At 47.1% G+C, this 70,920-nt stretch overlaps 3 protein-coding genes across 3 annotated transcripts; 2 read left to right on the top strand and 1 right to left on the bottom strand.

The window, feature by feature from the left end:
* The first annotated feature begins 540 nt into the window (after positions 1-540).
* On the top strand, positions 541-26,009 carry LOC131284774 (uncharacterized). Its single transcript, XM_058313633.1, has 17 exons — positions 541-632; positions 4,695-4,735; positions 4,814-4,932; positions 5,008-5,188; positions 5,276-5,608; positions 5,659-5,730; positions 5,811-6,023; positions 6,107-18,432; positions 18,943-19,056; positions 19,135-19,347; positions 19,699-19,923; positions 20,602-20,760; positions 20,872-21,063; positions 21,178-21,435; positions 22,558-24,223; positions 25,141-25,187; positions 25,746-26,009. Exons 1-17 carry the CDS (start codon positions 541-543, stop codon positions 26,007-26,009), a joined length of 16,515 nt encoding a protein of 5,504 aa, XP_058169616.1.
* A 399-nt stretch (positions 26,010-26,408) lies between these two features.
* Positions 26,409-35,571, top strand: LOC131287866 (muscle M-line assembly protein unc-89-like). Its single transcript, XM_058316953.1, has 8 exons — positions 26,409-27,612; positions 28,112-28,852; positions 29,576-30,604; positions 30,763-31,524; positions 34,099-34,809; positions 34,885-35,057; positions 35,229-35,340; positions 35,421-35,571. Exons 1-7 carry the CDS (start codon positions 26,409-26,411, stop codon positions 35,301-35,303), a joined length of 4,695 nt encoding a protein of 1,564 aa, XP_058172936.1. The 3' UTR covers positions 35,304-35,340; positions 35,421-35,571.
* A 521-nt stretch (positions 35,572-36,092) lies between these two features.
* Positions 36,093-50,354, bottom strand: LOC131287954 (scavenger receptor class B member 1). The gene is made up of 10 exons (XM_058317048.1): positions 50,099-50,354; positions 39,825-39,916; positions 38,659-38,822; positions 38,423-38,567; positions 37,752-37,952; positions 37,454-37,681; positions 37,270-37,387; positions 36,990-37,156; positions 36,791-36,916; positions 36,093-36,302 (listed from the first exon to the last, which is right to left on the bottom strand). Exons 1-10 carry the CDS (start codon positions 50,352-50,354, stop codon positions 36,093-36,095), a joined length of 1,707 nt encoding a protein of 568 aa, XP_058173031.1.
* Positions 50,355-70,920: the final 20,566 nt, after the last annotated feature.

Below are 70,920 nucleotides of genomic sequence, written 5' to 3' on the forward strand. Positions count from 1 at the left end.
AAAGCAAGGTTGGTGCAGTTCGGGTGCGCCGTTTTCCCAGTGCTGCCCATTTCCAGAAAATCCACAACAACAACAGAAAAAAAAACAGGAAAAATTCTCCCTCAAGCAAAGCAAAGCAAGCTGCGTCAAGTTGCCTGCTCGTATGGTTCGACCGATTTCGTAATAAGAAGTCGCCGATCGAAGAAACCATTTATCTCCTGGTGGTGTGAAGAGTGTGTGCAGTTATTACCGAAACATAATGCGCAAATGTGTTTCTTGAGCAGGTCCGAAGTGATTGAGAAGTGATCGAATCTTACCAATATCGCCACGATATTCGTTGGCTGTAGAGAAAATATAGTGGCTATCCAGATTCAAGTGGAGCTCCGCAGCTCAGTGTTACCCGGATCGGAACACGTAATTTGTATACCTGTGTGTGCGTGTGTGCGTACGACGTGAAAATTTCCATCACACTTCCGCCTGCACCTGGAAGTAGTTGAAAGGGAGGAGGACATCGCAGGTAGCACCTAAAACTTGACCGTAATCGAGTGCTCTCTCGTCGAGATGGGAAGTAACTGCTGCAAGGGAGAAGCTGGTGCCCAGGTGTACAAAGGAAATGGAACCGAGATATCGATTGGACCCCGTCTACGGAAAAGGTATGTGCAACGGTAATTAGCCCTTTTCTGCCGCTGGCCATTCCCCGAAAAAGCGATCCCGCCAGGGGACTTTGTCACGATCGCACTCGAACTTTGTTTGATGCCTTCTACTCTACATTCCGTTGGTGACCTGCAATGTCGCGGAGGTGGTATCATCGCAAACGAACAAAAATAGACACACCAAGCGGTTCCCTTCCTGTCGTTCGGCTTTGTGAATGACTCGAACGGTACGGCAATCCTGTTGCAATCGATTGTGGCCACAATATAAACAGCGTGACCTTCACTGATGCCAGCGAAGAAAGCAGCAGGAACGGTGAAGAAAACACATATTTTTGAATCTTTATTGCATAAACCTATCGAGGGCCATCGTTGAGAGTCCTAGTGCATCGCGGCAAAAAGTCATACGTAATGCTTGCTTATTTGCGGAAAGCATAATCCTCGCCCAGTGCGAAAATTTTTGTTATATTTTAAGTTCCATTCCCGAGCTCGCGATGCAGCTGCCGGTCACGTAGCATTCCGATGCAACGGCTTCATGAGTTCGCTCCTGGTACTGGTGACCAGCATTTAACCAACCGTTTTCTCACCACTTGAGCAATAAAGGTTACCTACCATGCGTGCTATCTTGATTCATAGTGAATTATGTACATTTTGAACGATGGAGGCACCTGACGAAACAATGTTGTAAATGGTACCAGAATTATATGCATAGCTCTCATCTAATAGATCATGTTCTCTGGGTACCTAGTCCTGCGTAGTGCGTGGCCGATCTCTTGGTCAGTGGTCGCCAGTACAAAACTCTTGATACTGATCTGAGTAATTTACAAGTTCCTTCTTTATATAATAAAAAATAACAAGTTTGGCCAGGGATACCCATTTACGTGATAGGGAAATTTGTGTTAAATGGTTAGCGACTACATAGTAGGGAAATAGTTTCTGCTCAATTTTTATTCTAATTTTTTCTCCTATTCATTCAACAAACTCCTACTCTAGTATGTCCCTCCCAAATGGACTGTCCACATGTAGCCCCGTATATCCGAAATTGCGTAAACGGGTCCAATCCCAAACGCTTGGGGTGATGGAGCTACATGGCTAAGGTAGAATGAGGAACGGCAGTCCGGGTTACCGGGCTGCTTGAACGCCTGGGAGGGTGCAACCAGGCGCAACCAAATCTGCCCCTGGGCTGTAGGGCTAGTCACCCGGTCCCAGTAATTCTGACTAGCGAAAGGCATACAAGCAACAAACGATACGAATTCAACGGAAACATACCCCTGCAACGACCCCGGATAACGATTAAAAAGGGCTCATGGAACGTACGCAAAGTGTATAGAACCGAACCCTTGAAACAACTTGATGATGTACTAGGCAAGCTAAACATGGACCTCACTGCACTAGAAGCCATACACTAGGCATGTAGTGGTGTGCAGAGCAAGCGTAGCAGCAGCCTAAAACATCTACAAAAGCTTCCCAGACTGTGGCAACGTGCTGGGCACGGGCTAGGCCATATAGCTTGCGAAAACTTTTCCACAAACGATTTCCTGTCAAGATAGTTGAAGCTGCGTTGAATTTATAATCCCAGTGCTCGCATACACCTTCAAGGCATGAACCTTGCCTAACTTTGTAGAATTCTCTTGGCCCGGTTCGAGAGGAAGATGCTTAGAAGGATTTTTGATGCCGTATGTCTTCACAAATACACAATGGACAATGGAAGAGCCGATATAGTGACGAGCTCTATGAGTTGGAAGCTGGCGATGTCATAAAAATGGCACCGAAAGTACTTTTATGTTGTCCCGAGGAACCGATGGTGTAACCAAATTGATCTGCCAGCGTAAATGGAGGCGCAAGTAAAGCCGAGATACGGAATTGGACCAGTGTGACGAACAACCGTGAGTGGTTTCGGATGGAGCAACGTCAGGCCGAGACTGCTTAGCGGTTGTACTGCCAGATATGTAAGTAAATTTTTAAAAGTTAGCTTGGACAAAGATTTTAAATACGTCCGACCAGCTCAAAAAAAATTAAATATTTTTTTCATGGTACAAAAATCTTGACATGGCAGTCCTGAAACTTATCAAATTTAATTTAATTATAAATTTTATGAGTGTGATTTATTGATGTACACCAAGTGAAAAAAAGCCTAATAATAATAAATACTTTGTATACCTCTTTTCAACTCCTCCTCCTCCTTTTCATGGTACAAAAATCTTGACATGGCAGTCCTGAAACTTATCAAATTTAATTTAATTATAAATTTTATGAGTGTGATTTATTGATGTATACCAAGTGAAAAAAAGCCTAATAATAATAAATACTTTGTATACCTCTTTTCAACTCCTTTCCGGTTGAATATTTTGTTTAACTTGATAAGATTCTGCAGAGTTAGATTACTACTCGATTGTAAATACTTGTTTTTGTTTTTAAATTATTGGACCTTTTTTTTACTGCGGTTGCCGACCACTGGCTTGAGTTGACGATTGCTTAATGGGCGTCCGAACTGTGAGGACGCGCATTATTTGGCGTGCTCGCTCTGTTTCGCGGTCGCGTCCACCACCAGGATCGTCGTGGGTGCGTTGTTTTTTTTCGAAAATCCTGTCCTCTCAGATCAAGTTCACCGATGGTGGCGGTCAACGCGTCATCGGCGACCGATTATAAATATAGCATTATCGCGCACGCGTTAGCCCCCCCATGGATAACGGGCGCGGATAGGCCTCGAAGATGGAATGGCCGGCGACATAACATCTGTGTCGCGTCGGGTCGCCTTCGGCGTTGGACGATGCTTCCGGCGCGTTCGACCTACTCCCACCACCAGCGTGAGATCACACCGACGATCCGATGACGGGCGATCACACATGGCTGGGATCCTCCAACGGGCCATAGTGCGTCTTTAAACAGATCATCATTGGTCACGTCTCGGCTAGCCCCAACACCGCTACCTCCTATCGTTAAACAGTCTTCCCTAAAAACAGTCTTTTTCGCTTCATTACTCTGCAACGATCGGCATGCGGGTGGTGTGACACGGTGACAGATTGGAACAGTGTTCTAATTAAAAGACGCCTGGTATTTGCTGTGGTTTTAGATTATCTATGCTCGCCTGCCACATGGTGTTCCCGCATTTTTCTTTTTGACGGTTTTAACCTCAAAATGTTAACCTAATGAAGCTACAGCAAGTATTGGGAACTGTGCTTTGATCATTACATAATAAATTACACTCAATGCCAAACCAGCGTTTCGAAATGGCCGAGTCAATCGCTACATTGAACAACATTGCCTCTACTCCGAGTGCTGAGTGGAATTTGTCCTTGAGGATTCGAGCTGTAAAGCACAGCTCGAATTTGACCCTTATTCTTCATGTGTTTAGTGGGTGTGTAAATAAATAAAGGGCACTGTCTTTCAGCGTTGTTTCTATGTAAATATTTTTAGTTTGCTTTTTCTTTGGACCATATTTTTATCAGATTAATATAAATTGGAAAACGCTGCATTGATGATTTTCCTTTGAATCTATTTGTCTTTCATTTTGTTACTCCTTAATCTTTTAAACATCAATTTTATTACTAGATATTTTATTTACACAGTCGTTACGTGACAGCATACAAAAAAGTTGTTGTTTAGCTTCCTTGGGTTTTTATCTATAATATACTATGTTTCTTTCAATCTTGTCTGAAACAAGCTTGTGTTAGTCTTGTTAACCTGAAACAATTTTGTTTGTTTTAAATTTTAAATTTCAACTGGTATTAGCCCCAATTTAGATAACAAAATAGATGCACCAATCATATACGAATAGTGTGGCTAAAGTTTTTAATTTCTCTTCAAAATTCGAATAAATTGTTCAGGTATAAATGGCACTACTCTTGCTACACTTTAGTGACTTCAATAAGGGTAATTACGAATTCTTTATGGAAATTCTACACAGTAGTTGTTCTTTTTAGCTTTTGCATTTTTTAAGACTCCAAATAAGATAATAAAGCTATTTTTATAGTATAAGCATTGATGAAATAATAGCAATCAACTGCAATAGATGTTTTGAAGAAGTAGCATTTAGAGTGAAACTTTCATTTCTTTTCTTTGCAGTCCTGTGTACACGGAAATGATGCGAGAGGAAACATTCCAAGGTAAACCACGATTCAGATTGAGAGCGCATTTTCTAGCGTCAAAAATTACATTTCATTCTATCACTTTTCTTGTTGCAGTGGACGAAACCCCACACATTGGAGCACCATTCTTTCTGAGGAAACTTAACGATTACACGGTGCTGGTAGGCACGAAAGCGAAACTATCAGTACACATTTCGAACACCAAGGATGCCAAGGTAAGGGAATAGCGGTTTGTTTTTCTGAGTATTTTAGAACATTCTAATAAAGCACGATTTACCATCTTCCCCTAGGTCTCATGGTTCAAAGACGATCTTCTTCTACCCGAAACGGACCGTTACGTTTGCTCCAGCCTGGGCCAGCTACATTCACTCGAAATCGCCACCGTTCTGCCCGAGGACAACGCAAAATGGTCCTGCCAGGGCGAGAACTCGTTCGGCAAATGCGTCTGCAGTGGGCAGCTCACAGTGCGAGGTAAATAAAAATGGTGAATTTGTTGCCACCCAAAGAAACGACCCTTGGCATTGATGCATGTAATTTGTTTTGATTTAACCCACCCAGTCCCAGAAACCTACAAAGCTCCGGAGTTTGTTGACGAACTGCGAGCCATACTGACGAGCCAGGGTACGATCTCGCTCGAGTGCAAAGTGATCGGTTATCCCACGCCGGAGTTGAGCTGGTTCAAGGATGGAAATGAAATCAAGGCGGGTGACATGTTCGGGCTTACCATCAACGGAGGCGATCTGGGATCGTTGGGTGTGTACACCTGTGTGGCGAAGAACTGTGTCGGTACCAACAGCTCCAGCTCAAAGGTGCGCGTGCAGGAGACGCAGGAGACGACCATAAAAGACAAAACGATTGATAAGTACGTCAACTTGGCAAAGAATGCAAAACTGTATTTACTGTGGCCTCTAATGTGTGAAACGTTTACTTCCTCAGAATATCGCCGGTATTTATCGAAGAACTCGAAAGAATCAAGGGCAAGATTGGTGATCGACTTGAGCTGCGGTGCAAAAGTATGTTATCAATGGACAACACCCATTTGTGCATTTGTCAGTTATTAACCAACTGTGTTTCTTCTTGCTGTCCATTCCAGTTAATCTCTCTGCCGATCCGGTGAGCGTTCGCTGGTACAACCAGAGTGGGCTTATCGAGGCAAACGAAAAGTATTCCATGTTCGAAGATGGACTTGGGTGCTTCATTGTCGACATTAATGCCGCGGAGCTGTGCGATGCCGGCGAATGGAAGTGTGTTATTACTTGCAAAGACGGTCTGATAGGTATAACAACCAATGTGGTCGAATTGGATGGTAAGTGTAGTTTGAATCGTACTGCACATTGGAAAAAGAACTTGCAATACATTTTTCTTGTCTTTGAACCGCTACATTTTCAGTACCCAGAAACTATCGAGCTCCCCGGTTCATGGAAGGTCTGAAAGCTGTGCTGACCGAGGAAGGACTAGTGTCATTCGAGTGCAAGGTAATCGGTTATCCCACACCAATCCTTCGCTGGTACAAGGACGGGCGGGAGTTGAAGCCGGGTGATGTGTACCATCTGACGGGAGTGAATTCGCTCGGATCGTACTGCTGCGTGGCAAGAAATAGCCTTGGTGAAGCATCTAGCACTACTTTCCTCTCGGTGAATGACATCAAGGCGCAGCTAAACGAAGAGGAATGGATGAACCTGCTGCAGGTAAACCAGGCACCGATCTTCAAGACGGGCCTCATCAGCCGCGATGTAAACATTGCCGAGTCGTTCCGTCTATCGGTCGTGATCAGCTCGGTTTCTCGGCCCACGGTGAACTGGTACAAGGATGATCTGGTTGTGGACGGGACGGATAATTACAAAATTTCTTCCGATGAATCCACCTACACGTACTCCATTGATGTTGTAACGGCGCAGCTGGACGATCAGGGTGAGTGGAAGTGTGTGGCGACGAATGAGTTCGGTCAGGCGGGCACGTCCTGCTTCGTGAAGCTGATCATACCGAAGCACTACCGTAAGCCGAAGTTCCTCGAAAACCTTAAAGCGGTCATGCTACGCGATGGTACGGTCAACCTGGAATGCAAGGTAATCGGTGTACCGCAACCGGTGCTGAAGTGGTACAAGGATGGCACGGAGCTGAAACCGGGCGATATTCACCGCATCATTACTGGCCAGGATGGTAAGTGCTGCCTCGGAACGTACACGTGTGAGGCGGTGAACTGCATGGGATCGGTGAGCAGTACAGCTTCGTTGCACGGATACGATGGTATCGCAGACGAGGGACCTCTGCCACCGGAAGGTGCTGCAGCACTCGTAAAAGATGCATCCCTGTCAACAATCCACGAGGAGCGCACTTCGCAAATATTCGACACGGCCGCCTCGTACGAAAGTGCAGCAAGCAACGGTCGGGGCGAGATATCGTTTACTTTCGACGGTAAGGAGGTGTCGGTGTCGCTCTACGAAACACCTGAGTTGACGAACGATGAAGCGCTGCAGATTGTGCAGATGTTCGCTGATCAATTGCACCAGAATATTAACGAAAACGAGAACGTCACCAACATGCCGTCGTTGCGTTTCGTGAAGGAAACGTCCACCTCGGGCCAGTTGGTGATGGAGGCGCTTGTCATCGACGTACCGGTGGTGGAGGATGCCAACCTGTTCGAAGATGATCGCCGCACGGACTTCGACATTGACGAGATGCACGATGAGAACACGTTCACCTTCGAAAGTGGAATTGCCTCGTCGAAGGTTCGCACGCAACGACATAGCAGTAACGATCAGGATGAGTTCCGCAGTATGACCTCATCGGAGCACTCCGACCTGGAGCGTGACGTGATGATGAGCATTCTCAGCCGGGACAGTCTTCCGGTTCTGACGAGCCCAGCTAAGACAGTCGACGTCGCGACAGGTGACGATACGCGTCAGCGATTGCTTTCGCTGGTAGAAACGGTCATCTTCCATCTTGCCTCTATTCGTGAGGAGGTACGGAATCAGTCGGATTTGGCGATTACGGCGAGCTTCATGGAGCGAAGCGATAAAATTCTTGCCGATATACTCTACCCAGTACAGCAGCTGCACAAGAACCTAGCAAATACGTCAACGCTGGAGAGTCTGCTCGATCCGCTGGAACTGTTAGCACGTGGACTGAGCGTCGTGGAGAAGTGCGTACAAATCGGTGGCTATAGTCGGACGTTCGTTTACCGAACTAGCGTGTGTATCGTTGAGGGGTGTGGCAAGCAGATACTGAACTGCCTGACAGATCTACGTATCCTAGCCGGCCAGCAGCTAGAGGCGGATTTTGTCACCCAACAGAAGATCTACATGGCGATCCTGGAGATTCAAACAAGCATCGAGTCGGCGCAGGAAAGCATTCAGTCTCAGCGTATTCTCCAGCAGGCAGACTCGGTTGCTGCCATGCAGGATGTGACTAGCATCGTGACTAATCGCTCAATTTTCGAGGACATCGATTTCATCCTTAAATCTGAGGAACCGCTCGGTTTGCTGCAAGTGAAGAACCTGCAAATCACGGTGCTAGAGTTTGAGAAATCATTAGCTACCATTCTGACGATCGTTTCACAATCGGAAAATTGTAACGTGCGCTCGGAAATCGCTAGATTTGGATTGACGGAGGTTTTGCTTGAGCTGAAGAACAAGACCGAGGTATTGATGGTACAATGTAGCGAACAGAGACAGCAAAAAATTGTAGGCAGTGAAATGAAGCCAGCTGTTGTCGAGTTGAACAGTTTAGTAGAGATGGTCGAGGCTAATGAATCTTACGCGGAGGTTATCAGTTGTCTCAATGACATGTTTGTGCCGCTGGAGGAAATGAAGACAGCTCTGTCGAAGTTGACAAACGAACTGCGCCATGTACCGGAAAGCGAGTACAACAGTAACCAGGCGCTGGAACAGCAGATCGAAGAGTTCTACGAACTCATCGTACATCTGAAAGAGGAGATTCAGCGTGCTAGCAAGGACTTCCGCGACAGTGCGGATGTTTTCGAGCGATTGGAAGAATGTCTCAACCGCCTGTTCTGCATTCATACGGCGGACTCTATCGATAACGAAGAGTGCGCTCGAATGGAAATTGTACTAATACAGCTTTTGATGAATCATCTTACGAAACTTGAGCTTTCACTACAGGAGAAAACGGAACAGGATATGCTGTCGTTTATGGCGACGGCTTTCCTGAACGTGCACGACAATCTCCAGCACTTCAGCTACATGCGCTCGAATAGCAAGTATGAAAAAATTCGTCAAGATATCTTGCACCATGCTAGAAAGATGGTATTTTTCTTGATAGAAACAGAAACATCTCTTACCACAGTTGTGGAGCGGCGTAAGGCTATTTATGAAATGGCTCTATTTTCTATTCACACCGATTGTAAAAGAATACGGGAGGCTACAGAAAAGTATGCAATCGAAATTTTCGGCGAACGTCAGAAGTGTGAAATCCTTACGGAATCTCTAGACAGCCTAAGCGAGTGTGCAACTGCTGCCTTGAAATCACACGAGCAGTCACAATCCGCCGAAAACGAGGTTGTGTTCGATTCATTGCTAAGGTTTGCGATCAGCATGCGTACTACGTGTGATATAATGGATGATCAAACAATGACTTCCACGATAGATGCAGACAAGATACTTAACCAATACACATGCTTGCAGGCTGCAGCAGAATCATATGCTTTATATAATACCAACGAAATGGCTCGGTCTAGTGAAACCTTTGCAGAATCGTTAACTGAAATAGTGAAGGTTGCCACTCCTGAGAAAGTGTTTGTAACGTATGAAGAAAACACTAAACTGCACAGCCAATGTCAGTCGATCAAGGCAAGCATAGCAGATCTAAAAGATTTTATAGGCGAAACAAAATCAGCATCAGTGTATCAAAAGCCTCTAACTGAACTTGAAGATATAGTAGAAACGCTTGTCGGACAGCCTACGCAACTCGAGAGTATTGAATTTGTGAATGCCATCGCTTCTCCGATCGCGAAGGCCACCGAGACACTGAAGAACATCGATCTCCAGGCAGCTCATGTGCAGCCGTCGGTCGTTCTGGAGGATTGTCTGCTAGAAATGTGTGCATCCTTAGAGAAGGCTCAAACAACACACACTGTAGAAAAGGCCCAAGAGAGCACAGCTCATTTCAAGTTGGTTGATACAGTGACCCATGTGCAGCACGATATTCGAGAATGCATTCAGTTGGAGAAGGACACTAGAGAAAAGAACTCGAAGCTGCAACAAGGCGCTTTGGAGTCGCTGAAGCAATCCTTGTCCGAAGTCCAGCAGCTTGTGAAGTCGGACATTGTGGTGAAAGAGGTTTCGAAGCCTTTGGTTGCCTTGGAAACCACTATCAACGAGCTCATTGGACAACCTATGCAGCTCGAGAGCATTGAGTTTGTGAATGCCATCGCTTCTCCGATCGCAAAGGTCACCGAGACACTGAAGAACATCGATCTCCAGGCAGCTCATGTGCAGCCGACGGTCGTTGTGGAAGATTGTCTGCTAGAAATGTGTGCATCCTTAGAGAAGGCTCAAACAACACACACTGTAGAAAAGGCCCAAGAGAGCACAGCTCATAGCAAGTTGGTTGATACAGTGACCCATGTACAGCACGATATTCGAGAATGCATTCAGTTGGAGAAGGACACTAGAGAAAAGAACTCGAAGCTGCAACAAGGCGCTTTGGAGTCGCTGAAGCAATCCTTGTTCGAAGTCCAGCAGCTTGTGAAGTCGGACATTGTGGTGAAAGAGGTTTCGAAGCCTTTGGTAGCCTTGGAAACCACTATCAACGAGCTCATTGGACAACCTATGCAGCTCGAGAGCATTGAGTTTGTGAATGCCATCGCTTCTCCGATCGCAAAGGTCACCGAGACACTGAAGAACATCGATCTCCAGGCAGCTCATATGCAGCCGACGGTCGTTCTGGAGGATTGTCTGCTAGAAATGTGTGCATCCTTAGAGAAGGCTCAAACAACACACACTGTAGAAAAGGCCCAAGAGAGCACAGCTCATTTCAAGTTGGTTGATACAGTGACCCATGTGCAGCACGATATTCGAGAATGCATTCAGTTGGAGAAGGACACTAGAGAAAAGAACTCGAAGCTGCAACAAGGCGCTTTGGAGTCGCTGAAGCAATCCTTGTCCGAAGTCCAGCAGCTTGTGAAGTCGGACATTGTGGTGAAAGAGGTTTCGAAGCCTTTGGTTGCCTTGGAAACCACTATCAACGAGCTCATTGGACAACCTATGCAGCTCGAGAGCATTGAGTTTGTGAATGCCATCGCTTCTCCGATCGCAAAGGTCACCGAGACACTGAAGAAAATCGATCTCCAGGCAGCTCATGTGCAGCCGACGGTCGTTCTGGAGGATTGTCTGCTAGAAATGTGTGCATCCTTAGAGAAGGCTCAAACAACATACACTGTAGAAAAGGCCCAAGAGAGCACAGCTCATAGCAAGTTGGTTGATACAGTGACCCATGTGCAGCACGATATTCGAGAATGCATTCAGTTGGAGAAGGACACTAGAGAAAAGAACTCGAAGCTGCAACAAGGCGCTTTGGAGTCGCTGAAGCAATCCTTGTCCGAAGTCCAGCAGCTTGTGAAGTCGGACATTGTGGTGAAAGAGGTTTCGAAGCCTTTGGTTGCCTTGGAAACCACTATCAACGAGCTCATTGGACAACCTATGCAGCTCGAGAGCATTGAGTTTGTGAATGCCATCGCTTCTCCGATCGCAAAGGTCACCGAGACACTGAAGAACATCGATCTCCAGGCAGCTCATGTGCAGCCCACGGTCGTTGTGGAAGATTGTCTGCTAGAAATGTGTGCATCCTTAGAGAAGGCTCAAACAACACACACTGTAGAAAAGGCCCAAGAGAGCACAGCTCATAGCAAGTTGGTTGATACGGTGACCCATGTGCAGCACGATATTCGAGAATGCATTCAGTTGGAGAAGGACACTAGAGAAAAGAACTCGAAGCTGCAACAAGGCGCTTTGGAGTCGCTGAAGCAATCCTTGTCCGAAGTCCAGCAGCTTGTGAAGTCGGACATTGTGGTGAAAGAGGTTTCGAAGCCTTTGGTTGCCTTGGAAACCACTATCAACGAGCTCATTGGACAACCTATGCAGCTCGAGAGCATTGAGTTTGTGAATGCCATCGCTTCTCCGATCGCAAAGGTCACCGAGACACTGAAGAACATCGATCTCCAGGCAGCTCATGTGCAGCCGACGGTCGTTCTGGAGGATTGTCTGCTAGAAATGTGTGCATCCTTAGAGAAGGCTCAAACAACATACACTGTAGAAAAGGCCCAAGAGAGCACAGCTCATAGCAAGTTGGTTGATACAGTGACCCATGTGCAGCACGATATTCGAGAATGCATTCAGTTGGAGAAGGACACTAGAGAAAAGAACTCGAAGCTGCAACAAGGCGCTTTGGAGTCGCTGAAGCAATCCTTGTTTGAAGTCCAGCAGCTTGTGAAGTCGGACATTGTGCTGAAAGAGGTTTCGAAGCCTTTGGTTGCCTTGGAAACCACTATCAACGAGCTCATTGGACAACCTATGCAGCTCGAGAGCATTGAGTTTGTGAATGCCATCGCTTCTCCGATCGCAAAGGTCACCGAGACACTGAAGAAAATCGATCTCCAGGCAGCTCATGTGCAGCCGACGGTCGTTCTGGAGGATTGTCTGCTAGAAATGTGTGCATCCTTAGAGAAGGCTCAAACAACATACACTGTAGAAAAGGCCCAAGAGAGCACAGCTCATAGCAAGTTGGTTGATACAGTGACCCATGTGCAGCACGATATTCGAGAATGCATTCAGTTGGAGAAGGACACTAGAGAAAAGAACTCGAAGCTGCAACAAGGCGCTTTGGAGTCGCTGAAGCAATCCTTGTCCGAAGTCCAGCAGCTTGTGAAGTCGGACATTGTGGTGAAAGAGGTTTCGAAGCCTTTGGTTGCCTTGGAAACCACTATCAACGAGCTCATTGGACAACCTATGCAGCTCGAGAGCATTGAGTTTGTGAATGCCATCGCTTCTCCGATCGCAAAGGTCACCGAGACACTGAAGAACATCGATCTCCAGGCAGCTCATGTGCAGCCCACGGTCGTTGTGGAAGATTGTCTGCTAGAAATGTGTGCATCCTTAGAGAAGGCTCAAACAACACACACTGTAGAAAAGGCCCAAGAGAGCACAGCTCATAGCAAGTTGGTTGATACAGTGACCCATGTGCAGCACGATATTCGAGAATGCATTCAGTTGGAGAAGGACACTAGAGAAAAGAACTCGAAGCTGCAACAAGGCGCTTTGGAGTCGCTGAAGCAATCCTTGTCCGAAGTCCAGCAGCTTGTGAAGTCGGACATTGTGGTGAAAGAGGTTTCGAAGCCTTTGGTTGCCTTGGAAACCACTATCAACGAGCTCATTGGACAACCTATGCAGCTCGAGAGCATTGAGTTTGTGAATGCCATCGCTTCTCCGATCGCAAAGGTCACCGAGACACTGAAGAACATCGATCTCCAGGCAGCTCATGTGCAGCCGACGGTCGTTCTGGAGGATTGTCTGCTAGAAATGTGTGCATCCTTAGAGAAGGCTCAAACAACATACACTGTAGAAAAGGCCCAAGAGAGCACAGCTCATAGCAAGTTGGTTGATACAGTGACCCATGTGCAGCACGATATTCGAGAATGCATTCAGTTGGAGAAGGACACTAGAGAAAAGAACTCGAAGCTGCAACAAGGCGCTTTGGAGTCGCTGAAGCAATCCTTGTTTGAAGTCCAGCAGCTTGTGAAGTCGGACATTGTGCTGAAAGAGGTTTCGAAGCCTTTGGTTGCCTTGGAAACCACTATCAACGAGCTCATTGGACAACCTATGCAGCTCGAGAGCATTGAGTTTGTGAATGCCATCGCTTCTCCGATCGCAAAGGTCACCGAGACACTGAAGAAAATCGATCTCCAGGCAGCTCATGTGCAGCCGACGGTCGTTCTGGAGGATTGTCTGCTAGAAATGTGTGCATCCTTAGAGAAGGCTCAAACAACATACACTGTAGAAAAGGCCCAAGAGAGCACAGCTCATAGCAAGTTGGTTGATACAGTGACCCATGTGCAGCACGATATTCGAGAATGCATTCAGTTGGAGAAGGACACTAGAGAAAAGAACTCGAAGCTGCAACAAGGCGCTTTGGAGTCGCTGAAGCAATCCTTGTCCGAAGTCCAGCAGCTTGTGAAGTCGGACATTGTGGTGAAAGAGGTTTCGAAGCCTTTGGTTGCCTTGGAAACCACTATCAACGAGCTCATTGGACAACCTATGCAGCTCGAGAGCATTGAGTTTGTGAATGCCATCGCTTCTCCGATCGCAAAGGTCACCGAGACACTGAAGAACATCGATCTCCAGGCAGCTCATGTGCAGCCCACGGTCGTTGTGGAAGATTGTCTGCTAGAAATGTGTGCATCCTTAGAGAAGGCTCAAACAACACACACTGTAGAAAAGGCCCAAGAGAGCACAGCTCATAGCAAGTTGGTTGATACAGTGACCCATGTGCAGCACGATATTCGAGAATGCATTCAGTTGGAGAAGGACACTAGAGAAAAGAACTCGAAGCTGCAACAAGGCGCTTTGGAGTCGCTGAAGCAATCCTTGTCCGAAGTCCAGCAGCTTGTGAAGTCGGACATTGTGGTGAAAGAGGTTTCGAAGCCTTTGGTTGCCTTGGAAACCACTATCAACGAGCTCATTGGACAACCTATGCAGCTCGAGAGCATTGAGTTTGTGAATGCCATCGCTTCTCCGATCGCAAAGGTCACCGAGACACTGAAGAACATCGATCTCCAGGCAGCTCATGTGCAGCCGACGGTCGTTCTGGAGGATTGTCTGCTAGAAATGTGTGCATCCTTAGAGAAGGCTCAAACAACATACACTGTAGAAAAGGCCCAAGAGAGCACAGCTCATAGCAAGTTGGTTGATACAGTGACCCATGTGCAGCACGATATTCGAGAATGCATTCAGTTGGAGAAGGACACTAGAGAAAAGAACTCGAAGCTGCAACAAGGCGCTTTGGAGTCGCTGAAGCAATCCTTGTCCGAAGTCCAGCAGCTTGTGAAGTCGGACATTGTGGTGAAAGAGGTTTCGAAGCCTTTGGTTGCCTTGGAAACCACTATCAACGAGCTCATTGGACAACCTATGCAGCTCGAGAGCATTGAGTTTGTGAATGCCATCGCTTCTCCGATCGCAAAGGTCACCGAGACACTGAAGAAAATCGATCTCCAGGCAGCTCATGTGCAGCCGACGGTCGTTCTGGAGGATTGTCTGCTAGAAATGTGTGCATCCTTAGAGAAGGCTCAAACAACATACACTGTAGAAAAGCCCCAAGAGAGCACAGCTCATAGCAAGTTGGTTGATACAGTGACCCATGTGCAGCACGATATTCGAGAATGCATTCAGTTGGAGAAGGACACTAGAGAAAAGAACTCGAAGCTGCAACAAGGCGCTTTGGAGTCGCTGAAGCAATCCTTGTTTGAAGTCCAGCAGCTTGTGAAGTCGGACATTGTGCTGAAAGAGGTTTCGAAGCCTTTGGTTGCCTTGGAAACCACTATCAACGAGCTCATTGGACAACCTATGCAGCTCGAGAGCATTGAGTTTGTGAATGCCTTCGCTTCTCCGATCGCAAAGGTCACCGAGACACTGAAGAAAATCGATCTCCAGGCAGCTCATGTGCAGCCGACGGTCGTTCTGGAGGATTGTCTGCTAGAAATGTGTGCATCCTTAGAGAAGGCTCAAACAACATACACTGTAGAAAAGGCCCAAGAGAGCACAGCTCATAGCAAGTTGGTTGATACAGTGACCCATGTGCAGCACGATATTCGAGAATGCATTCAGTTGGAGAAGGACACTAGAGAAAAGAACTCGAAGCTGCAACAAGGCGCTTTGGAGTCGCTGAAGCAATCCTTGTCCGAAGTCCAGCAGCTTGTGAAGTCGGACATTGTGGTGAAAGAGGTTTCGAAGCCTTTGGTTGCCTTGGAAACCACTATCAACGAGCTCATTGGACAACCTATGCAGCTCGAGAGCATTGAGTTTGTGAATGCCATCGCTTCTCCGATCGCAAAGGTCACCGAGACACTGAAGAACATCGATCTCCAGGCAGCTCATGTGCAGCCCACGGTCGTTGTGGAAGATTGTCTGCTAGAAATGTGTGCATCCTTAGAGAAGGCTCAAACAACACACACTGTAGAAAAGGCCCAAGAGAGCACAGCTCATAGCAAGTTGGTTGATACAGTGACCCATGTGCAGCACGATATTCGAGAATGCATTCAGTTGGAGAAGGACACTAGAGAAAAGAACTCGAAGCTGCAACAAGGCGCTTTGGAGTCGCTGAAGCAATCCTTGTCCGAAGTCCAGCAGCTTGTGAAGTCGGACATTGTGGTGAAAGAGGTTTCGAAGCCTTTGGTTGCCTTGGAAACCACTATCAACGAGCTCATTGGACAACCTATGCAGCTCGAGAGCATTGAGTTTGTGAATGCCATCGCTTCTCCGATCGCAAAGGTCACCGAGACACTGAAGAACATCGATCTCCAGGCAGCTCATGTGCAGCCGACGGTCGTTCTGGAGGATTGTCTGCTAGAAATGTGTGCATCCTTAGAGAAGGCTCAAACAACATACACTGTAGAAAAGGCCCAAGAGAGCACAGCTCATAGCAAGTTGGTTGATACAGTGACCCATGTGCAGCACGATATTCGAGAATGCATTCATTTAGAGAAGGACACTAGAGAAAAGAACTCGAAGCTGCAACAAGGCGCTTTGGAGTCGCTGAAGCAATCCTTGTCCGAAGTCCAGCAGCTTGTGAAGTCGGACATTGTGGTGAAAGAGGTTTCGAAGCCTTTGGTTGCCTTGGAAACCACTATCAACGAGCTCATTGGACAACCTATGCAGCTCGAGAGCATTGAGTTTGTGAATGCCATCGCTTCTCCGATCGCAAAGGTCACCGAGACACTGAAGAACATCGATCTCCAGGCAGCTCATGTGCAGCCGTCGGTCGTTCTGGAGGATTGTCTGCTAGAAATGTGTGCATCCTTAGAGAAGGCTCAAACAACACACACTGTAGAAAAGGCCCAAGAGAGCACAGCTCATAGCAAGTTGATTGATACAGTGACCCATGTGCAGCACGATATTCGAGAATGCATTCAGTTGGAGAAGGACACTAGAGAAAAGAACTCGAAGCTGCAACAAGGCGCTTTGGAGTCGCTGAAGCAATCCTTGTCCGAAGTCCAGCAGTTTGTGAAGTCGGACATTGTGGTGAAAGAGGTTTCGAAGCCTTTGGTTGCCTTGGAAACCACTATCAACGAGCTCATTGGACAACCTATGCAGCTCGAGAGCATTGAGTTTGTGAATGCCATCGCTTCTCCGATCGCAAAGGTCACCGAGACACTGAAGAACATCGATCTCCAGGCAGCTCATGTGCAGCCGACGGTCGTTCTGGAGGATTGTCTGCTAGAAATGTGTGCATCCTTAGAGAAGGCTCAAACAACACACACTGTAGAGAAGGCTCAAGAGAGCACAGCTCATAGCAAGTTGGTTGATACAGTGACCCATGTGCAGCACGATATTCGAGAATGCATTCAGTTGGAGAAGGACACTAGAGAAAAGAACTCGAAGCTGCAACAAGGCGCTTTGGAGTCGCTGAAGCAATCCTTGTCCGAAGTCCAGCAGCTTGTGAAGTCGGACATTGTGGTGAAAGAGGTTTCGAAGCCTTTGGTTGCCTTGGAAACCACTATCAACGAGCTCATTGGACAACCTATGCAGCTCGAGAGCATTGAGTTTGTGAATGCCATCGCTTCTTCGATCGCAAAGGTCACCGAGACACTGAAGAACATCGATCTCCAGGCAGCTCATGTGCAGCCGACGGTCGTTGTGGAAGATTGTCTGCTAGAAATGTGTGCATCCTTAGAGAAGGCTCAAACAACACACACTGTAGAAAAGGCCCAAGAGAGCACAGCTCATTTCAAGTTGGTTGATACAGTGACCCATGTGCAGCACGATATTCGAGAATGCATTCAGTTGGAGAAGGACACTAGAGAAAAGAACTCGAAGCTGCAACGAGGCGCTTTGGAGTCGCTGAAGCAATCCTTGTCCGAAGTCCAGCAGCTTGTGAAGTCGGACATTGTGGTGAAAGAGGTTTCGAAGCCTTTGGTTGCCTTGGAAACCACTATCAACGAGCTCATTGGACAACCTATGCAGCTCGAGAGCATTGAGTTTGTGAATGCCATCGCTTCTCCGATCGCAAAGGTCACCGAGACACTGAAGAACATCGATCTCCAGGCAGCTCATATGCAGCCGACGGTCGTTGTGGAAGATTGTCTGCTAGAAATGTGTGCATCCTTAGAGAAGGCTCAAACAACACACACTGCTGAAAAGGCCCAAGAGAGCACAGCTCATAGCAAGTTGGTTGATACAGTGACCCATGTGCAGCACGATATACGAGAATGCATTCAGTTGGAGAAAAATAAGAGATCGGTAGATGTGACCTATGAAGAAAAAGAGGAAACTATGAAATCAAAGAATGATGTTGAATCAGTGAAGAATGTCGGTGAAGTAGCAAAGCAAAAGGTAGAAGAGGAGGCGAATAAAATGGAAGAGGAAGTGAAGCAGAAGGTTGATGAACAAGCAACTAAAAAGAAGATAAAGGAAGAAGCGCAAAACAAGCCTCAAGAGGAAGCGAAGAAGAAGGCTGAGGACGAAGCGAGGAAAATGAAAGAAGAAGAAGTAAAGAAAAAGGCAGAAGAAGTAGCGAAGAAGAAGGCAGAAGAAGAAGCGAAGAAGAAGGCAGAAAAAGAAGCAAATAATGAGGCAGAAGATGCAAAGAAGAAATCTGAGGAAGAAACTAAGAAGAAGGCTGAAGGAGAAGCAAAGAAAAGCGTAGAAGAAGCGAAGAAGAAGGCAGAAGAAAAAGCGGAGAAGAAGGCTAAGAAAGAAGCGAAGAAGAAGGCAGAAGAAGCAGCGAAAAAGATGGCAGAAGAAGAAGCAAAGCAAAAGGCAGAAGAAGCGAAGAAGAAGGATGAAGAGGAAGTGAAGAAGAAGGCAGAAGAATCAAAGAAGAAAGCTGAAGAAGAAGCGAAGAAGAAGACAGATGAGGAAGAAGCAAAGAAGACGGCTGAAGAAGAAGCGAAGAAGAAGGCAGAAAATGAAGCGAAGAAGAAGGCAGAAGAATCAAAGAAGAAGGCAGAAGAAGAAGCGAAGAAGAAGGCAGAAGAAGAAGAAACGAAGAAGAAGGCAGAAGAAACGAAGAAGAAGGCAGCAGAAGATGCAAAGAAAAAGGCAGAAGAGGAAGCGAGGAAGAAGGCTGAGGAAGAAGCAAAGCAGAAGGCTGAAGAAGAAGCAAAGAAGAATGCTGAAGTAGAAGCGAAGAAAAAGGCAGAAGAAGATGCAAAGAAAAAGGCAGAAGAGGAAGCGAAGAAGAAGGCTGAGGAAGAAGCAAAACAGAAGGCTGAAGAAAAAGCAAAGAAGAAGGCAGAAATAGATGCGAAGAAAAAGGCAGAAGAAGCAGCAAAGAAGAAGGTTGAGGAAGAAGCTAAGAAGAAGGCAGAAGAAGCGAAGAAGAAGGCTGAGGAAGAAGCAAAGATGAAGGCAGAAGAAGAAGCGAAGAAGAAGGCAGAAGAAGAAGCGAAGAAGAAGGCTGAAGTGGAATCGAAGAAGAAAGCTGAGGAAGTAGCAAAGAAGAAGGCAGAAGAAGAGGAAACGAAGAAGAAGGCAGAAGAATCGAAGAAGAAGGCTGAGGAAGAAGCAAAGAAGAACGCAGAAGAGGAAGCAAAGAAGAAGGCAGAAGAAGAGGTAAAGAAGAAGGCAGAAGAAGAAGCTAAGAAAAAGGCAGAAGAAGCGAAGAAGAAGGCAGAAGAGGAAGCAAAGATGAAGGCAGAAGAAGCGAAGAAGAAGGCAGAAGAGGAAGCGGAGATGAAAGCTGAAGAAGAAGCGAAGAAAAAAGCGGAAGAAGAAGGAAAGAAGAAGAAGGCTAAGGAAGAAGCAAAGAAAAAGGCAGAAGAGGAAGCGAAGAAGAAGGCAGAAGAGGAAGCAAAGAAGAAGGCAGAAGAAGAAGCGAAGAAGAAGGCAGAGGAAGAAGCAAAGAAGAAGGCTGAGAAAGAAGCAAAGAAGAAGGCTGAGGAAGAAGCGAAGAAGAAGGCAGAAGAAGAAGCGAAGAAGAAGGCTGAAGAGGAAGCGAAGAAGAAGGCTGAAGAGGAAGCGAAGAAGAAGGCAGAAGAAGTGAAGAAGAAGGCAGAAGAGGAAGCGAAGAAGAAGGCAGAAGAAGTGAAGAAAAAGGCAGAAGAAGAAGTGAAGAAGAAGGCAGAGGAAGAAGCGAAAAAGAAAGCTGAGGAAGAAGCGAAGAAAAAGGCAGAAGAAGAAATGAAGAAGAAAGCAGAAGAAGATGCAAAGAAGAAGGCAGAAGAAGAAGCGAAGAAAAAGGAAGAAGAAGCAAAGAAGAAGGCTGAAGAAGAAACGAAAAAGAAGGCAGAAGAAGCAGCAAAGAAGAAAGCTGAAGAGGAAGCGAAGAAGAAGGCAGAAGAAGCAAAGAAGAAGGCAGAAGAGGAAGCGAAGAAGAAGGCAGAAGAAGAAACGAAGAAGAAGGCAGAAGAGGAAGCGAAGAAGAAGGCAGAAGAAGAAGCGAAGAAGAAGGCTGAAGAGGAAGCGATGAAGAATGCAGAAGAAGAAGCGAAGAAGATCGCAGAAGAAGAAGCGAAGAAGAAGGCTGAAGAAGAAGCGAAGAAAAAGGCAGAAGAAGCGAAGAAGAAGGCTGAGAAAGAAGCAAAGAAGAAAGCTGAGGAAGAAACGAAGAAGAAGGCAGAAGAAGCAGCAAAGAAGAAGGCTGAGGAAGAAACGAAGAAGGCAGAAGAAGAAGCTAAGAAGAAGGCAGAAGAGGAAGCGAAGAAGAAGGCAGAAGAGGAAGCAAAGAAGAAGGCAGAAGAAGAAGCGAAGAAGAAGGCAGAAGACGAAGCGAAGAAGAAGGCAGAGGAAGAAGCGAAGAAGAAGGCAGAAGAAGAAGCGAAGAAGAAGGTAGAAGAAAAATCGAAGAAGAAGGCAGAGGAAGAAGCGAAGAAAAAGGTAGAAGAAGCGAAGAAGAAGGATGAAGGAGCGAAGAAGAAGGCTGAGGAAGAAACGAAGAAGAAGGCAGAAGAAGTAGCAAAGAAGAAGGCTGAGGAAGAAACGAAGAAGGCAGAAGAAAAGGCGAAGAAGAAGGCAGAAGAGGAAGCGAAGAAGAAGGCAGAAGAAGAAGCGAAGAAGAAGGCAGAAGACGAAGCGAAGAAGAAAGCAGAGGAAGAAGCGAAGAAGAAGGCAGAAGAAGAAGCGAAGAAGAAGGCAGAAGAAAAAGCGAAGAAGAAGGCAGAGGAAGAAGCGAAGAAAAAGGTAGAAGAAGCGAAGAAGAAGGATGAGAAAGAAGCGAAGAAGAAGGCTGAGGAAGAAACGAAGAAGAAGGCAGAAGAAGCAGCAAAGAAGAAGGCTGAAGAAGAAACGAAGAAGGCAGAAGAAAAGGCGAAGAAGAAGGCAGAAGAGGAAGCGAAGAAGAAGGCAGAAGAGGAAGCAAAGAAGAGGGCAGAAGAAGAAGCGAAAAAGAAGGCAGAAGAAGAAGCGAAGAAGAAAGCCGAGGAAGAAGCGAAGAAGAAGGCAGAAGAAGAAGTGAAGAAGAAGGCAGAAGAAGAAGCGAAGAAGAAGGCAGAGAAAGAAGCGAAGAAGAAGGCTGAGGAAGAAGCGAAGAAGAAGGCAGAAGAAACAGCGAAAAAGAAGGCAGAAGAAGAAGCGAAGAAAAAGGTAGAAGAAGCAGCAAAGAAGAAGGATGAAGAGGAAGCAAAGAAGAAGGCAGAAGAAGTGAAGAAGAAAGCAGAAGAGGAAACGAAGAAGAAGGCAGAAGAAGAAGCGAAGAAGAAAGCAGAAGAAGCAGCAAATAAGAAGGGAGAAGAAGAAGCAAAGCAGAAGGCAGAAGAAGCGAAGACGAAGGCTGAGGATCAAGCAAAGAAGAAGGCGGAAGTCGAAGCGAAGAAAAAGGCAGACGAAGAAGCAAATAAGATGGCAGAAGAAGTAGCGAATAAGAAGGCACGAGAGGAAGCAAAGAAAATGGTTGAAGAAGAATCAGCAAAGAAGGCAGAAGAAGAAGCGAAGAAGAAGGCTGAAGAAGAAGCAAAGAAGAAGGCAGAAGAAGTGGTGGAAAGAAAAACTGCAGAGGGAACAAAGAAGGCAGAAGAGGAATCGAAGCAAAAGGCCAAAGCAGCAAAGAAAAAGCCAGATGCAGAAGCAATAAAATTGGAAGAAGAAGCAAAACAAGCGGCTGAAGAAAAAACAGCAAAGAAGAAGGATAAACAAGAGGCTGAAGCAGCCAAGAAGAAGAAAGAAGAAGAAGTGAAGCAGCAGGAGGAAATACTGGTAGTGAAAAAGACGGCTGAAGAAGTAACTTATAAAATGGCAAATCCACTGGAAAAGAAAAAGGTAGAAGAAAGGACTCTAGACGAGCACCTTTTCGATGAAGAAGTTGTTCTAACGAGGCAAAAAAGGATAGCGGCAAAGGCAGTACATCAGGCATTCGAGGACGAGATCAGCACGTCATTCAAAGTGAAAACTACTCGAAAAACTCACAGTGCTATGGGCGAAACCGAAGAAAAGGAATTCAGTAAGCTTGGATCACTGTTGCTAAATTTCCAGGAAATGCTTTCAGAAACCAAACGCATGTTCTTGACTGATCTTCCGGGAAGAAATTTTGCTAAATCTATCCAGAATGTGAAGCTGAGCCTATTTACTTCTCATGAACTCGAGATCCTCCAAATCGACTTGGCGCTTGTAAAGCTTCTGCAAACGCCGATCGAAAATTTAACCACCATTCTTGCGTCAATGGATCTTTATTCTTCTCAGTCAGACTCTTGGAGTACATTAGAAGATTGTTTGCTGCAGGTCGTGGAAGCATTCGGACAAGTTCAACAAAAGAACGAGAAGCTGCATTCAACGACTGAGTGGGTAACGGTGTTTACACTGTACAAATCAATTTTGATTATTTTAACTGACATTCGCCAATGCATTTACCAGAAGAGGTCCTCTAGGACTGAAATTGATCTAACGTTGAACAAAACCGTTGTAGAGCTGCAACTTTTGCAGAAAGACCTCGAGTACATTCAGCTTATTTCGAATGATCGACTGGATTTGACGCCCAAAACCGTTGATTCGTACTTTTCGCAAGCTCTAACTACACTGACCTTGTTGCACCCGTCGGTTGTGGCAGTGGTGAAAAAGCCCACGTACTCCACCTGCGTCAATTTACTACTGTCGCTCTCCATTCCGGTACATGACCTGGTGAAAGAGCTCCCGCCAGCGGCGAGCTGGAATGCGGAATCTATCACACCGGCATTGAAGCATAACTTGAGACAGTTGTACCGTGTTGTTTCGGCCATCTCTCAGCAGCAGCTTACCAGGGTGCGCAATGAGCGCGAGGTTTCCATCCTAGAGGAGATGAAGAGACATCTCCAAGGCTTAGATAGGGTGCTGAAGAGTTTCCTTGACCTGTACAACAAGATTGAGATGCAGAAGGAGCTGTTAGCAACGATACGTCGAAATCTGAGCGTGCTGAAGAGCGTCATGTTCCAAGTTAGAAACCAATATGCCATAGAAGCATTGTCCGAAAAGGACGATAGTTTACTATGCGCCTTTGAGTTGGTGATCGAAAAGCTGACGGTAAATCCGCTGCAGCTAGACTCGGTCGAGTACCTTCGCCTGTTAGCAGAATCGCTTGAAAAGTTCGGCGATATCGTGCGCAGACTGTGCGGCAGTAGTGTGGTCATTTCGGACTGGCTACTCCGCTATCAGTTGCAGCTGCTGAAGATTTTCGATACCGTAGAGTTCTGTCTTAGCGAGGAACAGTTCATAGTGATAGGCAGCAAGGAGAAATATACTAGGACTAGTACGCAGGATGCAATACACACGGTCAAGCAGCTTATCACGCACTACAAGATCACTAGCGTTAGCACCGAGCAGGACAAAGCACAGGAGCGACGGGGTGCATCGTCCCACATCAAGGTTCTTGCCGCACGCCAAGGTCTGACGGACGAACGAGCTGATCATTCGCAGCGCGTAGCACCGGACGCGCGGCAGCATCGTGCCGACGCAATCAGACGTCGTGCCACTAGGAGTCCTCAAGGTTTGCGAGACGACCCGCCGCGTAGCTCCTCCCGGTGCAGCCTGGGAGCGCTTCCCTCCAAGCGCGGACCCTCGTTTGCGGTGTACCTGAAGAACGTGTTCATCGAACGAGACCACGGCTTCAAGCTGCTATGCGTGGTGCTCGACTCCGAGATCGACGTCCGGTGGACGAAGGACGGCGTCGACATCGGGCACGGCGGCCGGTATCGGGTGCAGCAGAAGAACGGTCTCGTTACCCTGCAGGTGGATCGGGCCGATTACGACGATTCGGGTACCTATGCGTGTCATGTTTTCAACAACTACGGCCAATCGTTCAACAAGTGCACCGTCGAGGTGTACGACACGAGCGATGATATCATCTGCTCGTCGTTCAGCATACCGCCGAAGATGGGTAAGTCGATTTATCTTCTATTTTTATCTTCCGCCCGATGATTTGTTCAATGACAGCGCTCACACATGGTCGTTGGCTTCACTACACCTACGTACACCTCGGCGAATGTTTCGCATCCAATCGGATGTGCACTAAATTTATCGATCTTGTTCCAATTGCCAATACGTTTCGATTGAGTATTTTCGGCTCCACTCCCCCACGAACAAAGCATTCGTTGCAAACATCTAACAAAAAATCAGTGTAGGTCAATACAAACAACGTTTATCTCAGGACACAGTTCAACAAGAGAAGAATACATTAGAACAATTTATCGTCTTAAGCAAATTGTTGATGAATAATGGCAATTCTATGCCGCTTCCGAAGTAACATAAAAATCCTGATCAAGTAAGATGAACTTTAAAGTATTAGCAGGTGTTGTAAAACAAAAATCATGGAAAGTAATTTACCCCCAAATGAAGAAGGTAAAGGTTTGTTTGGGGAAAGCAAGTAAGCTTTTTTATTGTAGCTTCTTTCGAAAGAATATATTAATAATCCGGAACCTGCTCGTATTGTTTTAATCTTTGTACTTTGTGACCGCTATTTTGTTTGGATCCGTATTATCCTTATCATCATAAATTAAAACATGTGTTTTATAGTTTAACTGCTTTCTACTAGCAGTTTTTCTTCTACTCCTTAAGCAGTCGTAGCTAACAGATTATGGTGAAGATCGCATCATTGAACAAATCATATATTTTAATTTATTGCAGAACTCGGTTATCCTCGGAGATGTACAATCAATTTTAACATAACAAATCGCAGGATTAATATCACAAATCACACTACAGTCAGAAACAACAACTTGTTTGCTAGTTTATCATAATAATGATCAATCATATCAACGATTACTCATCAATGAGTTCAGTACTCTTTGTAAACAGAGTACTACAAATACTACAAATTGATCATCTACGACGACGATCGTAGCGTAGGTCACCGACAAAAGCTTTGGATTTGGCATAAATCTATCTTGTCGGTCATACACAATACCGATGTAATGAGTCGGATGATGAGCAGCGTGTTTGTTGGCACGTTAGTTATTTTCAGCGCTCAACTGAAAATATCTTCGTTTCCGATGACCAGTATCGATCAATCGATCGTAAGAGTTTTCTTTGCGTTCGCTTTCGCATCTTGACAATAGCCAAAAACATACTATGTCAAGCATGACAACCACAACTGTTGATCTGAGAATTCACAAACTTATTTAAGCCCATTTCGAGTCATACCGTGTATCGAACACGGCACGAGTCTTTTGGGTGGATGAAATAGATCCTATGGAAAGTGCGAGTCTCAGTAGTCGACATGCGTGTGCGCTGCAATGGGCACAAATCGATTGTAAACGCACGATTTGTTATTGAAGCGATGGGTATTGACCTTCTAATTATAGCGACCCCTTTTGCTCATCTATGCGCTTGGCTGAACGGACCTAAATATAAGCATTTTGGGTAGAACACTTAGTTTGATTAAATCTGGGTTACGTTAGTAGGGGGCGAGCCTAAACTGTGCCACTCCGATTTGCGAGATGTCGATCTTGAGCAATCGGCTGTCCGAACTCGGCGATCCTCTCGAAACGGCATCGCTGTTTGCCGTCACGTTCGGATTTGACATAGTTGCAAAGTGGTCGGCGGCAGTGTTGCAGAATAGTGCACGCGTGTCCCGATCCACTAATACTATACCTGATATCGACACTGTCGTGACGGTGCACGAGATTTACGGCTCAGGCCTCGGAACCGGGTCGACAGGCGTGTGAAAACTGAACCGGCTTCACTTGTGCGCCAGCTTTTGCCCGTTCAGTGTGTGTCGTCACGGTCTCGCTTTCACTGTGAGGTTGGACCTTCTAGCTTTATCCCAATAGGAGTGAAACCTGAAAGTTCTACCCAAATTTACGTTGAGTTCGGGGTGGTGTTGTACTAATCTCTAATTACTCTGTCAATCAAATTTCTGTCTCTAGGGCTCGTCCTTAAGGTGATTGGTTCTCTGGGGGGCTTTTTCTGTAGCTAGGTGGTTGTGGTACCGATCGACCCCACGACTTTGTTCGCTTGGGAGGGTGTGTCTGTGTGGTTTCCCATTTCCTGGGGGTGTCAAAGTGCGCGTGTCCAGCGTCCGGCGGACAGTGTGATATAACAAAGTGCAAAGTGCATAGTTCAACATGACGGGCAGACGGGAGAGAAGATCGCGGTCCAAAAAGAACCAGGAGCCGGAACCGGTGCAGGTGGAGGTAACGCCGGCCGAGCCGACGATGCTGGACCTGCTGAAGATCCCTGGTCGAGGTGATTCGCCCCGGGACTTCCGCAGTCTGCATCGGGAAAAGTCTCCGTTCGAAATCGGTGAAAAGCCCGAGAAGCAGGTCGCGTCGCAGAAGGCCATCATCGACAAAGCGCTCGTGATGGACATCTCGGGTGGCGTGACGAACGTGGACGAGTACATCTCGCTATTCTTCACCGATTCCTGCTCGCTGGATCCAGCCAGCTGCGGTGACATCTCCACGGTGAAGGTGGTCGTGGTAGAGGAAGAAATCCCCGAGCCGGAACCGCCGAAACCGGCTGAAGAGCACACGAAGACGGAGGCGGAGGCGGCGGCCGAACTGGCCCGCATCAAGGAGGAAGAGGAGAAGCAGGCGAAGGAACCGACACCACCGCCACCGCCAGAACCGGAGCCGGAACCAGAGCCCGTGGTCGAGGAGGAGGAGGAAGAGGAGGAAGAGGAGGAGGAGGAACCCGAACTCGAACCGCCTCGGGAGCCGACGCCCCCACCGCCGAAGGACCCGACGCCCGAGCCGGAACCGATAAAGCCACCGCCCGAGCCAGAATATGACTCAGACGTAGAGCTGATCCCAGTGAAGGAAGAGTTCGATCCGTCGGTGTGGAAGAGCATCGATAGCATCGAGCAGCAGCAGCAGCAGCAGGCAGAGGCGGAAGCAAAGCCAGCGCCAGTGAAATCACGCGAGAGCTCCCGGCGGCAGTCGACGGCGACGGAAATGACGGAACGGGAGCGCGACTTGGAATGGCAGCGCCAGCGGCAGATGATGCGGCCGCCGCTAGTCATCTCCCATCTGAAGGCGCGCGCGGCTCCGAAGGGCTCGACGGTCAAGCTGACGTGCACCATCTCCGGCCCGGGCATCACGGTGCGCTGGCTGAAGAATGGCGACCCGATCGAGAAGAGCAGCAAGCACACCTTCAAGGTGAGCGAGAGCTTGCTCGGGCTCGAGATTAAGGACGTCGACAAGACCGATGCCGGCGAGTACTGCTGCATGATCAAGAACAAGAACGGTGAAACGTCCACCAGCACCACGCTTACGGTGTATGAAAATTTCGAAGTCAAACCAACGCCTCCGACGTTCATCTCCATCAAAGGTAACGCATATAACGCCCAACACGCTACTCTGAGTGTACAGTATACTCTCTTGATACTTGTGTTTATGGTCTGGGTCCCAGTACTCGAAGTGCTCGAAGGTGGTACAATGCGCCATCTCCGTCGGCATTCCTCTTCATTGTTCTAGTCATGTTTCGAAAGTGGATGGAAGGATGGTTCTTTCGCGGTGTAATCTGTCTGTGTTTGTGTATATGTGTGTAACTGCGCCTGTGTAGTCCGCGCCTGTGCCGTTATATCGTCCCACGTAGGATATATTCAGATCAATCGAAACCTATCACTAAAGCTGTATCTGTGTCCTCCATGTACGTGATAGTCGATTGACGGTGGATTCTAATTCGATGTATTGTATTATTTTACTAATACATTAAGACGATGTTTTACTAGAGGCCGATGATGATGAGCCTCCAGTGACCGCCCCAAGTGTAGTGTCGGAAGTCGTAGCACCAGCGGAAGCTGCCGTCTCCACTGCTGAGCCAGCAGCTGTGGCACCGGTCGGGACAGAGGCAGCCACCACCTCTGATGCACCTGCACCTCCAGCTCCCTCCGATGCAGCAACCCCGACCGAAGCACCAGCTCCTGTTCCTGCCGATGCCGCTGCCGGTGCAAGCCTTCCACCTTCCGGGGCACCGGAAAAACCACCCACTCCCGAAAAGCCACCGGTTGAGGCAGCCCCGGTTGCGGCTGCCCCTGCAGTTGAAGCAGAAGCTCCCGAGGCTGCCCCCGCTGAGGGTCAGGAAGGCGAACCGGAAGCCGTCACGGCACCACCAGAACTCGGCGGGCACGACAAGCATAGACGGTTGGCACCGGAGAAGTCGCCCTCGCCACCACCGATCGGTGGTGACATGGCACGCTACTATCACAAGAAGCTCATGCACCATCGGGACAAGCTCCAGTGGTCGGTGCACCTTACCAACCGGGCCCTGGTGGCCGGAAATCGGCTGAAGCTGATGTGTGCCGCCACCGGGTTCGAGCCAACGCTGGAGTGGTACAAGGACGGGCAACCGGTCGAGTACGACGATCACATCGTGGACATGAACGACATGCACCGGGCGGCGTACGGGTGTCTGTGGGTGAACGATGTGACGATAAAGGATGCGGGCGAGTACAAGTGTGTGGCGAAAAATGGGCTTGAGCAGATCGAAACCGTTTGCAAGCTGACCGTCGTCGAGCCCGTCACCACCGTCAAGACGTTTGCCCCGATGTTCGTGCGCATGGTACGAGGTAGGTTTCCCTAATCTCTTACTAGAAAATGTCCCGACAAGTTAGAAAGTATTTTAAAGCGCCTTTGAGAATTTTTAGTATATAGGTAGCATAGACAACAAGAAGCTTTAGCTTCTGTAGAAGGTCGAAAGTCAACACGAATCGTTGAGGCAATCGTTATATAACGGCACGATCTTTAAGATTTCTAGACGCGACTTGTTAAACCACCATACAAATAGTGAACAACACTATGAAAAATGTGAAAAAATACCTACTCATCGAGACTTCGCACGTATACGAAACGATGAGCTCTAGGTTCTTGTTTACTTGTTGACTTGTGGTTTTGACTATTCGCATCGAGAAGCTGACAGGTCGTGTCGGTATCTCGCGATAACCTCGTATGTCTGACTCGTTCTTTACCTATTCCAGTTTTAAGAAAGATTTAGTAAGATTTGAGTCATTTCTGTTTGTTTGTTAGGCAGGTATTTGTAATACAACCAAATTGCAGCCTAATTTTATTTTCATACACTTACCATTTAGCGACTTAGATCAGATCAGTTTCTAATAAGCCTAGAGAACATTGCATTTAACTTGGTTAGAACAGCCTTAGTCCAAATTGTTAGCCTTGTTCCGAATCTATGTCCGTCTTCTTATACCTTCTTTTCTGTTCATATCTTCTCTATTTCTCGCTGAACCCCCTGCCTTGCGATATCTGCGCAATCGGATCGAACGTTCTGTTATTAGAAAACTACGACCCGTACAGCAACATCCTAACGGTGGAGTTCGTGATCCGCGCCAACCCGACGCCAACGCTAACGTGGTACAAGGGCATCATCAAGCTGGGTGTCTACCCGGATAGCCACATGCGCATCTCGCAGCACTTCGACGAAACGGCCGAGCACACGATCGCCTCGCTCGTGTTCTACGATCCATCGTACACGGACAACGGCGAGTACATTTGCATCGCCTCGAACACTGTCGGTGAGGCAACGTGCAAACACAACCTCGATTTCTGCAGCAAGGAACAGTACTTCGAGTGGCTCGCCAAGAAGCGGCCCGGGTGGTTTAAGGCCGAATCGTACATCGCCGTCGACCCGGTGCCCGTGTTTGGTGATGGTGAGCCGGAAGAAGGCGGCGAGGAGGAAGAGGTGGACGAGGAAGGTGAAGGTGGCGGCGAGCAGGAGCAGGAGGGTGGTGAGAAGAAGCCAAAGGTGAAACGCGCCCCGAAACTGCCGGATGTTACCGAGCTGCCGGAGGAGGAGAAAAAGGCCGAAGCGGAGGCAAAGGTAGTGCGAGTGGTTTCACCGGAACATCCGGCCGCAGCTGAGGCGGATGTGGTCGCTCCGAAGACGAGCGAACCGGAACCGGAGCCGGAGCCACGCTACAAACGTCGCAAGTCCCGCACCCAGGTGGCACTGGAAGAGTTCGAGCGGCGCAAGAAGTACGACTTTGTGTCGCATATGGCGAACGTGCGTGTAGAGCCTGGTAAAACGTTGCGCCTGATCGCTTACGTTAAGTGTCCGGAGGAGGTGACGTCCTACTGGAAGCGGGACGGGCGAGTGCTGGGTAATGGGTTGCGTCTCACCCACACTACCATGCGCTGCGGCACGTGCGTGTTGGAGATTGAAAAATGCAAATACCGGGATGCGGGAACCTACACCTGCGTCGCAAAATGTCCGACGTATGGCGAAATAGAGCAGAGCTGCACGGTGTCCGTGGTGGAAAGGACGGAAATTAAGGGAGAGGCACCAGTGTTTACACGCCCGATACAAGGTATGAGATTGGGTGCGATCTTGGCTCGGATGTGCCCACATCGAGAAGCAGCAAGACGGGGCATGGCCTACTCCTGTGGCGTGAGGCTGAAGCTTGCCAAAGTTCGTCACAGTTTTGGCGGCCATCTATCCATGGTATGTGTTTTTCTACCTTTCCAGAAAAGTACGATCCTATTCAGGATGAACTGACGCTCGAATGCTGCGTCCGGGGTGACCCGGAGCCGGAAACGGTGTGGATCGTGCACGGAGTGTTTATGCGCCACAACACGGGCGGTCGGCTGTACTTCCGCAAGTACCCGGACGGCCGCCACGAGCTGAAGATCTTCCAACCGTCGAAAGAAGACAGCGGACGGTACGTGTTGCGGGCGAAGAACAGCGTCGACAAGACGGACATGGTGTACTATCTGAACTACAAGAACAGCGACGAGGACGTGCTGAAGGTGTTCGAGGATGAGCTGCACAAGAAGGCAGAAAAACCGATCCTCAGTCGGCACCTGCGCGCGAAGGATTGCGACTACAATCCGGAGGACGAGGCGCTGATCAAGTGGTCCGAGTCGCGCTCCCAGCACGACAAGGACTACGACTACCGGTACAAGCTGCGGTTCGTCACGCAGCTGCAGGACAAGACCGTACCGGAGGGCTCGAACCTAAAGTTTACCTGCTACGTCGACGGCAAGTTCCCGCTGTTCCTCTGGTACAAGGATGAGATACCGCTCGTGCAGGGTCGCAAGTACCGGCAGAAGACGCGCCGTGACGGCAAGGTGACGCTGGAGATTGTCAACGTCACCACCGAGGACGCCGGCACGTACAAGCTCGAGGCGCGCAACTACGCCGGCTCCATCGAGACGAAGTCGGTGGTTAGTGTCTACGAAAACCCGTACACCAAATTCGTTCCCCCAATCTTTGCAAGCAACATCTTAGGTAATGGGAATGGCGCCAGCACGGCCCCGGCCAGACACGGGGCTGCGGGAGTTTCCGTGGCCGCCTAGGGTCTACGTGTGTGAAGTCACTATATTTACTAGTTTTACCTAACACTATGCTTAGCTTATTGCGACCGTACAAGTCAATCTGTCAACTGTCACTACTAGCCGGTCGATAAAAACCTGCGCCACACTGGGTGGAGAAGATCTTGTCAGCAAGGTCGTCGTGCATTAGAACGGCATAGCGAAACACATGCGTCCACACTAGTTGGACATTATTTATTTCTCCGAGGATAACCGAGTGCTACTGTTCTGCTAATCTCTGGGCAAGTCGGCCGTCACGGCCGGGAGATCCCCTGTTTTGCTTTATGTTTTTGTGTACTTAACCAAAAATACTTTGACCGGTTTGAATTCTCAGAGTACCGCCCGGCCAGCACGAGCCACTACGCCGGCGAAAAGTCGTGTTCTACTAACACCGCGGTAAGTGCATACCAGCAGCGATCGTCCGCACTCCGTGCGTCATCCAGCGCGAGCTACGATCACACCAGAGTCAAAGAGTACTTCCGTCGGCAACCTGAACAACGCGAATCCACCGTCCGACGGCAAGTGGTCGCCGAACAGCAGCGACCGCTCCGTGCGACTACCAGCAGCTACCGTGCTGCAAGTAGTTACTACTCCAGCCAGTATGGCGAATCCAGTGGGTTACGTGAGGCAACATCCGCCGCCGAGAGTATGCGCAGACAGCGGCGCAGCTACTACCACGAACGGCTGGCGGCGGCCAGCAGTGAGTACCGTGGCACGACGACCCGGCGCGAATGGACGGTGGTGGAGCTTGGAAAAACTGCCAGTGCTCAAGAACAGCGACAAGCGAGTACCGCAGTGGACAGGGGTGAATGGCGTGAGTGGTCCCGCAAGCGGACAAGTCCTGCAGTGACCGGCGATATGATCGATGAAGCGGGAAGCAGTGTCAAACACACCGTCGGCAAAACGGTTCAAGGTATGCAATATTATATGTTTTTACTATTCTCCAAAAAATGTGTCGAAAGCTGTATGCGTCCTGAATCGTATGATAGGGCTTAAGAAAACTTTACAGACACGGTTCTCGGATCACGTATCTTGATACCGATGGAACTCCAGTTATAAAATCTCCTTTTTGAGAGTGTTATTCCTGTGCACTTTCAAGACGCTCTTCTAGACAACTATCTGTAGAAACTGGATTACTCCAGTTGCTTCAGTTGACTTTACTATCTGAACCTATAACTTGTAATTCTACTCAAAATCAATTCTTATTGCCTTACATTCTTATGCTTTGGGGATGTATAAACCAAGTAAGAGAAAACTTAATGTAAGAATAATCAGGATACAATTTGAAATTAGGACCGTGCGTCATGCAAAATAGAAATCACATTTGGAAAACGATATAATGAATGGAAAATTGACACATTTCGCTAACATTTGTTTCGTATACAGTTTCTTCCAGCTCGACCGAGTGTTCGTCGAGCAACCGAACCGAGACTACAACGACACTGCGTGCTTCAACACAGGGTGCATGCCGTAAAGCATCCCCAAGGCCGGGCACGGACCTAGCGGCGTCTCAAGCATCCCAGTCCCAGCAAGAACATACAGCCGAATCGGAACGACTCTCGATATCTGGCAGGCGTTCGCAAACCTACCCCTACCACTACCGAATGGACACGTTTGCCACGCCGGTCCGATACGACAGCCAAGCATCGCTCGAGATGTACCAACCGATCGTGCAGACGGTACTACGAGATCGAATGGTGAAGCGCGGCTCCAACCTGCTCCTGGTGTGCTCGTTCTGGGGCGTCAACTGTGAGGTGGAGTGGGTGCACAATTACGCGCGCATCGGCAACAGTGCCAAGTATCGCGTCTCGCTGCACCAGGGCATGAGCATCCTGGAGATTTACGATATCACGCGCCAGGAGGCGGGCATGTACAAGTGCATCGTGCGGAACGATTGCGGCGAGGACGTCACCAACTGTTGCATCCTCGTGCTGGACCACATACGCCTGACGTCGTCGACATCGACGGGACGGGCGCGCCCGGAACGCCACGCGCTTACGAGACGCTTCTAGCGTTGCTGCCTGTGTATACACTGTTTAGCCGTTTAGGTCGTGTAGGATGTGTGTAATCTCTTCGTATGTTTGTGTTTCCGTGTGCCATCCGTGTGAGTTTCCTGGTGTGCCATTCTTTGTCTCCATCTCCTCGACGCATCCTCGAATCGTCAGATCACAGTACTGATCATTGTGGAATCCGTTCAGTGGCGTTTCATATCACGTTCTCGTCGTTCTCTAAATGTTTCGATTGATCGGATACGTTGCGTGTTTGTTACTTTGTTTGCGTGTAATGTGCATCTGTGTGTTTGTTTAAATCTTCGCTCCGTGTCTTTACGTGGCTGCGAAAAAGAACCGGCCGAGCGTTCGGGCTAGGACCCTGACCATAGGACACAAAACTAAGAAAAACACACTCTCCACCGGCCATCAGCCGAAAAGTTGCTGGCAGTTGCTAATGGACAGTTGCCCCAACTCCTGCTCCTTCCCTCCCCCGTACACAGAAAACTACTCGCTCCACTCGGATGAGATCGTGCTGGAGTGCCGCGTGCGTGGCACACCCCGCCCGAACATCGCCTGGATCAAGGATGGCGAGTACATCATCCCGGGCGACAAGTACGAGCAGTACGACCATGCGGACGGTACCTGCAAGCTGATCATCACCTCGCCGTCCGAGGCCGACTCCGGTACGTACACGTGCGAGGCGGAGAGTGGCGGCTGCAGCGACGCCATCAGCCACAACGTGCACTTCGTCAGCAAGGAGAAGGTGCAGATGGAGCGCACGCACAGCGTGTACCACCGGAACCCGAACCTACCGCACTTCTACCAGGGTCTGGCTGACTACTCCATCCCGTCCGGCGGCAACATCTGCCTGGTGGTGGAGGTCCAGGGCAACTGCGAGGTGCAGTGGTTCCGCGACCGCTACCCGGTCACCGGGAAGCCACCGAAGGTGCGCACGTACAGCGACGGCACCGGCATCTTTGCGCTCTGCATCACCGCCGCCACGATGGACGCGTCCGGTCGGTACATTTGCCGGGCGACGAACGCGTTCGGCAAGGCCGAGTCGTCCTCGCACGTGGACATCATTAACCCGAACGCGATCAAGGGTGCGAAGCCGCCGATCTTCATGTCCCGCCCGCAGCCGGAGATCAAGATCAGACAGGGCGATTCGCTCTCGATGGCCTTCAAGATCATCGGCGATCCGAAGCCGAAGAGTGAGTACCGGAAACACGCGCCTCTGTAGGCTGGCTTGTAATATATCACAATCTCCTTCCCGCTTCCATTTACAGTTCAATGGATGAAGGGTACCAAAGATTTGACAAACTCACCGCGAACGATCAAGGAAGTGCACGCCGACTACATACGGTTCTCGATCAAGGAGGCGGTCGTGGCGGACGAGGGTGCCTACTTCATCGTCGCCAGAAACCGACACGGCATCGATCGCACGTTTACGAAAGTTTCGGTACGTCCCCAAGCGAACAAAGAATTCTTCCATTTAGGCAAAATGAAAATAATTGGGGAATGAAGATCCTATCGAAAACCAACCAAAGTTTTCAAGATTATGAGGGGAGTTTAAGACACAGTCAAATGTAACAACCATTTGTGGTACGTTCTTGTTTCACTTTCTCCCTAGATCAAGCCACCGAGAGGCTACAAGAAGCACCTGGAGGATGACGTTGAGCGACCCGACCCGAAGGGAAGGAAATAAACAGTCCAACCAAAGCACTGGAACTTTACACTAGTAGGTAGGTGTTGGGAGTCGATTGACCAGCGCAACCAACCCGTCAACCACTTAACCGCGTTCCTTTTTTCCACCATTTCACAGTTTCACGGGAATGTTTTACTTTGTGTTTTGACGACGCTTTTTTGCTCGCGCACGAGCGAAACTAGTAACCGGAGTTTAGAGCAGCTAAGTTATCATTATATCATCATCGTCTGGGGAATAAAAAGGACCGCGAAGCGAAGGAGCGCACGTTCGCAGCGAACACGAACGAAACATAGATAGGTCCCACACCGTGGATGCGCGTGGATGATTCGATTGCGAGTGAATTCGCAAGGATGTATCACCTTTTCTGTATAAGATTTCTTTATCCTCCCCACCCTCTTTTCCTTCATCCTTTTTAGTAAGTGAGAGATTTTCGAGTTTATATCAATAAAACGATTTTAAAGACACTTAAATTGCCTGTTTGTAGAAGACAACGTGTCGTCATAGTGTCTTGTTCTTATTCGTTGAAGTATAAAACTGAAGTGTATGAAGTATTCTATTCATTTTATTAACAATAATCTTAACCTCAACATAGATTAAAATCTTAAAATCAACATAGATTAAAATCTTAAACAATTAACTGAAATCTCCTACACTAGTCTCAATGCTTGTACAGAGAAAGCAGATCAGTTTTGGCCTGTAATCGTTCGGTGTAGGTGTATGTGTTTGTGTGTATGTGTGTATCCATTTGTAGTTCCTAACTTGTTCTCGAGGACCGGACAAGCCGGGGAACTACCATAAGCTTTCGCGCAGCTCGTTTGAAATGCGGTACGCCGACGAGTACGCCGAGGAGAGCGTCATGGATACCTTCGTGATGGCAACGAGGAGCAAAATGCCGCCGAACGCGAGCAGGCTGTGCTTCACGACCTGGTCGCCGAAGGGCAGTATCTTCAGGTAAAAGATGAACCTCGTCAGCAATGACTTCGGCAGTCCTGGCATCGTCTAAACGTTGCGGAAGTTCGTGAATTTGGATGCAAAGAAAGAACGGAAAAGAAAGAATCATGTTAATCACGACTGTCGTTGGGGTTCCCCCGGGACTTTCGTTACGATACGCTGTACGATGGTGATAAATAGTGACAGTCGGTCGGAGGCTGATGGTACGATGAAGCCGTATGCAATGGGAGCTAAGCCATGACTAAAATGAAAGGGCCCATCCGACGAGCGAACCGGCAAGCGAGCGTTTTTGAGGTGAAGTCTTCGGCGCTTTCCAAGCCCCGAGTCGCACCAGGACGACCAGCGTGCGCATTTTGTGAACGCTCGCGCCGACGTTCGCGAGATGGGTTTGAAACGAGATGAGATCGCATGCATGCATGGTGGTTAGTGTTGATGGCGGATGCTTCGACCGAAGCCTTCGATCACCATGAGTGAAGCCAAGTCGACCGAAAAGTGTGTTGTCGTCTCTGAGAGGCAGTTGCGAGACTTTAACTTACAATTTCGAACCAGAGCGTCGGCACGACGAGGTTGGAGAACTTCTCGCAGTGGGCCATACTGCTCAGATCGCCTAGCACCATGTTGATCTGAAACTTGACCGACAGCTGCAGTGGAAGCCCGGACACCTGGAAGAGCAAATAAAGGGAATCAGGCAATGCCGACAGTGAGGTCCGGGAAGGATAGAAGTTTGAAACTTACGGGATTTATCATGAAATGGCTTCGATGCAGCTTGGGGTCCGGTTGGGAACCGTTCACGTGCGTAAGCACCTTTGGATCGGCGTCCAGAAAGTGTGGATAGCTAAGGGCAATCGGAAACCCGTAGTAGCAGCTCGTCACATCGATCAGACCACGTGGCAAGCACTTACCTAAAACCGTCGGGAGAAATAAAAGTGACTGTTATAGAGACTTATACAAAAATTGTCATGCGTTAAATAATATTAGACGGATTTCAAATAATGTAAATTGAGGTGAACCTTACCCTCCCGACAGTAACATTTGTTTCGTGGATCAAACTCTCCGTTGTCGAGGGCATTTTCTTCGAAGACAAATTTGGTTGCCTTCAGACCATCCACGTCGTGGTCGGTGCCGTTTTGGATCTGAAATCATATGGTTTACCCATTATCGGCTGTTGCCAGAGATTGTTGAGTCGTCTCCCTACTCACAAGGATTTGTGCTCGGCACATGCTTTTCCGGAAGAACAGCAGCTGATCGTCCGGTTCTACGAAGCTCTTGAACTTCGTGCCATCGGACGCGTTCCGGATGTTGCTGCAGTGTTTGCCGTTCCACTGGGCTAGATCCGGCGAGCCGAGGTAGGTGTCGTACAAACCGGACATGCTGGCCCCGTTTTCGCCGGTGTAGAAGGTCTCGAAGTCATCGTCAAAGTCGTACATCTGTCGAGGGGAATCGGGCAAAATGTTATTGCTTGGAACATCGCTGGTAAACCCTGAAGATCTCACTTACCCGATCGATGAGGCCCACTTTATCGAACGAGATCCAGTTGGGAAGGAACGTGTAACCGAGCGTGGTCAGTGTGGTCGGGTAGCCGTACATGAACTCCCGTGCCGTCTGCCGTTCGAGCGGTTGGATGCTGGTCTGTCGTATGAGCAAGTTGATGGGCCACCGCATTAAGTATCCCTGTTTTGAGGCCACTTGCGCTATGCTCTGTAAGTTGAGTTCCACAAATTGCGTGTATTAATAATACAAAGATCCTATATACTTATTTATTTTTTCTCACACTTTTCGCTTACTACAAAATTTTGAATTTCATGTATGCGCCACAATGTATGCAACTGGTAATGCACTTGCTTGTAGACCGCACCCTAATTGGCTAAATCGTTTACGATGTGTCTGTGTTGCAAAATTGCTCAAGAATTAAATCCGAGCCTTAGTCTCGTTAACTTTGGTTAAGTTCGTTTGCCTTTTATATGCGTCTGCCAGCACTCCGGCATTCTCTATTTCGCCTTTTATGTATATCATTATAGTTCAAGCCCTCAAGATTTCGGGCGGAACATTTATATAAAAAATCAAACAATAAGCAATGAACAAATTTGGAAGTAGCAGAAATTTGCTAATTTTGTGCATCTTAAAAATCACTTGTCAATAAAATAACCCGCAAGTCTAAGGAAACTTACCAGCAGCGCAATATTTGGCATCATGAACACGTCGTCCTCCCGCAGGTTTCCCGAAAGGCCTTTCTGAAAGATCAACGGATGATGAGGGCGCGTTGACAGCGTTCCATTCTCGTTGAACGTGATGTTGTCGTGTGACATCAACTCGCTGGCACCGGAAGAAATAAAAACGGAATCATAAAACAAGAACCAGAAATCCTTACGGGCATCTGGGTCCCGCGCGTCTTGCCCTCACTTACCGGTACACGTACGGTCCCACCTCCTCGATCTGCATCTTCTCGGCCCGACCGGCCAGGAAGTCTTCCGCGTTGGTCACGTTGAAGAGGTAGATCTTGATGTAGAGATCCACCGGCGGTGTGCGCCAAAGGTTAAATATCTCCGAGCCCTCTTGGAAGATTAATTTCTGTACCGAAATAGAACCGAGAAAAAGCACGTGCGACAATCGATATAAATACAACGGAACGGGTGGGAATGTTTTGTCTTACAACACTACTTCGAACTTGTTACGAATGTTCTACATTTAAACCATCATTCCAGAAGCAACACCACTTAAACGTTGGGCCGTTTCAGATCGGTTCGTTTGGTATACTGCATCGAGCCCGATGCACTTGATTGGAAATGCAACGTAACCACATTGGTCTTTATCTTCTTGACTGCTTCTGCTCTGGTTTTTTTATTTCAAGGTTGCATTCGCAAGTGGTATTTCTACGCTGTCGCGTGGGGTTCATGAACTGCAGAAAATTGGTGCTGCGGGCACGATAGCCGCTGGGGTGGAATACTGAGTAGGACTTCGCTTTTGCATGTCGAAAAATATCGATGTTTGTGGGTGAGAATGGAATGTTTGTTGTGTCTCGGAATTAATGTACGACTTTAAACTACTACAACCACTAGGTATTATTTGTTCAGATTTTGGTTTAGATTATAAAATCTAAAAATGAGCAGCACATAAAAATATTGAGCATAATAAAAATACTACCCTAACAGCAGTTATAAGTTTTCAACTATTTTTTATATCAAAAATTTGAACAATTTTTAGAAACAAAATTGTACAACTATTCAATATTATTTGTAGTTGAATGCCTAGTGCTTAGGTAAGAATAAAACATCTTTTTATTACGGATACAAAATATCATAAATCGTGAAAGTAGAATTGAAAACATTTATCATGGATTTTTTGCAATTATTCGTCAACAATTTCAATGCAGACAATTTCTCCTTTATACCTTTATTTTGCAAGAAAACATGAGAACATCAAAGGAATATCAAATAATATTTTTGAGTTGTAATCATTTTTAGTATTTAAGAAACGTTATACTTAAAGATAACCGGGTTATTATCAAAATCGAAATTTAAAATCATGTTTTTCTGTAGCTTCTTAAAAACGATTTAAAAAGATGGTACTCACCCATTTAAAAATAAGCAAATAAGGATCCAGAATGTGAACCAGTGCGCCGCAAATGATGAACATGAAGCCAGCGGCCATAAGCATAAATGTTCCTGGAAAGAAATACGCGATCTCATATAATTAAAGTGCTTGCAAATGTGTTATTTTGTTTTTCTTTCCATGAGTAATAACAATTTTCTCGCTAATGAGTAACCTTAGCTTAGTAACATTCCTCCTAGAACACTATTTGCGTCATAACTGTTTTTTTATCGAGAAAGCAACGTGCATAAGCTGAGTACATCCTAATGCAACCCGCTAGCGATGCACTTCCGGCAAGCTAGCTACGCCGGAGAATAAATCACTATCCTCGGGACATTGATTTATTTGCTCGTATCCCGTAAGGTACAGCTATAGGCTGCATCCATCATTCTGCTCGTATTTGGCACGGTTAAGTTGGTAAAAGTAGACACCAGGGCAGGGGGGGGGCAACGAATGCAATTAGCCTGCAATTCGCCAACAGATATTGTAGTTCTATTGCTCCCCGAGGTAATTCAAAGTTCGTCACACGCCAGGTAAGTAGTTCTACAACACCACAATGGATGGATTGACGTAGTTTATCGCGGGTCAACATGTTGGCGAACTTAGGTGAAGGATCAGAAGCGGTAAGGTATATTTAATTGAATATTATCCTATCACGACGGGGGAAATTGAAGAGGCTAATGTTCGCATCGGTTCATTATCCTAGGATGATCAGAAGCAACGTGGATTCCTTCCTTTTTAATCATCAAATTATCGAACGCACGCGGATGCTCATTGAACATCCACGAGACTGCAGCATTCGGCATGTTGTCCAGGTGTGTTATTAAGGCATAAAGATATGATCGTTTAATGTTCTTTTCTCTCCAAACACGTTGCCATTTCCTGATTGGAGCCACACCTCCGCCCGGCATGTGCTTTTGCTGACCGCTCCGGGACAGGATCCGTGGGTGTGCATGAGTTGCGTATAATCCTACGCCCGAGAAACACCGATTAGCGCAGCACCCAATTAAGTCACGAGGTGGCAATTGGCCTAATGATAATAAATTAACGGCATCCGGTAGAAACAAAAGAAACGGTATAACAAAAACGACAACGAAAAAATAAAACACTACTACACTCGTCCAACCGGCGGAAGGGAAAATGGAACTTGGAAAAGGATAGTTCACCGGCAATTAAATGGCGATTGGTTACGGCTGCCGTTTCTCACGTGGTCGCCGGTGGTGAGGGCGATGAAAACGTGCAGAAAAGCTGGTTAAACACCCACCACCCCACTAACGTCGTTGGTCTAGCGTGAGTACTCGACCGTATCATCGCACATTATTGTGGCTGATTTGTGGTTTGTAGGTCTCGTCGACGTAAAAGTTCCCCACCGTCCGAGGTGGCATACCGACAACGTTATAATGCGAACATAAACGGTCCGCTACGGGAACGCACCTATCGCGTGACTTCGATCGCTTTATTAGCCGACCGCTTGAACGCATGTTTTTTTGGTCTGGGAAACAAATCGTCACTATGCAAGGCGAAGGAAAAGGTTCGATTCGAGCAAAATTCGAAACTACGATCGAGCCTTCGTTAACGCATCGGTGCATCACTATTTGGGTCGAAAAAATCGGCGTAAAGTTCAAGGTTTCCATCTACTTCGGTATTCGAAAAATTAAAACCTAGCAATCCACTTCAGGTCCCGCTTTTGGTCATCGTTAACAGAGCTGTCACTTGTTGAAGCTGGAAGAAGATAAATGTCATGACCGCGGACCGGGCACGGGTCTGCCATTTTGAGCTCCAAACCACACCCCGGTCACCGATTTGTGTGAGTGTTCAAGTACTGCGACATCCATCAAACAGGATCGCCCGAACACGTGAGCCTCATGTACGCCGGGGGAGCGATCTGTCAGGAAAATTGACATCGATGCGGGACAGGATTCATAAAATAATTACACACGGCGTGATTTATAATGAAGCCCCCTTTTTTTCTCCTTCTCACTCGCGGCCCGCTCTCGGTCCGTTGATGGCATGCTTGGTGCCAAGTTTGACCACGCGGACCATTATCGATTTGCATCCGGACGACCAATTGATGGCTGGGCTGGAAGCCCGACCCGAGATACCGGTCACCTTATCGGTATTCATAGCGAACGATGTTGTGCGACTGCTGTTTGCGCATTGTTGACGATGAGCATTTTAATTTATTTCACTCCGTTAACAACCGTTTTCGAACTCAAGGATACATCTGTAAACATGTGTTGATGGAACAACTCAATCAATTGCAATCCATCGGTTCGAGTCAATCAGATCGGTTCTCAAACCACAGGTTGATTCAACAGCACACCATTTTGCCTTTCTTCGTATCCTTGATTGCGATCCAACAACACTTCAGTTTCTTGAAAGGTTATTTTCTGTTGAAAACATGTTTTGTTTTCATCTTATTTGGTTGTGCAAAGTATATTTTCTACTAAATCAAATCTTGCCAAAAAATCCAGTTGAAATAAAAATAAAAACAACCCATTTTTAAACCAAATTTTAAACACAAATACAATCATGCATTGGTACTATCAGGCTCACCAAAACATAAACAACTTGTTTTTTGAATACTAAAAATTCAGCTGTTATATAAATAAAACAAAACAAATCAAACGTTCGATTGAACGAGGTAATTTTTTCTATATGGCATTCTCAAAAATACTATTTCGTCAAAAAATTCATTTCTTATTTCATAATTTCACCTCCAAATATGCTTTGTTTGAATTATTTGCATAGTAATGAAGTGAGTTTTTGAAACAATTTTCAACCAGAATGCTTGAAGCTTTCCCTAGTTTGTTTGAATGTGTTTCAAGATTTGTTGTATCAAAAACTATACTCAACGGAACGGTATTTTGTTTTTTTGACGGTGCATTTGTTTGCACCGATTGAAACATTTTTGAATCTTATTTGAATCTTTCGATTAATTTTTTTATTTTTTATTTTTACATAAAATTTCATTCCACAGAAAGTACATCGTGCAACGTTATGATTATTGTTTTTTCAGCAAAGTATTTGACAACCAACAGTTTTAGCGCAGCAACTATTACACCGAAAACCCATTAGGTCCAAGATATAACAGACAGAAACATACAACGAGCGGGAAAATGACTGACCTTTCAAACCACCAGTTTCGAGTACATTCCCCGTGAAATGGCAGGAAAAATCTATGCTAATCGGTTTATCATAGATACTTTGCATACCAAGTTCTCTGAGGGATATCGGACCGAGGGGCTCGATCGCTTAACGATCGCACATATGGACGCGCTCTATTGCTTTCTGAGACTCGCAGCTACTATATCGCGAGAGTCAACACTTTAACTACAGCTGTGCTTCGTAGTTGTAGGTTTAAGTTAGCTGCTAGCACGACGGTTATACCTCCTACGTTGGTCAACGGCTTAGGTCAAAGACCAGAACCAAAAGCGTTGCGGAGTCGGTTGTTCAATGTGGATGTCGATGGTTTTTTTTCGCCTCTTAACCGTTGATGGTTAAGAAGTTTTTTGCTCACCCTCGCTGGTGGTTGGCTTTACGATGGTGATTTCCAAACGCCCTCTGACAAAGGATGGTAGAAACTACCCTCCTAGCTTACCGAAGGACAACTGCTGGCCGAGGCCATGACCAAGGATGCGTCGAAGCAGATGAAAGTAGGCAACAAAGAAATCGAAAGACGAAAAAAACATCCTCAGGCCAAACTTGATTGCAGTTGGCAGTTATCGTGAATAATTATTAACACAAGAAAGAAGAGAGCAGAGTAGAGCAATCAAGGACGATAGGAAGGGAAAGCGATAAAACAATGCAAGCTGTTAAGTATAGACGTGGATTTGTTGGATTCAACCCGAATTCTATTATCACTTGCAGAATGCTTGTAACTTATCCAATTGATTTTTTTCTCAATTACAACAAATAGTAGAGCTAAATTTAATAATAATATTTTTGTTTTTGACATTTGAACACGAGTTATATAAAAATTTACATCAATACAATGATACCTAGCCACAGTTGGAGTATTCTGGACTCTGATTTAACATCAAAGCGATCAAATGTGACCTTCATTAAAGTTAAACAATTTTGTATGGGATTCCACCTAATTTTGCCATTTTCTCTATGTAAGGCAGCAAAACTAACGAGTCAAAAAAATTTACCAACTAAACTCATATAACCTACTTGTTGTAAGCTATACGTGCAATAGAATATGCTTGTTTTGTGACATTTCTAATACATTCCCTACGCTGTTTCGAAGTGTAATATAATTAAAGTCTTTTCTCGAGATTTCAGGCACTAAGGTGTACAAATACCGAATCTATTCCAATATTGAGTTGTCAACAGTTTTTGTCCAGTTTTTGTGTATAGAGAAATAACTGGTCAATCTATATGTCTGCCAGAATACATTAGGAAAAATTATTCCACTAATGTCCGATGGATAGCTTCCTTGACATCCCCGATTTAGATGTTCCAGAACCACAGGTTGTAAATGTTTCTGAATGTGTTGAATAAATGTAGCACAGTTACAATAAGTTCTCAATCCAATGATTGCACTGTGGTCAATATTTATTGCATCGTTCAACCTTTCTGGTGTTGCATTCTTGTGTCTCTACCTTACCATACTACTTAAAGGACTTGAATCATGCATCGGAAGGCTATGCGTTGTCCAACGCACAATTAATTGACGTGGTCCGCGCAGGCAGCGGGTCGAAGAGTTTGATGGCCGTGAAGCGGCAGCGCAACAATGCGCAAGATAGCAGATCAAGAAAGCGCCGCAAATGTCGCCACGCTGCGAAACAGGTACTCCTTGACCCTGACCAGTAGGAGGAGCTCCCGGTTCAGTGCGTCGGGTGGTTTTCCCTGATCTTGCGCTGGTTGCGAGGATGGTCGCAGACGCCATCATCCCAGGCCGTACGGCGATTTCACGGTTACTAGCTGAGTCATCTCGGTTCCGTGCGTCACTGAGAATGCTCATTAGCGAGGGGACGTTGATTCCTTTAGCTCCTGCGGCACAGAGTGGACCGAATTAGATACAATCACTGCACTTCAACTGGCGGAACTTATCAAGCCTGTTTAAAAATAAAAATACGCCCGTAGCACCAGCGAGATCAGGCGCAATTATCATTTGCATTATTTGCGCTGGAAGTCAATGAGCCATAAAGACGCTCCGGATCGATGGACGTCATCGGTAAACTCCGAAAGCCCTCCGCCCCTTCCTCTGATGGTCAAACAGTGTTCGACCTATGAACGTTTGATTACATATTCAATCCCGGCGAGCATCTGCCGACTCTGGCCGTCGATCCGTCTCGTACACGTTGTTTGCCAGTGGAAACCATATTGCACAATCGAGCCGAGCCCTTTCGGTGCCCCCTGGTTCCAGATGCTGCTGGATCAAACGATTCGGACGCCGGTATCTCCGGGGCAACCCATCGCTCCCCACTGCGGGGGTACCTCAATTAAGTCGTAGAACTTTCCCGAAGCGAACGACGCCACGGTAGCGCCCTCCGGCGGGGAAACAATTGCGCCAAATCGCCGTCTACGGATTGGTTGGTGTGTGTGTGTCCCTCTCTCAATGGTTGTCTCGCCCGTAACATGCCGGTCGTGATGGAGGTGCCTGGTGCCGCTACGAGGGTCCGAACGACCTCCGAGGGCGATCGCGGTGGCGGTGAACCTCGCGCTAATTAGTCAACTTTGTGTGTCGTGTGTACTGCGTGCACTTTGCACTGACTGACCGATGGTCCACCCTCGTGCGTCGTTTGCACGCGAAGGGTCCGGAGGGTGGCCGTTCCTTCGGTGTGGCAACAGGATATGCTAATGGGTGCGGTAGTGCACACTGCCTCGGTGCCCTTTCCTCGTCCGGTATTCGGTTTGATCTTTCACCGGGAAACTCTACCGCTGCCGTACAGGTTAAACGGGATTAATCATTAGACGCCACAACGCAAATGATGTCCGGTGTTCTATATTCAAGCGGTATAATAATTCCACTCCATGACGAGAAGTCAATTAGCAATAGGGAAAGGCGAGTCGATAATGGGAAGTTTCTCGATCGTCACACAACAATTTGTCGCCCGTATGGAATGTGTTTACAATCATTTATCGATGTAAGTCACCGAGAATCAAAGGTCTTCAATGTTTGTTTTTATCGGTATAACAACAATGTTTAGCTTGTAAAGTTTAAATTGTCTAGGACAATTCCACAGTTTGATAAGTTTGTTTCCCGTTTGAAACACACATAACGTTGTGATCATTCATGTTTAAAGACCCTAACTCTCTAAACATTCACTTCAGTTTGGAGTTATAAAATTTTGGATAATTAATCATTTTAATCATCTTTGAAGAAGTTTGCTGTTCCTTTTGGTATAAGATTTAAAAAAAAACCAAATTGATTCTTTGATTAACAACTATCTTTCCCATCCAAGCCACTTCAGGGATTCTGTTTATGATAATGTAAGAAAATGAAAACATTTTCAGGCAGTAAGATGAAGTCGATAAACACGCGCAAGGATCGTGTTCTCATGAAAACTCACTCGGTAAAAGGTAAAGAGTGAAGAATAGTCGGGGGCACTTAATAAATCAACCGCATCGAAAACATTCACTTTTCGCAAATCGTACGAGCCGCTTTGAAAACACTTCCCTTTGGCAGGAAAATCACTACAATAAACCGACGGCAGTCAGTTTATCCTGCGATATTACCCGACGAAATGGATCCCGTTGCAGGGGGGAAAGTGAAAACCACCCGTTTGGGCTCTACCCGCCGGGTGAGCTTGATTACAATCATTTAAGAGATCAATCATGGCAAGAACGATGTTGGCGCACCTGCAACGGTACCACCTTCAGGAGTCGCCGGTACCGAGGAGTGCACGACGTCGGTGGTCGGACGTTTGGTTTGCGATTGATTGTTCATCAAACGCTGTCCATCAAAATACTGGTCGTGCTTGGCGGGCAGGAATTTCTCGGGCCCGTGCGGCCCTGGATGGAGAATCGAATTATGGCCTACCGGGACGCCTGTCGGAAAACCGCGCGAGACTCTTAAATTAGCAACACAATCCTTCGACAATGGGCCTCCAAGATGTTGATGTGGGTGGGATGAAAGTCAACGCAAAGGAGGAGACAAGAGGAGGCTGCGGCGAAGGAGTGTGTACAGTAGTTGGCAATGGCTACTGTTTTGCAACATGATGCGAGCCTACCTTCGGTAAAACGTCTTGTCGCAGCAGGCAGGCGTATGGGCACACACACACACACACACATGCATTTAATAATCAGTTACTGTGCATTCGAGAGGCGATTCACAATAGACCAAGGGAAGGCTTAAGTCGTTATCATGCATAAATAGTGTTCGATATGGAACCGCTTTCAATCAGTTCACTTTTCAAGCATTTTTGTTGGTTTTTAGAAATATTAGCAAACTTTTGCAATTGGCTGTCTGATGTTTTAGTTTTTGCTTTGTATTTTTATTCATGCTGAACAAAACATTTATTGTTTAGGTGCATATTTTAAGAAGGTTTTATCTGAATCTACACAACGTTTTTCAGGTAATGTTAAAAATGCTCACGAACACGTAAGAAATACCGTCTATTCTACAGTTTTATGATGCAAATAAAAGTACTAGGCTAGTTATCTGCCTATTTAAAAACGGGGTTGTCTAAACATAGTACCTAGGAAAACCGAATTCTTTCGAATCAGAATTATAAATTGTTACCGTTATACGCTTCTTACGAGTTGTTACAAATCATATTTGTAGATTTATTTTGTTTTCTTTTTAAATAAGGGAACTTAATTAAGAATCAAGAGAAATAAAAATTGTTTTCAATGTAGTGTAAAGTACACTTGTGTGTGTAGTACACTTTGTTTGGAAAACCATTTAAACGAAAAATGGGAAAATGCAAAGAAATTATTATTGTGGTATTTCAGACTTATTTTGATTAATTTCCTTTTGTTTAATCGTGTAACTGACGATTTTTTTTGCTATCGATCGCCAAGTTTCAGACGAAAACTAAATTAATCAAATAATGCTACTAGCCACGTAGCTAAACCCAACATGCGGTCCAATCATGTCTATAATACAATATTCTTACATCCCAGCCACACACTCGTGCAGTTTATTTTCCTATCCGAGAGTGTCCGGTCGGGCCCGACAATTAAGATAACAGAACGCTATCATAAGTGTAATGCATACCCGCCCGTGGCTCAATCGCTGCACGCGTGGTCGCACTCCCTCCCTCCTCCCTGCACCTTGCACCCTAAAAATGCACTCTCGTCGGTCAGCATACGCGCTCGCAAAGAATGCAGTGCGTCGTGTGCGTCGAATGCGGAAATCACCTCGCCGAAGGGCGTGGAGCGTAAAGCGACGCGAAGAGTGGGTCAGGAGGGAGTTGCGGAAGCGGTGAAGAAAACTGTTCCGCTGGCCCCCGAATGCGTCGAGAACAATCGGATGCTGCGTCGGGTGGACGGTCGCGATGTGCGGAAAATTGCTTCCCGAAGCCAGTGCTGCATTTTCGGCATCCGTTAATTTCGCCCTCTCTTCTCGATGGCAAGTTCCAGATGATTGCGAGCGAAACGGAGAGTGGGAGAGCAAGAGAGACAGCCTAGGGTAGGTGCAACAGAGTGCGGAGTATATGGTCATTTGTCACGCCAGCTTCTTGAGTTGCTGGATGGCGCAACCGAGACGGTAGCCGGTTCGTCGTCGTCGTGCCGCAGATGTTTTTCATGCAGAACAACATTCACGCGAGGGCTTGGTTTAGCTTGTTCTAAGCCTTTGCGTCAACTTATCCGACTGGAAAAGTGTCCCCCCCACCGTGCACCTGTCCACCATCGACCCCCTCCCGCATTCCGCGCCCTTTTGGCACGATCCGCCAAAGCGTTCTAGAGCGCACGAAAACATACCTTTCGCATATACCTACACGGATGGATGCTGCGGTACCATTCGAGCCATTCCGGTTTCGTGTGGCCAGAGTGTGCGCGCCAGGCTTGTGCCAACCATCCCATCCTCGCCCCAAACACTTCCCCCGCCTTCCAAACGACTCGAGTGTCGGAGAGCATCGCTGGTAAATAGTGCAAAAATTTGGACAGCTACTACCTCCTTCTAGTGTTGGTTCCCCTCACGGTGGGGGGAGGGGGTGGGTTTGGAGCAACCCGCCAGAAGCGGAGCGGAGGAAACTTGAGGCGATATCGAGAAGTGATCGCGATGGGTTTATACTTGTTGCCCTTCGATGCGAGCGCATGATTTCAACATAATTCCACCTTTTTTTCTTCTTCTCCGCCTTCTGTTTCTTCACCGTGCCGGTGCGTTTCACGTACTCGCTTTCCCGCACTGCGGCACTCCTCGGGCTCCTGTGACCGATCGATGTCCCTTTCTCTCCAGTCCAGCTCGCAGCGGTGGTGCGAGAATGTGGTGAATTTTCTTAGGTCGTTTGATTTTTCTTAATCGGCAGGTGCTTTTTTTTAATCGACCCTTCATCGATCGATCGATGCCAACCCGCCGACTATGGTTCGTTGGCCCCGTTGATTGAAGAGAAGACTTTGGTCCTTCGGTTGCCAAGGATATACACACACGATTTCCACACCAACAAACACCTCCCATGGAAATACATTTCCACAGCTATGCTTAAGACTTTGGGTTTTCAGGTGTAGTCTTCAAACCCATTTGTCATGGCACGTTTTGGTTCGTTTATAAAAAGTGTATTTAAGTAGAGGGTTGCGAATTATTTCAGTTTTTTAAGCTCTGCATAACGTATAGAGATCTTCCATTTAGAGTTCTGGATTCAAACGTTAGGTTCCTTGCGACGGATAACATTTTAAATGTTGTGTCATAAAAGTAAAATCTCGAGTTCACATCTCAAAATATCAGGGAAAACATACTTTTGTTTTATTCATTGAAAAGAACTCTACAAATATTGATGCTGTGCTGCTTTTCACTCTTCATTTTCTAAAAAATATCCAACACTTACTTTGAAAACTGAACGTCCATTGTCAAATTAATGTTATTTTTTTACAAAAAAAAATTTGAAGAGAAAAATACGAAAAGAAGAAGAGAAAACCCTTAAAGACAACTTGAGAGGAATTTACAATAGAACAATTCCAACAGTTGAATTGAGTAGAACTAATTCCGATTTTCGTTGATCAGAGATCACATCGCGGTTATTCACGTTCGAACCCTTGTGTAGTACTGCAACTTCAATTGTCATATCACACATTCACACATGATAGTATTTTCTCTGCTGACAAGAATTTCACAAACGATCACAACACATAATAATACTCACGAGTTGGGTAGCGCGTATGGCGGCCATGCTTCGGTTGGTGGAAGAAGTAGTCGAGCACGGAAAACTCGCTCCGCAGTCGGCGCCGAAATGGCCCGAGGCTCTCGGACCGTCTGCGCTGCGGTGTTCCGGAGCTTCCGGCCGAGCAGCCATCGCTGCTGCTTCCGCTGCTTCCCCCGAAGCTTCCGGTGCCACAGCTTGGCCCGCCGCCGAAAATCGTCTGATACTGACCACCGAACAGACTGGAAAAGTCGCGCATTGTTTCGCTTCCTTTCAACACTGGTTGAAATATTTTATTTTCTTTCTAAAGCTTTCCACTTTTCACCAACGCTATTCTGCTGTTGAATGTTCCCACGAAACCCCCCTGGAGTCCAGAATCTTCTCTTAAACGCTACCCCCACTATGCGGTGGTTTTTGACACTTTAAATAACGTTTCTTCGTATTATCCTTTTTCGTAGAATGATAGATCGGCCATAAACCAGCCGTCGAGGGCAGGAAAGGGAAGTAACCGACACACTTCTTTAGAACACTGCCAAACTCTTCCAGCTGCACTGCAAATATTCACCAACACCGTGCAATCCCGAAAGCACCACCAGTAAAACTACCAATGGGTGAAAAGGGATAATTCCGAATTCATGGTCAATGCTTGCCGGACGACGGTAACGATCCGTCAATTCGAGGGTATTTCTTGGCGCGAATATTTTCGCTTCTTGCTTGCTTTATTCGTGAGCCCAAGAAAGAGCGATCCTTCGTCTCGTATCCCGAACACTGAACGCTGAAGCCTACGGCGATCGGAGCCTGACCGGAGTTGCTGCCGTCGTGATGAGTGCGCGGTAGTAGACTGCGAGCGCTCGTACGGGTTTCTTTGTAGTGAGCTAGCAGCGTGCGCAGGTAGCATTAAGTAACTCGACACGACGGCCTGCTAGTACCTCCCCTCCCCGGGCTCCTCACGCAATGCACCTGCCGGTCGGTGCAGTCGGTACAGTTGCAGTCGTCGAGACTGGTCGCTTCGATTCAGCGGATGGCCGGACTTCGGCTCGAACCGAAGGGACTAAACCTGCTGGCGGTGGACAGGGGGCCGGGTGCGAGGGTAGTTGCCGAAGGAAAATACCTGCGTTCCGCTGCAGGAACGGGAAGGGATGCAGGCGCGGGCCTTAATCGAGACGAACACGAGAAGAAGCCAGCCGGGGCTCCGAAAGGGACGTCCACACGAGAAATCCGAAGTGAATATAGCAAAATAGTAGGTGCTAGTGGATGTTGCTGCACTAGTATACGGCGAACTGTTTGTTTGTGGTAGTAGCGGCCGAGTTGGGTTGCAAAACCAGTTGATACTGCGAACCGTAAACAACATTTTCTGCCTAGGACACACATGCGGTTCGCAAGAAGTGCGCACTGCGTGCAGCACATGACGGACGGTGATGGCTTCCCATCGTGTGAGATGCTGCAGCGAACTGCACTCGTATTCTGCGAAACGTGAAGGCGGAGGTGGCAGCCACGTGCAGGCGACAAGCGTGACAGGCAAACTAGACATCCACGCACTGTGGTTGATAGGTGGAGGAATCTGCGGGATAGCAAGGATTACACAAGCTCCATTCGGTTTGCGGCCTGAAAATGGAATGCATACTTGTACTTCCGATGATAACAAATAATAAAGATTTTTCTGACTTGGACTAAGACTTGGAGAGAATACTATTCCTCCCCCACGACGAGTTTCAAGTAGTTGTCATGTGGAATAAATATTTATGAGTTTGACATTTTGTGCAAGCCAGCGAGGCTTATTTTTAGCAATAACACTCAACATTTATTCCTCAAAGTTCAATTTATTCCTGAATATGAGACACTGGGTTACCTATTTAAACCTTCTGAACACGAGTAGGGTTTTATAAAAAAAAACAAAATAGGACCTACCGTTTGCTAGCACTGAGAGTGTGTAAAACTTTTAACAATTTTGTGAGAAATTAAGAAAATTTCTGCAGACAAATTATTTTTGAACGACGAAAATTTTTGCATAAAATTGAAAAAGGCTATTGTTAAGAGTTAAGTTAACAGTATTTGTTATCATACTGTAATGTTTGCTTCAATAAACTTCTTATCTGAAACTATTCTTCAAGCAAAGCGTGTGGTTCAGATTTGGAAATTAAGTGAGACAGTGCTCCATAAATTAATAGACCATTAACAAATAAATAACAGATGAGCATAAACATAAGAAGAAGCCAAAATTTATTTTTTACATATGTTCAATCACTTCAAGTGCAGAAATTCTTTTTTACTTATGTCTTTCTGAGATTTGATCCACGAAACTCCTTCATACTCTCTTGCTGATGCTTTTCAATTCATAACGATGTCATCAAATAATTCAAGTTCCTTTTCAGTATGTACAAATTTTAAATTCAGTTGCAATTTAAAATGCATTATAAACTTTCATCTCGAGAGCCACTTATATCCACTCCGTGCAAGTTGTCAAAGCAACAGTGAAGTCGAAGATCGTCGAAGGCGCGTGAATCGGTAAACATCTACGCGTTGGTTCGTGCGGCCGTGCGTGAGTCGCCACCACACTCACCAACGTCGCCGCGTTCCAGTGTCAACCAGTGTCCGGCAGGGCAGCAATTACCGGCCCCGGGTGGAAGGGAAGGGCGAAAAGAACGGCAAACTGTCGATCATTCGAGCACTTCCACCAGAAGTGCGCGGGAGCAGTGCATTGCCCATTGCGCCGTTATTACGCACTCGGCCGGCGATGGCCGACCGAGGTCGTCTACTAGCAGCGCCACTACTACTGCTATGAACACCACTGTGAGGAGCAAAACGGCAAGACTCCGGTGCTGGACGCGTCTTGATGCTTGCACCGACGGGTATCACGTGCTGCAAGACGACGACACCGTACACCACGAGCGAGGGTGTTGATGGGGAAAAGGATAGCCCTGCGAAGGACCGGAGGCCAGGAATTGACCATCGCACCGAAGGAACGAACCCGCTCGAATGGCCCGCGGCTATTAGACGAAATTAATATCACACTTTCAGGGTGAACGGTGAACTAGCGGACGACGCGACTCGGACGGCAATTAGTCTGGGGTCGAGGCCGGTCCCGGCTGGACATCCGGATACTGCACCGGGACTGCTGACACCGCCTCGTACTGGATGATCCTCCTTCCGTCCTAGACCGCGCTGCTCCGCTAGTGGTGGGTGTTCTCCGTGGTGTTGTTTGTCTGGCGGGCGTCTGGTCGACTGGTCGGTCCGATTCGTCCACCCTTCGACTCCTACACCGTCACCGGATCGGTATCGAGATATCAAGCACGGACAAGACGAGCGACACCGGCACGCGGTGCAACAACCGCACTTGAATTCGTCTCGCACTCCATTGCCAGGCGAGTGCGAGCCTTTTTGTACTGCTATACGCCAGTACCTGCGACGTATGTGGGTTAGTCGTTGCTTCTTGCGGTATACTCCGGTGCGCGAGACAGTTAGAAGCGCGCGCGAGGCTCGTTAGCTAATTGCTAGAATGCACCATCGGAGGTCACCGTGCGTTTACGCAGTGTCACTTGGACGATTCGATCCTAACCGGGAACCTGCGCGATCCACCTGACTCAGGCTCTCGTTCTCTCGACCGTTGGTCCGGCGTCCCTTGGAGGATTAATCGATGCTCATTAAATCGTGCAGGTGTCGTGACGCTACCACATCAATGCCATAGTCATCGCCACAGTCATCGCTGCGCACAATCAAACCAACGCGGATTGGGTTGCAGAGAAAACATTTTATCGAAACAGGAAGGTTAGGAATCAGTAAGGTAAACGTCAAGCGTATCCTTAGGGGTTAGAGCGAGTCATAGTCGTCCGCAAATGACAAATGGAACCGCCAAAGAGCGTGGGTGATATCCACTGATACGCAAATGCAAATAATGCTTATTCATGCGCGACTTCTACCTAGCTTAGCTTCTACCGCAAACCCGATTACGAAACGCGATCTTCGCGAGGTGACTCAGGGGAATCCCGCCGGCCAGGCGATACCGGAAAAACTGTGTGCGCTTCCGTTTGGAAACCGTCAAACCGTGCGGCCGGTTGAGAATTGGAAAAGTAACCCCTCCATTACTCAGAAGTCGGTGTGAACGCGCCTTTCCCGAGCACTGCACTTCACAATGCGCCAGTACTTTTCCATCTCGCGCGACGAATGACGCGTTCATCTCCGGCGGACGACAGCGCAGCTTAAATGCGGAATCTAGAGCTGACTGTCGTACGTTCTGGGTTTCCCATCATGATTGCATTTGTTTTCTTGTTTACGGAAAACTTCAGCAGACGATGATGATGATGATGTTGGGTTCCACCTCTTGCCTCATAGGATTGGGAATGCCGGAGAGTGGTTTTATTTATTTATTATTTTATATTTATTATTTATATTATAATATATTTTTTTATTATTTCATTCTTCGAAAATATAGTAATCATTTTCACTAGATACTTTTCAGAGGTTGGAGGCCTAAAGTCCTATACCATTCTTGAGCAAATTTAACTGGTTTTCCTCCTTTGAAGAGCTGTTTGTAGTATTTTAAACAAGCTTATCAAACTCATTAGTGAAAATAGCTCTTTGATCATGAGTTTATCTAACAATCAAACTATTTGATTCCGTCTATCTCGTGAAATTAGTTACCACATTTCAACCATTATCTAAAATAAAGCAACACTTGATAAATAACAATCGTAAGAAAAACATCTTGTTTCACGTAAAACGATTTAATCCTGCATCTCAAAGAAACCAAGTACCTCTCAAAAATTAATTTTGATACAAGCTATAGCGTTTAGTAATGAAATTAAATAGAAAGATTAAATCTCTATTAAATAATAGCACTTTATCAATCAAAAAAAGGGTCTTTAAAATGTTCAAAAGCATTATTTTCTACGTTTTGTCGTTCTATTGTAACATAAGTTGACAAAACAAACATATTGATTTGTTTACAACCTTATCAGTTTGAATTCTCACCAGTTCGTCACATTGAAACAATTAAATATTTTAACTTTAATTTTTTTCTTCTTTTGTCTATTAGATTTATTTTATTTATCTGTTATAAATTGGTTTTCTTTACAAATGGAAGTACGAACCGTCATAATTCATATCAAATAAGCGAATTTCAGAATGATTTGATTTAATTTTACTGCTGGTAGTGACAGAAGAAGCACAACTAACACAAAACGAAATGTATCACTAAACTTATCATAAAAAGTAATACAAAATAGGATACTAAAGAATCAGTTCAAATAAAAACATCAACTGCACCCTCAATTCTAGGCAACCTTAACTTTGATATTATGTTTCTTGGTGCGTTCAACTTTGCACGGAACTACCTTACATCCGGCCATTAGCCATAGGTGTTAGTAGAATCGCTCGCAGAATGTTACATCGACATTGTTGTGACACAGTTAAATGTGGGCCAAAGAAAAATAAAAAACAATATGTACATGTGTGGAACGATTGACGATCGTGTTTGCTTCATGCTGACATGTTTATGTAGCACTTTGCTTTATCTCTTGCTCTATCGATAAATATTAATTACCATGCTCAAGATTAAGAATCACTAACCCTTTTATGCATAGCTTTGACAACGAGCATGCTGTTTATAGAAAGGAAATGTTGTTATTTTTGTTTTTCAATCGCAAAGTTCATGAGCATTTGAAAGATGTTTCTGATGAAAGAACAAAATGTTCAATCAATGGAACTTAAGATAGAGCAATTGCTCGTGACTGTATTGTAACTAAGTGATACAATTGTATTAAAAACTAAGTGTATCGTACACTTAATTATTTGCGTCGAGTGCACTTAAGGGTTAAGGGAAGAAATCGTGAGCAATAAAGTAATCCATATCGTTCCGGTAACGGAATCCGACGTTCCCTTGATCGGAAGTGCTTCTACCCTATTCCTCTCCGGCAGCAAAGTTCAAGTGCGCTTTCTTTAAAGTGCTCCAAGCTCAAGTGCTGACAAGTCAGCGATCGCTGATCAATTATTCAGTGTCAGCAGCAAAGCTTCCCGTCATCCGAGCGTCTATTCTTACTTTCGTTACCCGCAAGGTCTTTGCCATTCTCCCACATTTTTCCCTTAGCTCGCCCTTCCTTCGAATCAACTTGCATACTTACGGTGTTGGTGTGTTGCGATCGCGCGATACGTAAACAGCGTAAAGCCCGACGGCGCGAAAGCTTGGCGGTTTGTAGTTTCTTTCGCCTCACTGTTGAGCTTTACAGGGCAGAAGTACATTACTCGAAGGTTTGTCGTTTGAATATTACAACTCTGGCATCGGGAACGGCCCTCAGCAAAGCTTTCGAATGCTCAGGAAAGCTTTGCGATGCGAGCTTAAGTGAATCGTCAAGGTTTTTGGATGACATCAGTACAACGACTGAAATACTTTATTTTGTTTTTATTTTAACAGAAATTGTGAATATGTTTAAACACATACTGTGTTTTAAATATGTTCTAAATGGTAACATTTTAAAAAATTATTTAATCGGAAGTTATTCAGCAACAACATTAAACATCGAATGTTTAACGTTTTCACTTACACGTAATACATGGTTATTAAATCATTTAAATTTTGTTTACACTATTAAATATTCCATCATTATAAATTTTAGTTTGGTAACGTAAGGCCAAATCTTTATCAAAATACAGCTTTTTCTTCTTTCGTTGATTATTTATGTGCTAAGAATTTAATTGGGCATGATGCAAATCATTAAATAAAACTCTGCACCTTTTATTATCAATGTTATTTTTGCAACGCTCAATATTCTAAGCACAAAAGTATATTGAAAATGTTTGTATTTTCATCGCAAAGTTTAAAATTCTGTTTGCAGGCGAAACAAAACATATTACCATAACTTGACTTCCCCATCCTGCTACCATCATTGAAATTTTGTCGAAATACGCGTGATATAATTAATTGATGTAAAATAAATTAGCACTACATACAGCGTTTTATTGTGAAACATTTTTCAAACCTACATTTTAAACGTGCAATATAAAATTCAAAACAGCGAAGTAGCTTCTCGGATTTAGCCATCGCGATGAGCTGATTAGGCCCTCAGAAGATCCTGACCTCCGAAATTAATGTCACGCGACGCTCATCGTCTCTTTTTATAACCCACATCCTTCAACCAGTCAGTCGCTGGTTTTCATCGGCAGCTCGATGCTGTTGGTTTTTTGTTTTCCTGAAATTTCCGATCCCCACACATAGGTTTGGCGTGGAGATGTTCGATTTTTTTTTCTTCTAATATCTATGCCCCGTTGCAGCGTTGCATCTTGGCCTTTGGACTGCGGCCGTTTCGCGCCGAGCTTCGGCTGTTCACACATGGTTACGTACTAATGTTCCACAATGTTGATGTGTTAATTTGAGCCTCCCGATACCACCCCGATTAGGCAATGTTTAACGGTAGTCTTTACGCCCAATTGGTACGCGGTCCTTTCTCGGCCGGGGCACCCATTGTCCGGACACCGGCTCGTTCTAGTGTGGCACAGATTCCATCCGTCCCGTTGCCATTTCCTGCGGTCCGGATAACAATTGGTGGAAAAGAAAGTAATAACCGATGCGTAAGCGGGCGCGTTGTGCGCTTCCGGTAGGTAGAAATATGGAATATTATTACTTTACCCAAAAGCCAACCAGCTGGCAGTGGAAAATTACAGCGTAGCACAACCTATAAATTATTACTCCGAGCTGAAGTCGATTTGTTCCGGCTGGGTGGGCTGTCGGGAATATTAATTCAAATATTGAGTCTCCGAGTTGGTTAAGCGAAGACCAACCCTTTACTGCCTCGGGATGAGCAGAACGAGATGAGCAGATGAAGTGAAACCCGAAAATCGAACGAAGGAAAGAAAGCAAGAGGCACCAATCGGAGAGAAAAATCGTGCGCCGGAATGTTTGACACGGTTTGCAGACGTTTTAAAATTCTAGTCCCTCGTCCCCTCCCCCCTGTTTGGCGTACCGTTTCTTCACGACCATGTGAATGAGTGTTCCGCTCCCGGACTGACTGATCATAATCGCCCGCGATGATCACCCCCTTTGGGAGCCTCGAGCTGGCCCTGTCGAATCTGGCACCGTCGGCCTCGATGACAATTATCACCCTCCGGTGGATGACGCGACACGCGGCAAACATTCGAAACGGGCCGCGCTCATTTGCATTCATTCCCTACGCCTCATCGAATCGCTGGCGAGCGTGCGTTTAGGCGTTGGTCAAGTGTGTTCCCGGCAGTAGCAGCACACTACGGACAACCGGTATTCGGTCGGAAGGTATTTGGATCGGGTGAAAACAAGGCGACGATGGGCAGAAATACCAACCCGACCCCGTGGCGGGAGAGCGCCGGCCAAGGGGGACACATATTTCTGTGACCTGGCGCGCGCAATCGTAATGGAATACAAAAGACTTCAACAAGCGACGAACCCGCCCGCGTTGGTTTTACTTTAGCGGGGAAGATGAAATTCGATCAACGCCAGGACGCATCGCGAAGGATGTTCGGATGATCCTGTGATACTCTTTCTTCCCTCCTTCCCTTCCCCACCCCCTCCCCCATTATCGACCACCCCATTCCTTCCCCGGCTCGTTGAGGACGATCTTCCCAGTGACTTTCTCGTTCTCTTTTTCACACGCTGCCTTATCCTTATGCCCGGTTTCTTCCCGAGGACGGTGCGCAAAACATTGGAAACCGATACGATAAGTCGAATTCCAACGGAAGAAAACGAAACGGCATACCACCGCGCACCAACACCTGCGCCGAAAAGAAGCTGAATCAACTCAATAATGATTCCCCGCACTCTCTAAGAGTTGTGTGTGTTGGTGCTTGCGTTTTCACCCTATGGCCCCGAAGTCCCTGCAATCGGTGGTCCCTTTTGCAAGATACGGTATGGTATGGTAAGGTGTGCGCCCGTCCTACCCGTCCCTTCTGGTCAGCAACCCGTAGGATTTTTAAGGTGTGTGCCTCGCCAACACAACACAGGTAGGGCGGTATGAAAGGCACCCGCTTGGCAGTACGGATGGAAAGGGATGGAGTTAAAGAAAACAACAAAAAAAGTTATGTAGTGGGAAAGAAAGAGTGCGGGATCGACTCAAGTCGCCTCTCCAGAGTTCGGTTTCTCGCATTTCCTACTTTCCAAACGCGATCCGCGCCTGCCTGCCTGGACAGGACCGGAGACTTGCGGAGTTGTTGTGTGGAAACTCTTGGTTCACCTGCGCCAACCACCAACACCACACAGGCCACCAGGGGGTTGCTCTCACACACGCTCTCACTCTCCTCCTTCGCGAGAGCGGGCGCGGGATCGCGAGGTTGAAGAATTTCTTCTTAAGCCTACGTAGACAGTCTTCAGTACGCTGCAGCCAGTGGAACCAGCAAGGTGTCCGCCACGAGAAGATACGACGTCCGAACGACGGCGTTCCGTGCGCTTTGAGGAAGAGCCCGCAGTGTGGTGTGGTGCTGGAAAGCCCAACCACCCTCCAAGAAGGTGTGTGTGTGTGCGTGTATAAGGCTGGTCCGCGGGAGTTCTTAATCTCCGTGCGCTCCGTGCCCGAGTCCCGCAGTGCAGTGAAATAAGGCCAGTGCCACTGGGCACACAACGGGCAGCCGCCTTGGTGTGTGCGTGTATGTGTGCGCGAATGTTCGTGCGAAGATTCAAACGATTCAAATTGTAATTTAACCCAATCAAAAAGTCCCGAAACAAGGGGAAACGGGAAAAAGAAACGGTTTGCGACACGCGACACTCGTGACAATCGAAGAAAATTCCTCCCCCCTCTCTCTTCCGTTCCCAACCTAAAATCTATCCCCCCCCCCTGCACCCTGAGCCCCCGGGGGGTTGTACCTTCCCTTTCGGGTTGGGTTGATCGGGTTTTTACCGTTGCGGTGCGAACTGAAGCTGATCGTGTACCGTTCGGTGTCGGTGTGGCGCTTCGGAGCGATTGTCCGGTAAAAGTTAGTCTAAGTGTTTCCCGTTGTTGTTTACCAGTAAATGTTGTTAATGTCAAACGTAGGTGCATCGTGAACCCTTACGCGCGTCCAGACGCAACAACGTGCAAGGAAAAGGCTCCCCTTTCGAAACGGGGCGAGTCACCAGTGAAACTCAAGCACTAACGGCCACCTCCCAGGTGAGGGCCCAGGTCCTCCACCTCTCTCCCCTCGCCCCAGTTGCGTACCACCGTTGGGGCCTTTGGGGCAGCAGAGTGTGCGCGAAATCCCAGCGAAAACCAGTAGTGAGTGTGAATGTGAAATCGCGGGAATCGCAAGAACCGAGCGGAAGAAGTGGAAGAAAATCATCGAAAGTACATACATACACACAAACACACGCACGTCGCCAGCGAGAAAAACGCGAGAGGAGAGCAGGCAGCAGCGGTAGCCGCGTAGTGGCCACAAGAAGAAGAAAACAAAAACTGGGGACGTAGACAATTTCTAAGGTATTCATTTCACATTTCTCAGCACACGCAGCCTCTCGCAGCAGCAGCAACAGCCGCCTTCTCGGGCTAGGTACCAGCACAAGTACCAGCGCAACAACAACGGGCCAACAACGGGGCAACATGGACCTGGGTGTCTGTAACACTCCCGAGCCTCGGAGATGCTGCTGCAGATCGACCCTTTTTCTCGCCGCTCGGTGTTGGTGAGGCTCGAGATCACGTCCCGTGAGATGTAGGCGATCTTGCTACGGGCTTCTCGCTCTCCCTCTCTCTCTCTCACACACACACGCGAGTTTGATCGGGCGCTGCAGCAGCGAAAGAAACGGCCCAAGAAAGGGTGGCCAAGTCAAGAAGCGAGTGGAACACAACAAGATGAAAGAAAAAAAAACATACACACACAAGACAACGATTTCTTGATCTTGCTCGTGCTCTGCGATCGCTCTTTTGCTACTCTATCCAACCGCCAAGTGAGTCTATCCTTCCCTCTCCCTCTCGGGCGCCTCCCTGGGAGCCTACAGCGGCTGTTGTGGTGGTAGGAAAGGAATTTACAGTTTGTGAAATGCGTGGAACTCTCCGGGATAAGTTGCTTGACCCATTTTTTCGGAAAAATATTTGATGAGTTGGCTAATCATGATGGCGAGCGTGCGTGCGTGTGTGCGTCGCAACAGCAACACTTGTCCGTTTGGTGCAAGTTGCGAAATTCGGATTATTTTATGTTGTGTAAAATAATTCACATGATTTGACTAATATGAAACGATGTTTTGGGATGTTTTTGGTTTTTTTTTTCGTAGGTTTTCTCCGATGGCTTTTGGGTGTTGTTTTGCCACAGTCAAAAAGAAGAGTTTGATTTAACGCGTTGAATCCTCCTCAACTCGACAGAAGTGAGCTTTCCATCAAGCCAAACACACTGCTCGGGCTGGAGAAAAGTTGCACTGATGCACTTTCAATGCAATAAATCAGTTTTATAAAAGCTCGTTGTATATTTTATTGTAACAAATTTCTTTATAAATATTAGTTCAGTCCATGTTCAATGAAAGTCCAAAAGCATCAAATTTCAAAACAAACATAATTATGAAGTATATAGACGATAAACTTCGTTTAGTTAAAGTAACGGTGTACCTTCTGATCAATATTCGAACAGTCAGCTTATTGGCGATCAATCTTAGGAAGCATTTCTTTCATTTTTTACAAAATAATCGATTTGATGGTTCTTTGTATTTACTAGGTAAAACGGCCCGGTTACACGGGCCAGTTACAGGACCCGTTTACAGGGCCCGGTAAGTGGGCCCGTTTACAGGTCCCGGATACAGGGCCCGTTGACAGGTCCCGTTTACAGGTCCCGTTTACAGGTCCCGTTTACAGGGCCAGGTTACAGTGCCCGTTTACAGGGCCCGGTAACACGGCCAATTTACAGGGCCCGGTTGCACTGCCCAGTTACAGCACTTAGTTTACAGAGCCCGGTAAGTCGGCCCGTTGATAGGTCCCTTTTACATGGCCCGGTAATACAGCCCGTTTTTAGGGCCCGGTAAGTAGGACCGTTGACAGGTCCTGGTTGCAGGGCCCGTACCCTGAAATCTCGAAAACGTTTCATTTCCTTCGTATTGGAAACTTTGAATGAAACTGTGTAGCACGTTCACGCTTTGCTTTGTTTTATTTCGGCAAAGTAACCATCGATTATCAAAAACTCGTTCAGCGCAAGAAAAATTTCCCCTACCATCCTGCATCCATAGTATCCTTAGCAAAAGTATAGCGCCTGGGGAAACTGTAAAGTGCGTGGGAAAACCGGAGCGTAGGAATTGTGCATCTCACTTTCACGCTCGCTTCGCTCGTTCAACGGTGCTATTGCTATCTAAGCTCAAGGTAGAAATTGTTGAAATTGTCTGCATCTCGCTTACGTGCTCGTTTCGCTCAATCGTACTGTCTAATGGAACCACTCAGTTACTGGAGTTTGTATAGCGATTCCGGAATCAAACCAAGTTTAAAACAATTCCTATGATTGGTTTTGATGTAGTTTTTAAGTTTAGTTTACTGTTTCATTTCAGTCCACTGATTCAATTCAAAGCTTTTTCATTAAAACTTTAGTTATAAATACATAGCTTTTAAAATTAATTAGCACGAAAATGTTAGGTGAACTGCAAATCATAAAAATTACATTAAATGGTTGTTTCAGGCTTGCAGATAGCAAATAAGGCAGCCTACTTTCAACAATGAGCTCGTTATCTTACTGGCATAGAAACAATATATTTTCGAATACCCATTACTAGAAATTATAAAAATAATACCAATAACATACAAGCTCCAAAAAAGGACAATTGTCTTCGGTAATTCTGTGGAGCCTGAATGAGGTTGATAAAATGGATAGCTGTTTTGTTAAATTTTATTTGATTTATATTTTGCGATGCACTTGAAGTATGGGAACATAAATCCTCTTATTTAACATGCACTCTCACTCATCATTTGTCCATTTGTCACCGAAATGCCGCTTTCGGTTTCGAGCGGATCCGGAGGCGATCCAAACCAAACAGTTCCAAGGCGCGCGCCAACAACATCCATCGCAAACAAACCGCTCGCTACGCAATCGCACCGCGTACGTACCCTTTTCCCCGCACGGAAAGTTGCCAGTCGCCTTGCCCGGAACGCAACCATAGGGCGACCACCTCGTCGAGCGCACCGCGGAACCCACCAGGTGTCCAGCCTGGTCAGGTTGACGTTCGGTTTTGTGAAAACGAGTCTCGAAAATCTCGCTGTCGAGACCACTTTTGGAATGCACCGCACGCCGCAACCAACTCAACTCACCCCGTCCATGTGGGCCCCTGTCTCTTTCCCGCCGCCACCACTACACACAGTTTATTTTTTCTTTTTTTTTCTGCTAAAGACCCTTTCCCACCAGGGGACACTTTTGCGTTTCATTCAACCGAACCCACCGACCGTCCACCGGTTTGTGGTCGCCGTATGACGATCGTGCGATGAGACAGCAATCAATCCACCGCGCGTCATACACAGGTGACGATGACTACCTACCGCTGATGGCTTTTGCGCACCCCGTGCCTTCCACCTCGCCACCTTTCCACCTTTTGCCAAGCGTTTTGCGCACTTGCGGCCCGGCCAAAGTGTGAGAGTGCACGGCACGATGGTGGGCGCATGCCGGTGGAAGGGGCTCTGCGGTGGTGGAGGGATCTGTGCAGGGGCAGTCCAATGGATTCGAAAGTTCGATGTCGGCGCACCGTGCTCGGGCTCCGGCGGGGAATCACCCCTTGGTTGGTGATCGGCTGTTGATCGATCGATCCACCCGAAGAAAGGGGTACTGAAGGGATGTGGGCAGAAGGGAACAGAAAGGGAAAAGAAACACCAGACAAGAAGAAACAACACTCCACCGAAGCCTCGAGCCACCGAAAGTGAAGTGCGAATTTGCGCCGCCGCCAATATGAGCGCGCGCGCGCGCCCGCGGGGGACTAAAAAAGGGCGAGCAAAAGGGAACATAACGGCCGTCATAAAACACCCCGCACCAGCATTCATTCCCATAGCTTTTCGGAGGGTCTGGGAAAAAAAAGGAAATGGATGTACGGAAAGCCGAGCTAAGCCCTGCGGCCGGCCAGGGCTAACCAATCGATTCATTCCAGCCGGATTCCGGCCGCCGCGCGTTAGTGCTTTTTGTTTGTCGAAGGGAGAAAATCCCAAATCGAAATGGAAACCCATCGATCGTCGATCGAGCCCGCTCGCGGCACGGAGAGTGCAAGTGGAAGGGATTATTTTCCCGCCCCAAAAGTCTTGCGTCGGTACTGGTTTTGCTTTTCCTTCTCCGTTCAACGCCGGTTTAGATCCGCTTCCGAAAAATCGCCGCCTCGATTCGCGATTCGCGATCGCGTAAGTAAATAGGCACTTTCGGCGATCTTACGGAAAAGGCAAAGGGAAAACGTGAATCGACCGAGGTAAGTTCCCTCCTAATGGGTTTAAAAAGGGAATTGGACTACGGGGCCACCGGGCGCTCCGGAAAACGCAATTGGAAAAGGTACGGTGGACGTCAAAGAACCTCCACAAATGTGCTTGCCAAATGCGGCGTGAGTGTGTGGTGAAATTGTGTCTATTCTCCTCCCGCAACGTGACCGTTTTCGGAGCGGAGGTGAAATTGCACGCCGACCAGAGGAATTGCGAAATACTTCCGCCACGCAGCGCAACGTGGTGTAAATGGGCTCATTTGCATGTCGGTGACCCTGTTCCCGGTTTGGATTGCTTCCAGAAACATCCCCGGACTTCTTCGCTGCCAGCTAAACATTCCGGTCACTGCAAACAATCGATTTTCGAAACGGTTAGTCACGCGGCAACCCTCCCCGCGGGATGAATTTAAATTGTAATAAATTTAACCGGGCGCCTCCATTGAACGCCACGCACGAAGGTTATCTTAACTAAACAAGGCGTTTGTGATATAATTCCACTAATGAATACACCACCGTGGCTCACAGCAGCTTTCATTTGTAAAGAAAAACCCAATTCTGCAATGCTTCGCTGCGTTCGAAACGAGTGACTTCAATGATTCGCCGAGCGGCGAACAGGCGACGAACCCGTTTTTCTGGATATGTGTTTATGGCTGTGAAATTGAACGATACAAAAAAAAAAGAAAAAATATCACGGAGACAAACTCTTCACCGTCGGTGCACGGTCCATTTTGTCACTCCATTAGCGGTGAGGTTTGAGCACCGGCCAGTCCCGGGGCAGATTATTATTCATTCAATTCACCTCGCTGGATGCGAGATAAGGTGAACATTATGGAATGAATTGCAGCCTCTGCGCACGGTTTGCGACACGATGGCAAACCGTGGACGACGGCGGTGTGCTGTCTTCGGCGTTTGAAAAGTGTTTTTCCACCCGAGTACCCTTCATTGCGTTCATTGAGCAATTGGTTTTTTTTTGTTTTCTTTCTTTCTCCCTTCCGTTCCTCATTGCTTGTCCACAAACCACAAACCGGACCGAGGCGACATTGGTTGGGTGATTTTTCAGCATTAATCAGCTTTCAGCGGGACGCCACCGTGGAGGGAAAAGTGACTCGCGGTGAATCATTTTCATTTCGTCCCTACTCGTCTCTCTTCCCCCTCCTCCCGCAGCCTTTGGCGAGATTGACTTGCATTTGTTTGTGATACCGAAATCCCAATTCGGGTGTTGGGGAGGAAGCGCGCGACCATTGGCTGCCCGGTCCCGGACGTGCACCGAAAGCTGTACGGTGGAAAGTTTTGTTTTCTTTGCATTCGGGAGGGAAACTCGACGATCGAGACGCGCGATCCATGCCGATGCCTTTGCGCAAATTGCATCCGACCAGCGCTTTGGGACCGGATGCCGGCAAAACCCAAAAACCATTAGCATTCCGCACGAGGTACCGTGCGCCCGTAATGGGTAGGAAAAATACGGCCTACCTTCATAAATCATACGGCCCTTTTTTCCGGCGGCGACCAACGACCCTTCGTGTCGGAACAAACGCACCCGAGCAGGTAGAAGGTAGAATGGGACGGGAATCGATTGATCCCATCCGGTACGGTGATATTCGATATCGGTTGTGGTTCTCCGATCGCGCTGCAGGTGACGCTGGTTCAATGGCAAGAATGTAGAGGAAACGCCCTAGGTTCAAATTTCAAGCCAATTCGAAACTCACGTGCGATGCAACTGACGCTCGTTAACGCATCGCTTTTGTATATTATGGCAGAATGACGAATGACTTGTTGACTGATTGTTTTGTTGGAAACAAAAATGGAACCGGTTACGAATATTTTTCATCCTGAACAGGCTTGCTTTATGGAGAAACAAGGCTTAGATCATCATTTTGAATTGTTAATTAATCAGGTTGATGATAACCTTTTTAACCTTTGTATTTCGCTAGAAGCAATGTTTCTGCTCTTTACAGACATAATTTTAGAGGCATTTCTTATTTTGCATTTTACGCTGATTTAACCTTTCGAGTAATACATTTCGAGAAAATAACAACTTTTGGAATAAATCGTCATCCATTCTTCATGGCTTTTAAATTGTTTTGGGTTTGGCTTTGGTAAATTTTTAAGGCAAATGACTCATCAGTAATCCTTCGAGAATTATCAAATTGTTTCCTTTTTATTTTTGGAAAGTTGACACCATGACACTGTGTTGTTCAAATATGTTTAGTAAAAACAACGATTCAGAAGAAACAAAACCAAAAACTGAATAAAAAACTGTCCATTTAAAAAATACTTTCATATCTCAACCACAAACTATCGAGAATTTTCAACGGTTTCACACAAATATGTGATGAGTAAATATTTTTTACGATTTTCGACCATTCGGCGAATCACTCCAAGAGTCAGAGACGGGTTTTGGAGTGTGATGGAACAACAAATGTACGGTTGATGACTTCACAGCTCAGCAGTTCGTTCCCATGCCGACGCTGGAGCGCTTACACGCTACGATTAAGATCCGTTCAAGACGACAGCTTTTCGTCAGTGACGTCATCAGGTGAGACATTCTCACTTCAGAGACAAAGAAACTAAGAAACGCACCCAAACGTTGGCGGTTTTCTACGATTTGTTTCTGCTCCGTCTCGGACCGATCACCCAAACCGATCACCCTTTGTGTCGTGCTGGAGCCAGAAATATGGTACACACGCACCGGTTACCGAAAAAAACCAGCAACTCCAAACCTCCGTGCGTTGGTAGTTAACGCATAAGCAGGCCATCGTTGCAACATCGATCGATCGCGGTTGGTGGCGAAAAACGGGTGCTTGAATGGCCAATGCCACGCAGCGATCACTTGCGAGCCCAGCATCCGCACATCTGGTGAACGTTTATCAAGGACACTCGGTACCACGAAGGCACACCAACACCACGAACCAACAGCCATCCGCACCGTGGGACGGCGGGCAAGAGTCGTGAATGTATTGCCGCACCTTTTCCCAGTTTCCATTTGTAAATTTTCGTTCGAATGTCGTGTTCTCCCTCGGAGCGAAACGCATTCTCGGCCTCCTGTTTAATATTCTAGGTTCGGTCTGGCGGCTTGCGACATTCAGTTCTTTCCCCCGCGTTCGCTTCTTGTTCTTCTAGCGCAGCCAGAATCAAGGTTAGCATCTTGGTATTTAGACCGCCGGTCGGTCGCGCACTCGGCACGGCAAGAAGTGGATTTCGTTGTAACAGGTTTTCGGGAGCCTACTCGCCGTTGCGTTGCCTTCACATCCGAAGCTTCCCCCACGAGTTTTAAAAACTCAGCTTGTTTCAACTTTTTTTTTGTGTTCGTCTCTGCTTCTAATCTCAACTCATAATTTGTGCGGCATCCGGGCACGGATAGCTGAACGAATGCAGCGCGCTGGTGCATTCCAACTTGCCGCTAGCTTCGACGATGGCTAGACCGAGATACCTCGCGTGTTTCAAGTGTGTGTGTGTGTTGGTGTGGCGATCATGAAGCGAAACCTTCTCCCCCCGGGAAGAAGTGCTACAGATTTTGAATGTTTATTTAAAGGAAGCCCACGCAGGCAGAACTACGGGACCGCGGTTCGTCCAAGCGCGAGAGGGTCTCGCCTTCGCCTTCCTGCCTTGGGATGTAAAAATTCAAAACTAAAACGAACGAACGAAAAAAAAACCTTACACGCCGACCCGTTTAAACGGCCTCCTCCCCTCGCCCTCCCTTTTCACACCGGCTCTCTACTCGTGGTCCACGAACTCGAAACCCGGTGGTATCGTTGCCTCGAGTCTCGAGAAGGAAAAATGATAAACTATTTCCACATCGAGTGAAATAATATACACATGCTCCCGGATCAGGAACGAACTGGTTAAAGCGGAACAAGGGAAGGCACTGGCAACACTGTTTATAATGTTGAACAACACACGTACACACAAACACACCTGTACACCCGGCCAGCCCTTACAGCTGACAGAACCGTTCGTCGGAAAATAGATCACGCGAGAAACGAGGGAAAAGAAACGAAAACTAGCGAGTCGGTCGGCGTGCTCTAGCGGACCGGTTTGGTGCCCACGTCACCGCCGACTCCGGGGTCCGGGGGTTGCTCAATTTGTCCGGGCACACCACCATAATTCGATGGTTACACAGCGCCACCGAAGATGGCGGCCGAATTCGTTTAAGCGCGAGCGCGAAAAGCGTCTTTCCCCCTCCCCGACGTGTCAAAATGGAACGAAAGAAAAATTAGATCGCTTCAGCTAACAAGCCAGTCAACCACTATCGGTAGCAGCGCCGGCACCGGTGTTGCCAAGAGGGAAGGAGTGGTGCTAGCGTTCTTCATTTCTCTCCATTTTCCATCCTTTCTTCGGTTCGGGTTCTCGGTGTAGTTTCTGAAGTGCTGATCGCTTCCGAACATGCGAGAGCGATCGTGTTGGAGCGACTGCAGAAACTTCTAGCCTCTAATCGGTTCGCGTACACAGCCAAAGAATTAACGTCCCGTGGTAGAGGGTCGGGCCAAGGTTGGCATCACACGCTCTTGCCCCGCACGCGGAACCGACACAATCAACTTACGGAGCCTGGGCCTTTTTTTTTCGCTCACACGCTGACATTCATCGGTTAATTATTGTTCCTTGTGTTCCGGTGGTAAATTATGCCGTCGGCCTTTTGAGGGCCGGTCCACACCCGGGCACTTCCTTGAAGCCGGAGCCGGATGATGGACCCACAAACTAGGCCACTCAAGATCATTACCATGGGGACGAGGAGCGCGGTGTAAGATGATTCCGGATGGCGTTGATTAGACAGGGGGAATCACGACGGTTAAGCCTACGATTACCTCCGTGCAGTGGACTCCGGAGCTGAGCCGGGACACTTTCGGATAAGGCCATTTGTCACGGCTTTCTCCCGAGGTGAAGTTGCCGCAGAGAGGAAGTATTAGGTATCAGGTGGGCAATTGATTGATACTCCGTATCAGTATGCATATACTCTTTATAGCTTTATTTACTCGACATGAGAGATCGAAACACAATTTCTCAAACTCTGCTGGCCAGTTTTCCTGACGGATATAAATGCGTTTTCTCTTTTTGCGAAATCAAATCATTCAAATTGCAGCTAAATTGCCGAATGATTTGAATCAACTCGTAACCTATGACCTTTCCGGTACCGGTACTTAGATATCACTCATCTCTTCTTGGATTATTGCTCAGAAATATCAATGCACTATTAAGAAGTCAAAACTCTGATAAGTATTGCGATGCATTTTATCGTTGAAGGTCGAAAACATGCAATATTAAAGAATGATGATCAGTAATTATACAAGTGAAAACTTTTTACGTACTGTATGAAAGATTAAAATTTCTGATAATCCTATTTACTTGAAATATTTCATGATGTTTGACAGTCTTCTACTGCCTTTTTATGAAACTAAAAAAAAAAGACTAATAAAGCTTTTGATAAACTTGTAAAGTTGTCAGTGACAACAAATTTAATTTTTAATAAACGTATTATTCAGTTTGTTATTTGATCGATTAGTCAATTCCAAAATATAATTTTCTTTGCCGCTTCACTCTGCATCCCCTTAAGAAATATCCATCGATTCGGGTTAGGCATTGACGTACTCCGTCCAAGGTTTTCCACCTGGAGGATCACTTGTGCGAAGAAGCCACCTATCCAACTGAACAAACCCCCGCCCCCTCTCCCATTCGACCGTGAAATCGTGCGATGCGCAACTGCAACACGGCGCAGTGTAAACAAATCCACCGATCGCGGCCTCGAAGACCGCCTGTCGGAAGGAAAAGTGTGCTGCCACAGTAGTGGCCGTTTGGCGCCGGCCAGCAATGAGATCAGCGGCGACGGCTCGGATATCGGCCGCCAGGCGCCGGACTCGGAAGTGCCGGAAATCGATGGAAAATGCGCTCGAGCCGATCGCGGAAGGGGGGCACTGGTGATCCAATTTGGTTTATGATTGCATTACATCGGGCCGCCCGCCCCCGGGCTAGGAAGCTTGCCCCTCTCGCCACCCCCCGTTTCTATCGACAAATCGAATGTGGAGTGGAGCAGCGATGCAAATGCTAGGAAATGAAGCAAAAAGAAAGCCCAAGCTCCATCCTCCACAGAGGTGTGGGGGCGGAAGGGAGGTGGCCCAGCGAGGTGTTGGTCGGAAGATGTGCGGCACTGACCAACATAATCCGTCGGACGTACCGAGCTTTTCTTCGGTCCGTCGGCTTCAACGTGAGCCCCAGCCCCAACAACCATTGCCCTCCTCGAGGCAACTCCGTGATGATGCTCGAACCGGATTGCCAAAGAAATGTTACAGGGTTGGGTGGTTGGGCTGGGAACCGTGATATATTGCGCGGGGCAATCGCTGCGAAACGTTCGCAGTATGGTCACAAAAAATTAGCACCAAAGCTCAGTCACTCATGAGAAAAATTATGGGGCTATGAATGATGTTTTTTCATGCCCCAAACCGATTTGGAACTGTTTTTTTTTTCCTCTTCACTTCTCCCAATAGACCTTCAACCG

The sequence above is a fragment of the Anopheles ziemanni genome, chromosome 3 (assembly GCF_943734765.1).
Source record: "Anopheles ziemanni chromosome 3, idAnoZiCoDA_A2_x.2, whole genome shotgun sequence".
Lineage (NCBI taxonomy): Eukaryota > Metazoa > Arthropoda > Insecta > Diptera > Culicidae > Anopheles > Anopheles ziemanni.

Excerpts from the sequence above, each read along its gene's own strand:
- LOC131284774 (XM_058313633.1), top strand. The coding sequence starts at position 541 with ATGGGAAGTAACTGCTGCAAGGGAGAAGCTGGTGCCCAGGTGTACAAA. Across the intron at positions 4,933-5,007 it reads CGAACACCAAGGATGCCAAG|GTCTCATGGTTCAAAGACGA; the intron begins GTAAGGGAATAG and ends ATCTTCCCCTAG. Across the intron at positions 21,064-21,177 it reads AGGAAGAAGCGAAGAAAAAG|GCAGAAGAAAAGGCGAAGAA; the intron begins GTAGAAGAAGCG and ends GAAACGAAGAAG.
- LOC131287866 (XM_058316953.1), top strand. The coding sequence starts at position 26,409 with ATGACGGGCAGACGGGAGAGAAGATCGCGGTCCAAAAAGAACCAGGAG. Across the intron at positions 27,613-28,111 it reads GACGTTCATCTCCATCAAAG|CTGTGGCACCGGTCGGGACA; the intron begins GTAACGCATATA and ends CTGAGCCAGCAG. Across the intron at positions 30,605-30,762 it reads GTTTACACGCCCGATACAAG|AAAAGTACGATCCTATTCAG; the intron begins GTATGAGATTGG and ends CTACCTTTCCAG.
- LOC131287954 (XM_058317048.1), bottom strand. The coding sequence starts at position 50,354 with ATGCGCGACTTTTCCAGTCTGTTCGGTGGTCAGTATCAGACGATTTTC. Across the intron at positions 38,823-39,824 it reads ATTTGCTTATTTTTAAATGG|AAATTAATCTTCCAAGAGGG; the intron begins GTGAGTACCATC and ends ATTTCGGTACAG. Across the intron at positions 37,682-37,751 it reads AAGTGGGCCTCATCGATCGG|ATGTACGACTTTGACGATGA; the intron begins GTAAGTGAGATC and ends TCCCCTCGACAG.